Genomic DNA, 72089 nt, shown 5'->3' on the forward strand with positions numbered 1-72089 from the left:
TGCAACCAGAATTCTACCTGCAGTGAGAGCTCCGGCGTCAAACTCTTTCTGAGAGCAGAGAGGGGAAAATTCTAACTGTGCTCATCTCTGTAGCACTGAAAATGAGACATGAAGTGGGATGAAAGTCGAGATAAAAAATATGCTGAAAGATAAAAAAGAAGCATTTTTTCCCCGCAGTTATTATTCTTAATTTAAAAAAATAAAATAATTTAAATATATTTGCTTTAGGTCATGAAAAATGAGGCATGGTTAAGGTTATTTAATGACTGATGTAACTTCTGCTAGCAGTACCTATAAAATTTATATCTCTGCAATTAGTGAGTGAGAAAAGTTTAATATTTCAGAAGTGTCACTTTGGATGTGTAATTTGAGCTGGTTCTCACAGTCCTGAATAAGAACCTTTGAATTACTTTCTAAACAATTCTTGATAAATGATCAGTCACATCTTTTGTTGCATTTTCTGGGTTAAAACCTTAATTTTCTCACATGTGAGATGATAAAATCAGATCAGTGTTAAAATGCAGTTGAAATGTAACTATTTTGTAAGAAATGGTGCTGCACAGGCTGTGCTGGAGAGAGGTTGATGAGGTGATTAAACATCCTGCAAGGAGGAATTTCATTTGGGAGATTGAGAGGTGCGTTGAGAACTCCTCTCTGCCTACACACTTTTGCCACTTCTCACTCTAACTGAGGACTTATAAATACTTTACAAATTAAAGAAATTAACCCCAGCACTCCCAGACTGTGGACCACTTACACCTTTAATACATGATTCTATTAATAGGGGATAAAACATTAACTCCTGCAACCAGGACAGATGTTAAAATGGAACCGAGTTGGAAAGATCAGGAGCTGGTGCTCTTTTCTAGGCAAACATATGGATTTGGAAGGAATAGATGGATAATTTGCAATACAACAATGACTTAGGACAATAATAATTTTCTGGCTAGCTCCAGATGCCTGAAAGGAATGCCAGGGTTTTTAAAAAAGTGATACATGTGGTGACAAAATTCAGTAAATCCCAAAAGCGAGCCCACAGCCTTTGGAAGTGTCCTCAAGCTGTCAGAGAGGGAATATTTTCATTGTTCAGTTTTGTGTAGCAGACCCTGCACAGGAATTAAACTTCATTTTTGCTCCTGCTTCTCCCCGAACCCCCCAAGCCCATCACATGGCTAAACCCTCCCTAGCCCAGCACTGCTTAGAGCGTGCCTGGAAGCCTCAGTTAATCTCACCTGCAATCCAATTAAAAGCCTCTCAAAACTTTGCACCTGCACTAATTGTAGATTCACATCAGTGCTTTGCAGTCATTAAGTCCATGAGTTAAAGTTTTGATGAGTGCAGCTAATCTGGTTTATCAACAAAGTGCTGCAAGGTTCCCGTGCTGAACCAGGATCATCAGCGCTCACGCTTCAGCGTTTCAGCAGGGGTCAGGCAGGAATTATCTTGTCTCACCAAGCATTTCAAAAGGGCTAATTATGTTTGTTCATAAAACTTGGGCCTAAACCAACCGAAATCTCAGGGAAAAGCTTTGGAACTTTTAATGGTGAATAACTCATTTGGCTGAAGTGTTGATTTATATCAGAAAGTTCTGTGAGCGTTTATTCTTCAGCTAAAAGCAAGGTACTGGGGCTGTGTTCTCAAAGTGCAGCAGATAAAATTCTGTCTCCATGCTGCTGACAAAGGCTGGGAGGCAGCTGCTGCTGGACCTATATCTCTCTGGATATCTGTGTGCATGGGTGCATATTCCCTAAAAGACACACGATGTGGTCTCCCACCTCACAAAGTTGTGAAATATCAACCCTGTGCACACAGTTGCCAAATTCCTGTTGTAGATCCCAAAGCTGCAGTATCCAGCCTAAAATTGTATATTTTACTAGAAATTTTGTCTTTAAGTTTCTTTATGCTCATCCAGCAGCAATGGAAAACTCACCTAGAGCTGCAGATGAGGATAAATAAAAACAGAGCACGGAGAAAGAGAGAAATACTTTTAATTCAGCCAGGAACTTTTTTTTCCTAAAGGATTCTTGCTCCCAATCCACCTGGAGTAAATCAGCACACCTGTGGCATGTAGAACAGATGGAGCAGGCATGGCAAACACCACCAGCTGCACAGATCTGTTACACAGGTGTTGGGTTTAGGCTCTGCCTGGCCAAGGGCACTGGGGCTTTGGCAAATGCCCAGAATTCCAGGGGCTGGAAGAGAAAAGACAGGGAGAAAGGAGTCAGCTGGCAGCAGCACCTTCCAGAGCAGCCCCCAAGCCTGAGCCAAACCTGCCCATCTCATTCCTCACCCTGTGCTCTGAATCACTGTCAAATTCCTAAACTTATTTGGCAGTTCAGGGGGAGGAATTTTTGGCTGGAGTTATTGGAACTGAGACCTTGGGATGTTTAGTGCCTCTGTGGATGGTGTCAAACCCTTCCACTGTTGATCATTCTGGGGCAGATGTGCTTGTGTGGGGTCTTTTTAAAATTCCTTGCACCCTTGTTTGTTTGGGGTTTTTTACACTTTATTTTTTACCACTCCCTCACTTTTCCCCCACATTGGTCCTTCCTTCCTTCCGAATTCCTTCCGAATTCCTTCCTTCCTTCCTTCCGAATTCCTTCCGAATTCCTTCCTTCCGAATTCCTTCCGAATTCCTTCCTTCCAAATTCCTTCCTTCCGAATTCCTTCCTTCCTTCCTTCCTTCCTTCCTTCCTTCCTTCCTTCCCTCCCTCCCTCCCTCTTTTGTTTTCTTTCTGCATGTATGTTTTCTTTCCCCCTTGTTTGTTTCTTGCTTTTTAAAATTCTTTTTCTCTTTTTGATTCCCCTCCTTGGTGCTTTTTCCTTCTTTAGGGGGGTATTTTTGTTCATTTTGTTGGTTTTTTGGGGGGCTTTTTTTTTGGTTGATTTGGTGTGGTTCTTGTTCAGTTTTCGAATTTTTTTTTTCCTTTCTTCTTTTTTTTTTTCCCCTCTCTTTATTTATTTTCCTCTCCTTGTTTTTTGGGGGGTGCTTATTTCCTCACTTGTGAAATTTTCCCCCCTTTAGCTGAGGAGGACAGTGACAGTGTTAGGGGGCAGTGACAGCCCAGGCTGCTCCCCACTCTCTGGACACACTGCAGGTGTAACTCAATCATGGTAACATTTGTTATGTCCCTCTAAATAGCTCTGCTGATGGTGCAGAACTGGTGCTGAGCCAGGAGAAATGATAAAACATAATCAACCCCAGAAGACGACGTTATGATGTTGATAGAGACAAATTTCAATCCCTCCTCCCTCCGTGTTACGTTCAGATAAATCTAAGTGGAATCTGTGTGTGATAGAAGCCAAACTACTCGGTGATGATCTGGGACAGGAACATCAGAAGGGCCTATTCTATTTTATAAACTAATTTCCTCTTCAAAACTCTAATTCAAATAATAATTTTTCTGTTTTAAAAGCCACTTAGATTCCTTCTGTTGAAAAAACACCTTTCCAGCTCTGAGCTGGTGGGGATGAGCTGCCTCTTCATGAAGATTTAACTGGGTATGTATATCCATGTGTTTATAGAGCAGAAATATCTGCTGTATAAATAGCCTGAGCTTCCAGTGACCAAAGAAGGCCAAAACCCAGGCTTCCACTTCTGAAATTTGCCTTTCTTAGTGTGATAACATTGGAGTGATGGCCAAGGCTTGGGACAGCAAGGCCTGAGCACCCACTCCAAAAATCCAAGATAAGAGCAGTAAAAAGCTACAAGGGGGGTACAAGTTATGAGGGTAAAATCTGCAGTTGGGAGCAAGCCTGGAAATTCTGGGAGGGTCTAAGTCATAACAGAGACAATTTTGGCTGCCACTGAAAGCCAGAAATCTTCAGCATTGGTTGGGCCATCTTTGCAGACCAGCCCTGGATCAGGTACCATGAACATCCCAACTCCTTCTGAGTTTGATACTGCAGCAGGAGAACAGACTGGACTTCACACAAATAGTGCTTAACTTTACTGAAAGCTTACCTAACAGAAATTTCTTCAGGCAAAACATTTAAAATGCAAAAAAAATGGCGAGTTTAATTGCTGGGAAATATCTGACTTCAGCCCTCCTATGCCAATATCTAAAATAAGTGTGAAATAGCTGTCATTAAACCTGGGAGATTATAAACCTAGTGACAACTGGTTTAATGCCAACATTTTTGTTGGCACTGCAGATCATTTTGTTCTAATCTTTCATGAACTCTGTGACTAAATTCAGAATTCTTGCTTTGGGTGTCAAGAATGGTAAGAAAGAATCAACACATTTTCTCAGGTTTCACAGAGAAACCTGTGTTTCTTGGCTCTCAGGAGTGAAAATAAAGCATCAATTAACAACATTCCATCTTCAGGAAGGTCTGGGTGAGATATCCCTCTAATATATAATCATCATTTTCAGCAATCACAGTCTTTTTTTCACTCTCCATTACTGTAACCATTTACACCCAAGTACTTCAGGCTTTCCTTTTTTTTTTTGCAGACATGAGCCATGAATGACTACATGATTTATTGATTTCATTTGAATGATAAATGGAGATATTATTTCCCAGCAGGTGACTAAATGCAAAGCTAGCAAGTCACACCAAGAAAATCAGTAAAACCACACTTCAAAAGATGGTTTAACCTTTGTTTTATTCAAACAAAAACCACCTTTGCAGCCAAATATTTTATAAACGCCTTCACCACCTCTCCTTTCCAAAGGTTCTTTTACATTCTAATTGGCTCAGATATTTTTCCCCCATTGATTGGGCTGATCAGACAGATGGAAAGGGAAATATTGCTGGGAAGAGGATGGCTAAAGAAACAAATGCTGCTTTGATGGTGCTGTCAAGGCTCACTGTGGCAGAGCAGCACTCAACACACCCATGAAGAACAGCACAGAAACAAAATGGGGAGAGAACTGCTCAGGGATGGGCAGAAAGTTCATCCTTCTGTGTTTATTTTCAGTATCCCATCGTCAGCATGGAGAATATTTGATAAATACTATGCTAATGTATGTAGTGAATTAATTAGCTGTGGTATAAACAAGTAGTGCTACATAAAGAGGGATTTTGTATCCCAGATACTTTCAAGTTTTGATCAGCATGTTCAAAAATGATCAGATTTTTTCTCTGTGTGCAGGTTTGACTGCAGCCTTTAAAAATCCTGTGCTAAAAGGTGATTTTCCATAATGTAGTCAGGGAAATAACTATGTTCTCTTAGAAATAACTGAAGAGATGATAAGCCATCCTCTCTTGCAGAATTTGGCCTTCCTGTGTAAATAAATCCTTTCAGAGCAGGGATCCTATGTGGTCAAACTGATTGCCAGGAAGAGAACACTCTCAGTTCATTATCTGGAGTTCTTCAGCTCAATCCAAGGAGGCATTTTGCAATCACTAGCACAGAAAATAGATGCACTGAAATGCTCTTGCATTTACAGAAAGCTACGGGATAATTTATTTATGAGATGGCTTGTTGCTCTTACATACTACTTACATTCATCAAATTCTTGGCGTTTATTCTTCCCAGTTGGGCCAGTGAAAAGCAACCAATTAAGGTGGTGTTCAGGCAGAAAAATTCCAGCTCCATCCAGAAGCAGGGAAGTAGGAAGAATTATCCATGGGTTTCTTTAGAAGCTTTTAATAGCTTCAGCTCAAGCAGGTGGAAAGGAGTGTGGGAGATGCCAGCTCACAGGGCAGGGGGCTCACCTGGCCATGGCAGAGTCCTTTGGGTCCTTCCCACCAAGGTCACAACGTCCCTCTGCAGGGATCCCCTTCCCAGCCTTGCTCCCAGGAGATTTCTGGCCAGGCCCCATTCTCCTGGCAGTTTCTGGGGGCTGAGAAGCTGCTGACACAGAGATTGAGGCTCTTCTGCAGGTGTAAAAACCTGCCCCTCGTGTTCCAGTAAATGTGGGGGGTCCCTCAACCAGGGGGCAACTCAATGGGCAAAAAAAAATCATAACTGGAGCTTATCTCCATAGGAGGGACATTTCCCAGGGTGCCTGAGCTGGAAAGGTGTGAATTCATTAATTGTGAATCTATAATTCTTTACTCCCTGAAAAATGAGGATTGTGGAAAAGGCATCAGGTTTTCTAGCTTGTTTCACTGTAGCACTTGATTTAGGCATTCAAGGCAAAGCTCAAATCCTCTCCTACCATGGCTTTGTCCTACAGATTTGGCCAGAAAGAAGCAGTGATTCACACTTTTATGGCAGTTCTTAAAACTTTTTGGTCTAACAAGCAAATATTGCCTGGTATGCCCAGCAAAGTTATTGTATCTTTGTGTTTATGTCGATGAAATTATGTCTGAAACAAGGTTTGAGTGCGGTGGCGTTGCAGTTAAAGATTAAATCTGATTGAGCTCTGCATGGCAGTGCTGTAAAACTGCCATTTCTGTTTTAAAAGATTCCATTTTCCTCCAACAGTCTGCATTGTTCCTTTGAAGGGTGAATTTCAGCATCAGTATTTATAACAATATGTACATCATTAATCTCCAGCCTTTAATCTCTGTGGTCCTACCTAACCCAGTGAAGCTTCAAAGGCTGTGGGTGCCTTATGTTTTTTTATTGGGAGAGGAGGTGAAATAGAAATGAAAGATCTGGAATCAAAATTGTATCTGTAACAGTTCCTTTTAATCTGCATAACATATTTAATGCTTGACATGTTGGGAAGCTACCTGGATATTTGCCTGATGAGCAGTTCTAGGGACAAACTGGAAAGAGTAAACATATTAATTAGAGACTGCACAGCTCCTTCTTGCTGGTATAATCATTAAATTGATTTTTCCAGTCTGACATGTAATTGTTCCAGCGATGGAATCCTGCTTTCCACTCTCGTTCTGCTTCATCAATATTTCCTGTAAAACATGAAATGGGTTACATTAATCTAAATTTGAATCTCTTTGTATGCTAATTGAAAAATAATTTTGATTATCAGTGTCATCTGCTCCAAATACGTTATGGGGTGGTTTTTGCTTCTTTTCTTAAACCTGGGATGACTGAAAATTCAGTGATTAGCATTTTGTCTTTCCATCAGAAAGGAAGGAGTGCAAAGATAGCATTCTGGCAGGGTAATAAATTTACTTTGGATTTTTTAAAATATATATGTATATACTTAATATGTATACATTTAATAATTTTGGATAATTCTTCTGTCCATCAAATCCATCATTTTAAAGCCACTTTTTTTTTTATCCTCAAAATATTCCTTTGGTTCAATATACCCTGCAGTGAAACCTACATACCCTGAAAACTAAATAATGCAAAATGGGAGAGATGCTTGCAAAGATAAGGTGAAATCACAGCTTTGTTCAAGGCAACAACAGGATTGCCATTGCTTTAATGGATTTCAATGGATGCCCAGGATTTCACCCTCCCGTGGAATAAATCCCCAAGTTTAAAGCATAAAGGGTGCAGGTTTGGAGCAGGATGCTGCCAAATGTGCACTATGTCAACACGAAGCTGTTTTTTCTTTTCTTTTTCATCCCCACCTTTAAAGCATTTTCCAAGTAATCCTGTGTCCCAAGGAAATATTTATTGCCAAACTTCTTATATGCATGGGAGCAGAGGGTGAGGATGAGAAGAGTCTTAAAAATACAGCATTTCACAGGGCTCCCAGAGGATTTTATGGACAGGGATTCCCTCCTGCAGCCCCAAAAGGTGGTTAAGCCTGTGGGGAAAGGCAGGGGCCTTGCCAGAACATCCCATACACCACCAGAAAGGGGGATAACGCCTGCAGGCTCTATCAGTCACCGAGGCTCACAATTTTGTATCAGCTGTAGACTTTAGGATAAAGTTCAGAAGCCACTGATGGTCTATGATCTTTATTCATTCTGGTCCTAACTCTCATGGTGTCCCACCCTGGCATAGCTCACTTCCAGAAAAAGTTGGTAATTGTGTTCCTGAGGTAACAGTTCTGTGGTTTCTTTATGCTCCTTTGGCTTTATGTTCTCCTGCTGCAGCAGAGCCTCAGCCCTTTCCCTCCATAAATACACCCCTTCCCCCTTTTTTATGATCTGCCAGCACTGCAAGTATAACTGGTGATGTGAAAATGAAATACTTCTGTGTTTTACACATCACTAGAGAAAATATTCGGGAGAGAGAGTTCACTGATTCTGAGATTTAGCTTGGAGAAGCATCCAGTAATTTGGTCGCTTATCTGCAGTTTAGCTCAACATTTCCAAACCTTTTTGGTCTGGAAATCCAGATGGCAATTTAATGAGACTTTGAAATGAGATTTACTTCTTGGTTCCAGTGAGACCAGAAATAAAACCAAGATACTTTTTCTCCGGGAAGTCCTGTACTTTTACATGCAGTCAAAAGGGAAAGTGTGAAGAACAAATATGAGAAAAAATGTCAATAAATTAACCACATCCTTCTCCCTCAGCTCAAAGTTGTAAATAAGCTTGGTTACAACAGACATCAAAGGAAAGTTCAGATATTTTGAAATTTCTTTTTTCTGCAGGCCACAACCACCGTTAACTCGGAGATGATTTGGAAATGCTGGTAACAATAAAACCTCATTTTCACTGCTAAGCTATGCAGAGAGAACTCATAACTAAAGGGACAAAACATGCACAACATTCTGCTTTCCTGACTCTAAGAACTCTCCTTTGCACATATTTAATTTAAAGATGTAGTCAGGGTCTCAGGAAAAGCCAAATTTTCCACATTAAGTCAAACAGATTGGTAATTCAGTGTATGAAGCAGCAGCAGCATTATTTGCAGAAAACTGCCTGAACCGTGTTTCTTTTTATTCTTGATTTTGGGTATCCAGTTTTATTTATTCAGGCAAAAGCTCCACTAATGAATTAAAAAGGAAACCTAAAAACATCCCTTCTTTAATTATTCAGGTGTAGAGGTGTTTGAAGTCTGCCCAAAGATGCTGGAATATCTCTATCATAGACACATCCTGAATTAAAAGTCACTGTTCTGGAGTAGTATGTATGAATTATGGGGCTTTTCAGTGCTTCTTAAAGATTATGGTGAAGAAATGCACCAGCTAGAGAAAGGAGACATCAAAAAGTTCAGAGGAGCCACCACTATGAATCTAAAAGACAAAAGGGGGACGGAAAACACTGAAATAAGAACTTGAATTCCCATTTGTTTGCTTTTTTTCCCCCAGTGATAAGATCCAAATTGAAGTCACAAGTCAATGCATCCCATTATCACCAACATCATCAATCTCTGGGAAGCAACCACCCATGACTTAGATGAGCTGACAGCTGGGAGGCAGAAAAGAAAAAGATGAGAGAGTCCAAGCTGACCGATAATTACAGCTGAGAGCAGGGGGTGCCTGCAGAGCCACGGAGGCAGCCAACAGCGCTCACAGGGAATTTGCTGTATGTCACTGGGGCAATCCCAAACTTTCCCTTAATTCCCATTAGCCCCGTGCAAAGCCCAGTGAGGTGGACAAGGAGAAAAGGGGAGATTCTGTAGGCAGTGAATCAGTGCTCTGAAAGGTTTAACAGACCAAAAAACCAAACCAAAACAAAACAAAAAAGGGGTTTTTTTTAATTCTTCAGCAATGCCAGTGCAATCAGCTGGAATTTCCTACCATTCCATCCATCCCTTTACTTTAATGGTGTTACAGCAAAGTTAAATTTATCACCATCCCATCCTTTGAACTGCTGGATGTGCCAATAAAGTGCTAATCTTAATGTTAACACACAAAAATACATTTAGGATTGGGATAAAGGCCGTATAGCTGTTAATTAATAAGGGATGACAAGTTAGAATTAATTTTTCTGTCCTCAACAGCTGATGATTGGAAGTACCTGCAAGTTTCTGGGTTCATTAGTATGATAAAGGCCACAGGTTCATGCTGTAGATTGTCGTGGTGAGAGTTTCTTCACGAAGGTGCAGAAAGAAGAAACAAATAATATCTACATTCAATATTCTTTAATCACACTCTGTGGATATCAAAACTTTGTTAGGCACAGCAGTATATGCATTTTCACATGTTTTCAAGGACTTCAGATTCCTTTCTTTTATTTTTTTGATTCTTCCAGAAGCCAGCAGAGCTCTCTGGGAGATGAATTGTTCTAAGGGCTGTTCTCTTTCCAATGACATATTGGAAATTTTGTAAAGAAATCAGATTGTTTAGGTACAGAAACGTATTGCTCATAGGTGCAATGAGTGAAGTCTCTGTTGGTAGGTGTAGTGGTACTGGTGAGGTTATTTGTGATTAATTCACATTTCTTCATGCATCCAGCTCTGAGGAAGTTTAATTTAATTCTGATGGTGAATTTTCTATTTAGTTAAATTTTTAGTATTCTTACCATCCTGAGTATTTATCTCTGTAGAATCCAGACACTGGCTGGAGGATCACCGCAAACACAACAACCTTTGTTACTCATTGGGCAAGAGGTTGAACTTTTCTCTGCCTCCACATAAAAACTCTTTTTAGGGTGGTTTTAAAAAGTAATGCATTTGTATTATCTAGTTTGATTTCTTCATAGATGATACATGACGCAGTAATATCAAAAAATATAGGAAAATATGTATTAGGCACACTAAAATAGGAATGGAAGAGTAAATGGAAAGTTTGGCTGCCTGCAGCGTTCTACAATCAAGAGGAAACGGGCACATATAAATAGGAAAGGCTTTAGATGCATTAAAGGCTGTGTTGAGGAGGTAAAGTCTAACATTGATGCTTTCATAATTAACATATGATTGCTCTAAAAGCTACTTAAAAGTCACTTACTGTTTACTGCCCCTCCTGTGTGATTCTTTTAGCAGCAGCCAGCAGAAACCCTTCTGGTTTCAAAGTGAAATCAAAAATGCTGAGTGCTCCCAGCTTGCTTTGGGGTGAGTAGGGTGCAGGGTGTGCTCAGGGCCTTGGAAATTGGGTTAAAATATGGGTAGGAATTGTGTCTGGTTGGAGTTGAGAGTCTGTGTCTACATCCAATTTATGTTTTCAGTGATTATTATCAAGCTGGACACAGAACTGCAGGTTCTGACTCATGTCTTCAGTTATGGATTTATGTATTGAAATTGGAGGAGAAGACACTGAGAAATCTTCCAAAATCATGCCAAAATCATTCCAAAATAGTCTAGAGATAACAAGGCTGTATTTTACATATGGCTGTTACTCTTGTGTTACTGTGAGAGCCTTATTTTCTCCTTATTATTTTCCCACCCCACAACCAGAAGAATTTAAAAAAAAAAAAAATCTGATAGGATTGCTTGAGGAAAATGTGAATTATCTAACAATAAAGATATATATTTCTCATCTATTTAACTGCCTCAGGGAACTTGTCTTACCCAGCCTGTGATGGGAACAGGCTGGTTCAGATCCAGGACACATTTGGAGCTGGACTTTAAAGGCTTTAAAATCCCTCAGTGGGTGGCAAGGCTTGGGCTAGGAGTGGGTCAGGAACTGAGCAAGGGGTTACCAAGCACATCCATGGCAAATCCTGATCACTTGAGGCTGAAAATTCATAATTTCTGCAAAATAAGTTGTTTTGATTATCCTCTTTGTGTTCTACCTGATAGAATTCTACTTTGCCTATCTGAACCCCTCTTGAACTTGTAATAATGAGAACATAAAAATTCCTTATTTGTTCCCTGTCATCTTATATCACCTCATGTTAAGGCAACCTTCTTTTTCTAACAATATTTCAATGAAAGGAGTCATAGAAATGAGAGGCCCCTAGAACACGAAGAGATCTCTGTATTAATGGTGTGCACTGTCCTTTGGGCATAAAAGGAGTGAGGAAGTGATTGCAGTGAAGAGAATTATTGCAATATAAGCTATTATATCATGTTTGTACATAGGATTTTAAAGGGTTTTCTGTCAGAATTGTATAACACTGTATAGGGAACATAATGGAAATGCTTTTATATTTGCAATGTTTCAGGGACTGACAGATGATACATGACAAGGCAGTGCCACTTGTTGACAACATTCTTGCCTCAGTTCTATATTAGGATCCAGACACGACGATTCTTCTCTTTTTGCTAAGAATACGCTCGTGAATTTCTTTTAATTAAATTATGTAAATTTATGTTGTGAATTACTGAGTGTGGCACAGTGATGCATTTATGTCTGCTGGCAGATCCTGAGTGTTGCTTCATCATCCCTCACCCCACAGGACCAGGCAGAGCAGCTCTGCTCTCCTCCAAGACGTGTTGAACTCTGGTGATCTGCTCCCTCCTGCTCCACATGGACTTAGTTAAGCTCAGCCCATTTGTAGGATCCACATTTTTCCCTAGGGTTTCCCAGCCAGGTTAAAGGAATATGTAAAAGAGTTCAGTTCTTCTGGCTCAGCACAAACTTGTCGGAATCTTTGAAACCTCCCTGAAATCCATCAGTAATTGGGAACGCTGTGATTTTAAAATCACAGAGTAGGCTTCATAAATTATTCATTTTACCTACTGATTTCACGTCTCTCGATTTAATTGAAAAACATCTGTTGAATTGAGAGGGGATAAAAGTTGAGCCATAATACAGTCACAGACTCAAATGAGGAAGGAATAAATTATTTCAGAAGGAATCATCTGTGCACCATGACAGTTTACATACTTTTAATGCTTACGTGGTTTTTAAGACGAGCATTCAAACTCAAGTCTTAGAGAAAGATTTTGAATTACTAATTAACATCTTTAAAGTGTATCTCGTTTTTGAAATGAGAATTTCCCCCAGTCAATCTGCAGAATGTGATTCAGAGCTGCAAAACCACTTTATAAAATCAATTCCTTTTGAAATCCAAAGCACAGAGGCTTCATCTGTTCCTGGGCTTTGGGAAAACAGTGCCATCGGTCTTCCAAAAATTTGAGTCTTCTGTGTTCAACTGACCTTAAAGTTCCAAACAATTATACTTTTCTTAGCAGTGAATCTCACAAATCCATTGTATACATGGCACAAATCAGTTTGGTTTTCTATCAGCAAATCCTGCAGCCTCGGGGTTGTCAGCAGTGACACTCCAGAAATAAAACACAGGGCTCTCACGTGAGCTGGAAACCACAATCCCCTCTTGGCAGTGGCAGCGTACTTCATATCCTCGGGGGATTAGTTACATAAAATAGAATCCCATAAATAATAGATAATATAATCCAAATAAAACATCCCATAAGGTCCCACAGTTTGTACAGAACATCTAAAGCCTCCAGAATTCCCAGTGCAAGCGCTCCTTTAGCACTGCTCTCTCCAGCATCTGGGAACCCAGAGCCTGGTGGCACCAAGACTCTTGCAGGGGGTACCAAAGAACAGAGGTTTCAGCACTCAGTGTCTCACATTGTGGCTGCATCTGCATTTTGGGAGAGAGAAAATCCATATTGCAAAGTCCTGGCCCTGGGTGTGTGTCCAGGTTTTGTCCTGGTACAAAACAGGGTGGTGTCCCCACAGCCAGAAGCACAGGGTGCGTTCTGGGGTCCACCCTCACCACCCCACAGACACTTTTCTCCAACACCAATTCAGTTTTGTCCAACTGAACATCTCAGTCACAAACAGGAACACAAAGATCTGAACTCAAGTATCACATTAATGTCCAGCAAATAATCCTTGCACAAAAAATTTATATTAAAGCATCTTATATTAAAGAGAAGAATGGTTACCTGTCACTTCCACGACTTTGGGGAAGAAGTATTTCCAGAACCGGCACTGCTGAGCTCGTAATTTTGTCAGTACCTCGGAAGTGTTGGTGTTCAGTGTCAAATATTTTTGGTCAGTACTAGTGAAGACTGGCCATTTTATTCCATTAGTCAGAGTCCCATTTGGAGCTCTAAATGAGAAAAGAAACAATTCATTTAGAATGAGAAATCACCTCAGCACACAATAAAGCATGATTTGGGGTTATTTAACAGTTGTTCAGCCTAAATGTGTTAGTTTGGAATGACTGATGTATCCTTTTGTAACAGGGGAAAAACGGCAGATAAATTTCATTTACCCTCATTTGAAGAAAAAAGAAATCCCCTTTCAAGGTGTTCTGGTTTCATCAAAGGGAAAAACTTAATAAATAATCATATTCAATCAACTTTCTGAATCTGGAGGTTCTCACAGACGTTGTGAATTATTAGGGATGACTTAAGAACAAACCAGCCTGCCTGTCTGAGAGGTTGAGTGGGTTGTGTTTTAGTTTGAATGCTTCTGATCCCTTTAGATGGACAAATAGATTGGGATAAACAACAGGGATAATCATGCAAGTAAAGGTAGAAACAATGCCTAAACTTGGATAAGATCTGTATTGGGAGAGAGAACAATTATTCCTCATGACGAAGGAAGCGCCATCCTTGAGGCTTGTTGAGTCCTGTTAGTGGAGGGCCAGATGGGAACAGTCTGAAATCTTGTGGAAACTGGGAAGAGGTACAGAGTGCTTGACCCTTTATAAAACCAGCTCTGCATGGGAAATGAGCACAGCTGTTGGTACTACAAGAGTTGGGATAAATATTTATAATACAACAGAATTCATGCGGCTCTAAGGACAGGCATCCAGATTTTCACCTCCAAAAATGTCAGTATCTGTATGAGGGGAAAAAATGGTTTAAATGTGTAGGAGAACAACAAAATGGGCAGCATCACATTAGGGAACAAACAAAACAGACTATGATTTACAGGAATAGAAGTAGATTTGTATTTCAGACAGTCAAAGATCACCATTAACTCAGAAGACGTTAAGGATAGAAATGAAATATTTTATTTCAGTTCAAGCACAGGAGCCATTTTCTTTCCTAGAAGCTGATATCAAGGAATCTGGGATTTAAGGCAGAGCAACAGTAATCGATGATTCTTGGTGGGAGAAATTAACTCTGAGCTGAGTAAATTTGGTTCTCTCTACTTTTCACCAGGACACTTCCCAGAAGGCAGAAGGCAAAGAGGAGTCCAGGGAGTGGAGCCCATTTGGGTTCTGCTTCCCAAAAGTGGGAACAAGGCATGAGGTGTGGGTGGGAGCAGTCAGAGCACAAGATGCTGAAGCAATATCAATATCTCTCAGTTAATTCCAAATTAATCAAGTTTTCAGCCCATGTTTTTTCCATTCTGGGATCTTTGGCATTGGCTGCTGCAAGAACCAGCATTGCAATAAGAGCTTCAGGCTGTCATTTCCTGAACTGCACCCTTCCTCACGGATTTTTCTTGACTAATTCAGCTCTGATTAACCTATGGCACCTTTCTAAAGTGCACATTTATTTGTGGCTCCTGAGAATGATGACTTAAGCAGAGCTGACTTGCACTTGAGCTCAAGATCAGGACGCTAATGGTGCTGTCAGTATTCATTTAACAGCTTTTATGCTATGAAATAAATCATGACATCCCACATTATAATTTACAGGTGTGTGGGGGGATTACACAATGCCTCGATGGCTACAGATGTATTTTACTAAAAAATGATTGAAAGAACTGTCAGGTGAACACAGCACTTTGAAGCCCATGAACCTGCTGATTACGACAATCTCTGCATTTCTAGGAAGTTTACTGCTCAAAGAAATGCCCAGTAATTTCCTTCTTAGCTTCATTATTGAAAATTTCCCAGGTTAAAAAGCAGCTCCCGGTCGGAGCAAAAGGGAGATCACAGGAGTATAATTTGGAACAAGTTATGATTATAACCTTGTTGTTCCCTCACAATTACTGTTCGTTCTTTCTTGCTAATAACTTCATGATGAGAATTGCAGTGCCCAGAATAGGCTGTAAAATTCCCTGTTCTTTACACCAAATTCAAAGTCAAATAATATTAGAATAGAACAGTGGAAGTATGGTGGGAATACCTTCAGCGAGCAGACAGGAATCCAATACCCTGCACAAACTTGTCTCTGCCCATTTAGGTTTGGATGGACAATCTTTGCTGACAGATTACAGAAACTTGTTTTTACCAAAAAAAAACCGAGTTCAGTTTGCATAGAAACCTCCATTCTATCATCTTTTATCAAGTCCTCAAACCTCTGCTCTTTCATCTCCTGGTACTGCTTAATCACCTCTGCTTCAGTAATTACAGTTTTGCCACTTCAGTGCTGTTGCTGGGGTCTGATGGTGTGTCCTGAAAGGCTTTGGGCTGTGCATCTTCAGTCCAGGCCTGAATTTTGTGGTTTTATCTTGTCAAATCACCTTTCTTGGACAAGCTTTATTCAGGGAAGACCTTAATTTTGTTTGAACAAAGTCATCAAATGATATGGCTTGGAAGGGACCTTGGAAGATCCAACTCCCTGCAATGAGCAGGGACATCTTCAAAGAGACCAGGAGTATGAGATTCACTGAGTATCTTAGAAAGAATCTGGCTCCTTTTCTACCCCTTTTACTGTTTGCAGGAGCACCTCTTAAGGCAGTGAAGAAATACAATTCTTTGAATTGCTCCCAGAAAAGAAACGCAAGAGAGAAAAACAAAACAAAACAAAATAAACTCAAACCACCTGTGTTTAAACTTTGGTGTAAACAGAATTTGTCTCATTCCTTCAGCTACATTTTTTCTTTGCATATGCCCTGAAATTACAGGCTGGATTCTCTCTACTCTGGTAGTGGCACAGCAGCTCATTTATAGCAAATTATTTTGTTAAGATATGTCTTTAAGTGGAAGTTTCTTGATTGCACTTGTTGTTACTCAGATCAGGTTCTTTCCCTTATGGGTTTTTCCATCCACAATTGCCAATAACTTTTAGTTTTCAAGATTAATTTATAGCAAGTGTATGAGATTTGATATGGGTGTGAAGAGGGTTTTGGAAGAGATTATTCACCAATCATTTCTCTGTATTTAATATTCATCTTCAGCAACTTTAGAAAAAGTTAATTTCATTCAAATGGAAAATGCAACATGAACAGAGTTCTGTTAATCATAATAAACATACATACATTACCGTTCTCATTAATATGATCAATATAGCCTGAGATACAACACCAGCTCACTGCATTTTTATTAATATTCACACAGCATTACCTTTACAAATGCTTTATCATACACAAAAAAATGTCATTCATCATCTGACTGGTTTTGGTAAACATTCAGGATATAAAGTACCAGGAAAATATTCCCTTTATTTTTGTGAGTGAGCTCTGAACAGCAGAGTGAAGACTCAAAGAGTGAATTCCATCATTTAGCACATTCTTTTGTACTGTTCAGTTGTACTTTGAAGAAGGCCAGAATGGAAAATATTCTCTGCTAACTCTCCTGCAAACATTTTTAGGCTGCTTTAGGATTTACCTTTGTAAAACCACTGTCCCACACTCCAGCTTAGGCTGTCCCAAGCTTTCTCCACATTCCTATTTAGCTGCTCTCTTTGTGACTTTTGTTGTGTGTTTCTCCAGAGGACAAGAAAAACAATCCCACATCCCAGTGCCCACTAAGATGAATGAAAATTAATGATAACTCTGCTTCACCCTGTGCAGGAAGAACTGAAATCCAACGGAGACCTGTCCCTCCCAGTGTGACTGCACTGGCTTCACCCTGGTTGGACCTGCTGATGCTCGTTTCCAATTTGGCCCCTTTTCTCTTAAAAGATGGTTTAAAGGCAGGGGAGAGGGAATGTGAACCCTTTTTATTGGCTTTTGTGATTCCTGGTGGCTGTTGGGCAGCACTGGCAATCAGCTGGTTCCCATGGGATGACGTTTTATGGAATCTTACCATGGGCACAAGACAACCGGGAGGGGGAATGGCCTTGGAGGGAATGCAACAGCAAAAATAACCCCAACTCTTGCAGATTTCCTGCAGCTGCAGTGCAAAACCTCGGAGAATCACGGAACAGTCAGCTCAGCATCAAATAAGAAACACAGTGTAGAAGTTTCACCTCAAGGGTAGCTCTGGGAGTAAAAGGGGTGGTTCTGCACACGTCTGAGGTTGGATGATTTTAAGGTCTAAACCACACAGATGATATTTATTTCCCCCCCCACACACACACATTCTGGAAGAAAACATTTTGTTGTTTTCCCTCTTTCCCACTTGGCCAGGAGGACACTCCTAATTAGCAGGAATGCTGATGAGGAGCACCAGGCCCCCCTGTGCTGCCCCAGCCCCCCACCCTGGAGGGACGGGAAGTGTTTGTGGCATTAGTCAGGCCAACGCAGCCAGATGTCTCACATGATTTCCAAAGGCCAGGACGTGTGATATTTATACCTATGCTCATTTTCCCATTGCAGCACACTGGCTGCCAGGCTAATCTCAGTTTGGGGTGGTGGTGTGGTCCCCGGGGGGTGATTGGGTAGGGACAGCAGAAGGTTGTGTAAGGTGCTTGGATAGCACCACTGGGAGCTTAACAGACACTTCCCAGTCCAGTGCCATTAAAAAGAAAAGCAGATTTTACTGTTAACTCCTGGCTGAGTCTTCTCAAACCCTCAAACAATTTGGCTCAATCCCAGTTTTTCATACCAGGCCATTCGTTTCAGATGACTCGCTGCTAAGTAGGCACCAGAGAGGTCCATGAGTTTGAAAACCCTAAGTCCTTAACCTGAGGAGCAGCTCCAGCTCTTGGAACAAAGAAAATGAACCTGCTCTGGAAAGTTGCCTTAGAAAAGTTAGAAAGGGAAAGGATGAAGAAATATCTGTAACTGGTAAAAAAAAAAGGTAACTATAAAATATCCCCTGAAGCTGTAACTAATGCACAAAATTTTCATTCAGAGACTGAAGCCCCTACCAATCAGAAATTCTCTGCATGAATGTGTAGATTGAATCTGATGCAATATCACCACCAATTGGGTCGCTGTTTCTGTGATTCAGTACAATGAACTTATCCTTAGATTTTTTTTTTTAATTCGGGCAGTTACCCAGGATGTTTTCCCAAATCAGCTACTCTTCTACCACCTACAGAAGTGGCTGGATGGGTAAAATCCTTACATTATGCCAAAATATTTTACACTAAATTGTAGACTCTGAGGCTGTTTGCTATGAGAAATTGCAAAAGCACAAATGGGAGGGGCACTTTTCTGTCCATTATTCAAAGTTTATGAGTTGGCCTATCTGGAATAACAAGTAAGGGGAAGTTACATTCTTTATCCTCCTAGACTAATGGGACAGACAGCAGCTATCCAATCTATAGCTGAAATAAAAGAAATTATTATTATTATTATTATTATTATTATTATTATTATTATTATTAGCAGCCAAGCTTTAAAAACTATCACACTGAAAGATAACAGCTCAGGCAGGGGGATTGTCAGCATGTGGAATACTGGGTGATTGGAAAGCATCCATGATTTTCAGTTTCATGAACTTCCTTGGAGTTTTGCTCTTCCCAAACTATCACTACCTGTAGTACTATGAAGAACTGGGGAACCTGGGAAAAAAAATCGTATTTAAAATCATTTTATTTATTAGAATTTAATTATTGTGAGAAAATAGCAACTGGTTTCTGAAATTGTAAGTAATTAAACATTTATCATAGAATTGATTTAAATTCTCATGGAATTGAAATAAAAAATTTCTCATGTAATTCTCCTTAGTGAGGCACAAAAACCCTGATTTTGTGGCATTTGAGCCTTACTGAGATTCCCACAGCAAGGAATAAAAGGGCTTCTCTGATGAGCACTACGAGTCTGAGGGATGTGCAGACTTGAATCCTTCAAACTCCCTTTTTAATCAGCTGGGTGGGGAAGTTCATTATGCCCTGCTGTGCTCAGTTCTCACTCTCAGATCACACACATGAGTCCATAATCCAGTGACTACAGAGTGTCCCTGAGCCAGAGCGAAGGGAAACTGCTTTGCAAGTTCTAGCCTGGGTAAATATTATTCCTTCTGCTGATCCCTGAAGAAAGCAGCAGGATCCAGCTGGCAAAGTCTTTAACCGACAGAAACTGGAGAAGAACCTTTGCAGCTAGGCTTTCTTACACCTTCACAGGCTAAATAAAGCTCAGGATGTTCCTTCCAGATTCCAGCCTGCTGACAGCAGCTGTCTGTTTAAATGCCTTAAACTATAAATTATCGTGGTATGTGCTATTATGACCAATATCAGTTTCAGGAAATGAAGCAACAAGTTGTTACTCCTTTTTTTTGGGGTGTTATTCGTGTTATTTTGTGCTATTTGTTATGGTTTTTTGTCTTGTGTTGTGCTCCAAAGAGCCTCATGGAGCACCCATTGAGCTGAAACAATTCTTGCTCATGCAGGTCATGAATTCCTGCTATATATAAGGTAGGCCTCAAGACATGGGTCATAAATGATGGAGTATTTGAGACATTTAGATGCAGGAGGTTCTGCCTGAGCTGTTTGCTGTGCATTTAGGAGCTGGGTGCTTCCAACCCCTGGCTCCTGGATGGGAGCCTGCTCTGGTGTCAGGAGAAATAAAGAGCTTGAGCCAGAGCTAACGAGCCCTTCAACCCCTGCCTGCATTTCTGACCCCCTGGGCCATGCTGCACATGGGTCTCCTTCACTCAGAAATGTTCCAGCCAAGTTTGGGGCTGTTTCAGGAACCCCAAACTCCATGCAGAGCATGGATGAGACGGGATTTTATCATACCAGGTCTGGAACTGTCCCGCTGTTCTGTGTAAGGGCCACAGAGACGATTTCACACCTTCTCCAGGACTCAGGTCCTGGTGGTGAAATTCACATGTCATATTTACACCACTTTTAGATAGACATGAGAGAGGCAGCGCTGCACCTTAGTCCTTCTTCGTGCTGGAGGAACAGTTTTGCCTTTTTTTTTTTCCAGTATTCCTGTAAAGCCTTTTGTAAGACCCTTTGGCCCTTTTGTGTGGTATCAATTTCCACTTTCAAGGGCCGCTTTTCAAAGCTGCTATTTCTTAACACTCCTGGCTGCAGCAAGAAATCAAATGGAACTCTAGTTTTATTCTTATCTTGTAGAGGTTGAAGAGGGATATTTGGAAATGGAAGAAGGTCCTGAACCCCACTGAGACCTTGGAGGAAGTACCTTCCATAGCAGGTAAGTAAAAGAAAAAGTAGGTAGGAAGGCACCTGGCACTTGCCCTTTTAGTCATTCTCTGAGGCTGTTTTATCTCCTCTGCAACCTCTCTTCCTCTTCATGACCTGGAAAAACACAAACCTACGCAATATCTGAACCAGAATTGCTCCCTGGAACAAACCAGGGCTTCATCAGAAACAACAAAGAGGGCGTGAAGAGAGAGAAAAATGTTTTTATAGCCACAAAGCCATTAATACCGGGTTTTAAATTCCCAGTGCCTTTGGTAAAATTTGTCAGCCCAGCTGGTTCTGAGAAAGACTAAATACTGTGCTCATGGATATTATTGCTTGTTCCCTTCCTTCCTTTCCTTCCCATTAATAAAGTTCATCCCAGGCCCTCAGAAATTGTTGGATAAATGTGTTCAATGCTTTTCTTATCACTAGAGACTAAATTTGCAATTGAGAGTGTGTAGTTGATACTAAACCAGGATATGATAGTTCAAATTTGTTTTCAATAGAAATTGCCCTAATCATGATTTATTTTCAGGACGGATGCTCCACAGAGCCCTGCACCAACCAAAATCCTCTGGATTCGTTGTGTCCTGATGGATTTCATCACAGTGGCATTTTTCTTTATATTTTCTACTACTGCTGTATTTCTGTGAGTGGGAGGAAGTGCATGAGTCACAAACTTTCACGACCATGTAATCTAGGCCAAATTGAGCAGTCCTAAAAATGAAACTATTGGGTAGCTGTCAGCAGGGCGAATTTGTGTTACTGCTTCATCAGAAACAGAACCACTGCAGCTTCATGCTGGGAAACGTAGACAAGAAGACAGAGTGCTCTCTACACCCCAAAAACTGTTTTAAAATATTAATAATATCAATATTAATATTAATTAATAATAATAATGATAATCTAATATTTTCTTATGGCATAAATTCATTGTAGGCCTGACATTTATGGGTGGAAGTTAGATGTGACACTTCCTTTGGTAAACAAATTCAAATTATGTCCCGTTCTTGTAACATCTTCTAAGTCTGTTTTGAACTGCAGCAAGAGGGAGACCTCCAAATACCAACACATGGACCAGGAGCCATGGAAGGGGTGCTCTTAACTAGAAACAATATGAAAAGAGAGAAGGAACCTGTTTAAAGTTCTTCACTTTCAAAATTGAGGGGGGTTTTGTGGAAATTATGGTACGCAGATTACTTTGTAACTAGGAAAAAAACAGCTGTTAAACCTCTGACCATTTCCAGTTGTACAGAAAATTCACTTGGAGGTTTCACCATGAATAAGATGCATGAGAGGCAGATATTTAAGACTTCATTAAAACAAAAAACTTTGCTAGAATCAAAAAATCACAGTATTTGAACAGCTGTTCCAGCAGGAAAAGGATCTGTCAGGTGTAAATTACAGGTAACGCTCTTCAGGGTTTGTATGTTACGAAGAAGTTCTCTTATGTTCCTGCAAGGAAAGGTAGAGGACACAGATGGTGGCCAGAGGTGTCTGGGAAAGCAGAGAATGGCAGCTTTTAATTTTATGTTCTTATAGAATTGTGCAACATCCCCAACTGTGAGCACAAAATGCCCAATTTCTACCAACACAGCTTCAGATTTCTGGGGACAGACTCTCCCAAATCCCAGCACTGGATTTCTGACTACATTTCCCCACCACTGCCTTCCCCTGCAGCTGATTGAAAACAGAATTAAACACCATATTGAGCTCCCTTAAAAAACGTGGTGTTAGGTAACCTCTGCTGCTCCTCATTTCCTCTCCTCTCCCCTTTGCCACTTCCCTGGAACAGCCAATCTCTGGCGTTGGGGAGTAAATTAAAATGTGCACTGAAAGGTTTCCATTCCTCCCGTGAAACTTCTCAGCATCACCTCAGATTAGTGTTCCAGAACCACCAGGAAAAATGGGGTTTGCAGACCTTTCAAACTTCCATTTCTGCCTTCTGATGGTGGAACAAGGGCTAAGCTGCAGGAAAGCAGCACGGAAGAAGAGTGGCCCTCCAAAAGGGGATTAACTGTGGGTGAACGTTAATTAGAATTTCACAGTGCCTTTTGAAGCCATGTGTTTACGTGCCTGTAAAATACTCTCTGGTATTTTAGTGTCTGGCTTTATACGTGAATCTGCCTTAGACTTACCCCATAAGTTCATGTGGGCCCTTCCTTCGTCTCTCTGTTCACAGACTTGTTCTCCCCCCAAAATGGTTTGAAAGTCTTTCAGCCATTTTCTGCTTTCATATTTCAATCTCTTTTTTGTTCTGTCTTCTTTGTGCATTTCTTGGTCGCCCAATGTCTTGCAGCAGTTGCATTTCCCTCTCTCGCTTTTCCATTTTCCTTCCCTTCAAACACTAAATTATTTCCACCCAGGTTTGTTACTCTCACTCCCAAATTTGAGGTGTCAATGACACCATGGTTTTATTTCACTCTTGAAACACTTGTTTCTCTTCATCCTTCTCCTTTGCCCGGAATGTGTCTGTGCAGACTCCGCCAGGCCCTTGGGACAGCAGGGAACGCTGTCCAGTGCAGGCTGTTCAACCTTTCTCAGTTATGAGGCCTTATCCAAGATTTGGATCCATAGAATCACTGAATCAGTTAGGTTGGAAAGGACCTCCAGGATGTCTAAGTCCAATTGTGACCCAGCACTGCCAAGGCCACCACTGTGCCATGTCTCCAAGTGCCACATCCACACAGATTTTTAATCCCTCAAGGGACAGGGATTCCACCATGGTCCTGGGCAGGTTTCACCAGGACAGAACAGTCCTTTCCATGAGGAATTTTTCCTAATATCCAACTTAAACCTCCCTTGGTGCAACTTGAGGCCGTTCCCTCTCCTCCTGTCCCCGTTCCCTGCGAGCAGAGCCCGACCCCCCCGGCTGCCCCCTCCTGTCAGGGACTTGTGCAGAGCCACAAGGTCCCCCCTGAGCCTCCTTTGCTCCAGCCTGAGCCCCTTTCCCAGCTCCCTCAGCCGCTCCTGGGGCTCCAGCCCCTTCCCAGCTTCATTTCTTTCTCCAGACACCCTCCAGCCAGTCAGATCTCCCTCACTTCCAGGGCTCAGGAGCTCACCTTGCTCAGCCCCAGGCCTGTGAATCACCACTGATGGTTTTGATCCTGCAGCCTTTGACAATTGAATTTGGGCTTACCCTGCTCCATAAAGCATTGTCGCTGTTCTTTTCCAGGCAAACCTCTGCATTTTAGCTCTAGGTTTAATTTTATTCTCACTCAATGACTCCTACAATATTTGGACAATATTTCCTTAATAGATGTTCTCATCTCCTGTTTGAAAATAATGGTTTGACTCATCTGTTGGAGGGAGGAAAATCCGCGTGGACAGAATTGCGTTTGCTGCGCATATGGAAAGGAACGAGACAGCTTCTTGTAATTTGCAATATTTGTAATAAAATTAAACCAGTCTCAACAATTTGTATCCCAGACTTATTTTCAAAAGACATCTGAATCAAATACTCCTGTTTTCAGTTTTGAAATTCAATGACAGCTTGTCAGCTTGCAAGCCAGAGAGAGAGAGAGATGCCTGCCAAGGTGAGTCTCTGGTTACTGATATTTTCCATGATCCACTGTTTCCTAACAGTTTGCTAAAAAGGTGTTTCCATTACCGTTTCTGAATATAACAATGGATGTAAACTCTGGTAAAGATGATGAGTCACTTTTAAGAACCCAAAACTGAAGGTGGAACAATAGGAGGAAATTTTCTTAAAAATTAAACTTTTTTTTTTCCCCCTTTTTGTTCAAGGCTATAATATCTGCAATTTTTTTTTCATGGCTCAGAAATTACTCACAAGAAAGACAGCAAATGTGAGAATAAATGTGTCCTTTTGAGTCAAAATGAAAGCTTTGATTTTCCCTAACATGGGGAAGAAAGACTTTCCATACACATTTTTGTAATTTTGGGAACCTCTCTCTTGCTTTGTTCATATTCCATTTTTTTTTTTTTTTTAAATCCAGAAATCTTTTCTTCTGGTTTCTTGACCTGGTCAGGAAAAATCACTTGTTAAGATGAAAAATTCATTTTTCTGGATGAGTGTGAGATCTCAGGAGTGGCAGCCTCAGGGAAAGGCTCCTCTTGGTCCCCCCGAGCTGTGGCTTTGCAATGTTTGAAGACCCTGTGAGGATCAGAATGCCTGCAACCCAAAAACTTTCCTCTATCCCTGTGAACACGAGCGAATCTCTGGCAGAAATACAGCCCACAGTAAATTTCTTCCCTTGAAATGGCTCAGTGCGACATAAAACTTCCAACTTCCTGAAGCATAGGGAAATTAAAAGTGCTTGGAGTTTTTTATTTTTATTTTTTCCCAGTATATTCAGTCCTTCCCACAGCCAGAGTATATAGGTCCCCAGTTCAAGTGCTGCCTGGACTCTATATGAGGCTGTTGGTTTTGTTCTCACTGCTCTGAAACTGCTCTCTATAAACAGGGTGGGAGAAGTTGGTAACAAAAGCACTGAAATTTATTATGTGCCTACCAGTGGAACATCAGGGAAAGGCAATAATAACCAGACAAAGTGCTTCAAAGCTTTAGTGGGACAATCAAAGCCTCACAAATTCCCCTAAAACATAGGAGGAAATATTTCAAAGGCTTCACTTTATAGAAAAAGCTGCAAAGATTTGTTTCAGCAGTTGTAAAACTGGCAGGGAGACAAGTTTTGCCCGTTTCCTTTTATCCGAAACATTTTTCACAAAGCCTTAAAAAATATTATCTTTGTGAGCTCCGTTATAGTCTTGCTTGAGTTTTCAGCTCATCTGATTTGTCTGGCTCTTGTCACTTTGCATCTCTCATGACTAAAGAGTTACCAAATCGAATGGATAAAGGAACAGAAAAGGCATCCATAGGTTTGGGATGTCCTCCAGTTTTTCAGGATAAATAAAATTTCCTCTTCCCAGAGCTGGCAGAGCATCCTGCTGCTTGGGATTGGTAGGACCTGGTAGTGTCCTCTGCCTGCTTTCAAAAGCTTTCTGAAGAATAACAAAAGCACGGCAGAAAAATGAACTTTAAAAATGTTTAAAAAGAGAAATTTAAATTCTTTCACTGTGGGTGTAGCATAAAATCAAGTGTGCTGGAAAGAATTCAGGAGAAGGCCACTGAAAATTAACAGTGTTGTTAAAATAAAGGTTATTTCCACAGAAACAGAATCATACTGGGCCTGATCCATCACTTTTCATATGACACCACACTATGGTTTCCTGCTGGATCCAATCTGCCCAATCCAATTTGTCTAACTGTGATCATATCTGGTGTTCTAGCAAATGATTTTGAGGCTATGAATTGATATTCAACTGCCAATACTCTTAAATGCAGGAACAGGCTGAGGAGACCCCAGGTCAAGGTGAAGGGAGGAATTTAACCTCAAAGTGTAAACGAAGAACTTCGATTTTGGAATCTGTTCTTTCTTGTAACCCAAATATTTCCTTAGCCTTGATTTATTCAGACAGCAGGAGTAATAAGTCTCTTTCTTCTCTTGCTGATAAAGAGGCATTTTTCAGGGTATGATGAAAATGTTGCTCTTTCAAGGCTCAAATTTATGAAAAATAGGTTTTATGAAATACCTTAATAGCACTAGGAATGGCTGGGATACTTGGTCAGACTTATTTGATACCCAAACTCAGCCATGAAAAAGACTTTTTAAGCAGGATCTTCACAGATCCACATGTGTAAATACATGGCAGATTCCTGAAAATGACACTATTCCTTGGGATCCAGAAGAGAGAGATTGGAGTCCAGCACCAGCTCCAAGGCTCACAGGAGAAATATCTGTTCCTGTCTCCTGCTGAATCCTCTACATCTCCATTCCCTGCTTAAATTCAAAGATAGAAATTCGTTGTGCCTGTAATTTTTCAGGAAAAATGGTCAGTAATCACTGATGGTTATTCTTAGCCAGGATGTGAAATAGGAAGTACCCAGAGATCTGGAAAATTGCATCCAGTACTGCTGGGGATGGTGGTGGACTGGGAAACCCCTGGGCTGGCTAACAGTGTCCTTTTAGTTACAGAGAAATGCAGAAATCGAGGATTTCACCCTCTTGGATGCTTTGAAGGAGTCACTTTCTGTCCCTAGCATTTTTTCTTTTGTCCTTACACGACATTTGGGATTTCTCACAAGTTTTCTTGCTTTGACCCTTCTGATTCTCTCTCCCACCCCACAGAGGGGGGAGAGGGCAGCAGTTTTGTGGGGTTTAGCTTCTGGCTGGGGTTAAACCATGACAGAAACAGAAAATGCTCCTAAATGCACATTTTAAACTTTCCCTATCAGCATTTTTATTCCTCACATGAGAATAAAACCCAGAGATCACTAAGGTCAAAGTCTGGGCTTGAAGACCCCTCATGAGAAGCAGCTCTGGCACCTTTCAGTCCCTCCCAGCCAGAAAACACCAGGAAAAACATGATTTCTTCCAGTTTTGTTGACTCTCCTTCATCTCCTTTCCTCTGCAGGCTGCTCTCCCCTCCCTTGTGCTTTTGTACTCCAGCACATTAGAATATTAGGTCAAACACCCTCACTAAAAAATGTGCTGTTCAATACTCCTCATTTTTGCTTGATTTTCTCTTCCTCTGCTGGAGACACCAGTGGTAATTTTCCCCTCAGAGGTTTGCCCTTTGATCATGCCAGAATTTCCTATAAACATTATGTCAAAACAGGGCTTCCCCAGTTCCTTATAAATGTCTGCTGTGCTCAAATGTGCCAGGAAAAAAAGGATGGCCTATTAATCTTGGAATTATCAGGAATTACTATGACTTCCCCACTCCTTGCACACTCTGAATAGAGGGATACAGAGCTTTAGGGGTCCGTGTTCTGGATAATGAGTAAAGGGTCACACCGAGGGTTAATCCTGACCAGATCTTTTACTAATACACAAATTGCAGGACTGTACTGTTTTTCCCAATAGTGATGGTTTGGATCCTCGTGGTGGAAGGAGAGGGAGGGATTATTTGCTGTTTGCTGTGGAAACCACTTGCAATTCAATCTGTGGGGTAATCTAATTATAGTGTGAATGATGATCAGAGTAGGTGACAGGACTATCTTCCACAAACTTAAAGCTGAATGTACCTTATGTTGTCTAATTTTAGGAGCTGCAGTGACAGGAACAGTGTTTTGCAGAGCAGGTTATTGAGATTTATCTAAATATATACATAAAAGTTATATACATGAAAATTAAATCTATACACAATCCAGTGGAAACCAGTAGTTCAAGGAAATGTAAATATCACCCTCCAAAATCAGATGTAGACGTGAATTTCTCTTTTTCCACTAAGAAATAATTCTATTTAATGGCAGGATGTGCTGTGTCTGGTGGAAGATCCTGGCTGCAAGCTCCTGCAGGGCAGGATGGGAAGCTGCAGGATGGGATAAGGAACTTCCACTCAGTTTGCTCTCCACCAAGGCCCTAATGACACCAGTGCCAAAGGAATGGTGTCACTGCACATCTTCACAATGCAGGAAGTGTTCCCAAGCCTTTCCCAGCCTCAGACTTCATCTTGGGAATCTATCAGATGCTTTTTTGGCATTGACAGATCAACCTCACAGCTCAGTTCCAGAGTGTGCACCATGGAAAGCTTTGCTCTGCATCACAGCCTTTCCTGCCAAACTCACATGGAGGTGTGTGCTCAGGCTCTGAGCAGAGAGGGAGGCAGGAAGAGCTCGTGGATTACATTTTAGATTAAATTTTACCATAATTATACCTGGATTAAAGCATTAGTCAGTGATGAGTAAAGCTATTGGTACAGCTACTTTCTGAGTTTTAATATGCTCATCTCTTCCGGTAAGAGAAATATTACAAGCTCCAGAACATACAGGGGACAGGAGTTAAGGTAATTAATCCTCCTGCAAATCAATCAATTAATCAATCAATCAAACCTACTGATAAGTAAATCTGTTAAAAAAGGGATGCACATAAAAATAAACTGTGAGTTCACTGTGGAGGGTGAGGTGAAGGGACAACACAGGGCTGGGGGTTGGCAGCCACCAAGTTTGGGGTGTCCTGGAGCTGGAGAGAACCCACACAGCAGAGGAACATGGATTTGGGGTGGATGGTGGAGCCCCTGGCACCTGGCAGCTCCCTGGATAACACCACAAAGCACAAACAGCACTTTCCTTGGATGGACAAACAGAGAATATCAGCTTGAACAGGAAGGGAGAGATGACACCTGGAATTACAACTCCGTGGGGATGACAGTGTTTAATTCTGGCAGGGAAAGTTCCAACAAGGTGTGGATGAATCACAGGTTTAAAGGTGGAGAGTTGTTATTTGAGAAACAACATGTTAGTGAGAGTCTCAAGGGTATGACCTGGCTTGTTTAATGAACAATTAAAAAAAAAAAAAAGAAAAAGGAACCAAAAGTCATAAAATAAATCTTACACATTGTCAAACAAAATATAATGCCTGGAAAATGTAGTACAATAGGCAAATTCAGTCTAGAAACAACGCTTTTATAATTGTAACCATTTTAAGTGGAATTAAGATTTAAACAACCTAACCATGTTTGTTCTGGAATTTTAATCAATGGAAACATTTTCAATCAGTGGAAACATTTCAGTCCTACCTGTGTTTTGTGTTATGTACGAGGTTAGGTGGACTAAATGAGCACAGTGGTCTCCTCTGGTTTCTAATCTATTAAAAAAATTAATTAGATCCTGTTCCAATGTTGAGTTCAGCCTTTACAAATCTATATATCCTTGACAACTCAAAGAAAGGGTCCACCTTAGAAAGAGAATTAATACAGGATTTTAACATTTCAGGTAAAGAAATGTTTTTAGAGTGTGAATTAACCATTTGGTTGTGTGTTCTCAGAGGCACAGACTTTTGTATATATAATTTTCTCAGGAGAGACCACAAACCAAACTTCTGGATAAAGATACCTCCCCTTCCCACCAGGCTAACCCTACAGGACTGGGGTGGGGGCTGGTTTTGTTACTGCTCTGAAACGTTTTCATTTCAAACTGAGCATCACATGGAGAGCCCCCAGCCCTGCTGAGAGGAGCAAGGGCTGCCTCACTTCTCCTGGACTCCAGCTGGAGAGGGGATTTAACCCATTCCAAACACCCACACGAAATATTCTTATTTGCTCCTTGTGCAGGCTGGGCCATATTTCACTTCAAGATGAGTGACCTGGAACTGGAGAGTGATTTGTCACGGGCTTGCACTCACGGCACACAGGGGAGGAGAGGCTTTCTGAAATCCCAATCTCTTCATCATGTGAACATAACACACCTCCCTGTTAAACACCTGAATGTTCTGAGCAAATTACATCCTCAAGGGAATTGGGCTTTTTGCCACTACTTGTACTGCTGGAAGCATTTTCTAGCATTTGAAATATTTTGTTTCTAACACTTGAAGCCATTACCTGCCTTTGCAACAACCGCTGCCACGGCAAAGAAATGTTTTGCATTTGCTTTTATGGGTGGATAAACATTGTTTCCTTAAGCTTGTCCAATACAGGCAGCAACACATCCACAGTTTATTTTATTGTAACAGTGCTTTTGTCAGAACTAAAATAGGAATTCTGGATAACTGAACAATTAATCTGCTCCCATCGTTCCAGTCAGGCTCCAAAGCGGCACTGAAACCATTAAGCTTTTTCCCCTGGTGAAACAACAAACATCGGACCAACCAACCAAACTTCCAGAGTAAACTTACCCAGTTTTGGCAAAAGTTGCCCAGTATCTCATCATGGAGCGGCTCAGGAGCTCCTCAGCTTTGGTGTAATTCACTCTCCTCTCCAGGGGCAGCCCGAACACAAACTCAATCTCGTAGCCATGCATGACCCCCATCCACTCTGGCCAGGGCAGCTTGGAGGAGCGATGCTCAAAGAAATAAAAGAACACATGGTGCCCCAGCTGGGCGAAGCTGGTGGTGAATTCCATCACGGGACAGATGATGTTGTAGTCCCCGATCACGTCATCGATGGCATCCCGGTAGTGCTCCGGCTTTTCCACGTTTTCCCAGTCCGTGTAGTGAAAGATGATCGATTCTATCGCAAGTTTGCTCACTCCTGGGAAGGTCAGATTTAAAGCTGCTTCAAACTGGGTTTTGTTGATCAAGCCATCGCTATCCTTGTCGAGGCCAGGGACTCCGTATGCCAGAAATGATGACCCTTCATCTTTATTAACACCCACCAAGATCTGGGTCTGTTTGAAAAGACCATTCTTGATCAACACTTCTGGCATGTCCACCAGAAAATCCCCATCCACGCTTGGGCAGAAATATACTTGTAAAAGAGAGCCATATGGAACCACAAAAATTTCATTTTCCAGTATTTCCTTCGGGTCCTTGTCTTGGAGGCAGAGGATGAGCTCGGACTCGTTGCTAGTGGGACACTGGAGCTGTTTGGCCAAAGCCACTGTTCTGTTCCTGGCCTCAGAAGCTGTGACTGCAGCCCAGGGGGCGTTTGCAGACCCACTCTGCAGGATAGCCCTGGTGAATAAAGGGTGGCTTTTAGGAGAGAGGAGGTGATAGGTGACAGAGGCCGAGCCAGCGCTCTCTCCAAACAGAGTCACGCTTTTGGGATTGCCTCCAAAGGCTGCTATGTTCTCCTGGACCCACTGAAGTGCCAACCTTTGATCAAATAAACCTGCATTTCCAGGAGCTTTCTGGTTCCCTGGCAAGGACAGAAATCCCAAAGCACCAGTCCTGTAGTTCATGGAAACCACGACCACTCTTTCCACCCTGGCCAGAAACTTCCCATCGTAGACAGGCAGGGAAGTGGACCCAGACTCAAAGCCACCACCATAAATCCACACCATGACAGTGGCGTTCTTGGGCTTGGGAGAAGGAATCCATACATTCAGGTATAAGCAGTCCTCACTCAGGTTGGTTTTTGGGTTCCACATCTCTGACCCAGCAAACCCTGGGTAAGTTGTGTCTATGGGTTGGTAACAGGAGTTTGCGTGCTTGGTGGCATCCCAAACATCTGCCCACTTCTCCCGAGGTTCTGGCTTTTGGAATCGCAGCCTCCCGATGGGGGGCTGTCCATAAGGGATCCCAAGGAAAGCTGTCACAGTTCCCCCCAGCACCTGCAGGCTGGTACCTCTGACTTTGCCGTTCTTGGTTGCAATGATGTTCTCCTCAGGTGCCACCTTCCTGACGAACACAGACAGGAGAAGAAACCCCATCAGAAATCTGGTAGAGAGGCTTAAACCATTTGTCCAAATCATGATGCCTGAAAAACAGGACAAAAAATAAATTCAGAATTAGTGTTGCAATATATCAGTATCACAATGGTGTGTTAAATAAGGGCATGGCTCATCCCAGGGGCGGTGAAAATGAGAAGGTGCTGCTGCACACGGCACAGAAGGCTTTAACTGTAAGTTCTTGTTGGTTATTTGTGTTGCAAAGACTCTGTCCATTTGTTTAGTATTTGGCCAGTACTTCAGAAAAATTTTCTTGCTAAAAACTACAGAACTGAGGAAGACAAACCAGGAGAGATGAAGTCATACAAGCAGGCTCTGACCATTGCAGATGATCTACCCACCAACCAAAACCTACAGGAATAATTTCTTCTAAGACCTTGTTTTTCTAGAGCACCTTAACCAAGCTTACAACCATCAGAGTCACATGAAGCACGAATGTCATATTTGGAATGAATACTAAAATGCTAAAACATCAAGGATTTTTGAATATATGACAATGGTGCCTAATAATTTGGGTATGATTTGCTCTTTCCTTCCTGAGAACTTTTCCAAGTGCTAATCAGTATTACCTTAAAGCTAAGGCTATAAACGTTGATTATACATCAAATTTAAGCACACTAATAATCTTGTTTACCCCACCTTTCCAAATAACACCTCAGCACCGTCCCCTTGAATCTAAAAATTCAGGAAAATCCTATTTGCATAAATCCATTTCTGTGGTTTACATATGTGAAAATGCTCAACAAAGCTCCTTTCTATTTTTTTTTTGCTCGTTGCCCTGTCACATATCGCGCGCTCTGTCCTGTCCCTTTAAACAGGCCACTCTTTGTTAATGAGGAGCACTCATGTCCTTAAAAGGAACGAGGATAATTTCTCTGGAAAATACAGCTGTGGCCTAATTTGAGCTGCTCGTGCTTGTTTGCCTGTTCTTGGAAAGAAAATGCAGTGGAGGGGGGAACTGGAAGGTTTTGTGCAAAGGGGTTCCTAGCTTTGAGACAGCATCAAAGGAGCAGGGAGGAATCCTCAGGAACAACATTCTTAGCATTCATCTAGACAGAAAATAGATAAATTTTAGAAAACATAAACGCTTATGCTCTGGTTGTTTTGTTAAAGTAAAATAGATGAGGCAGTGAATGAGGGCAATAGACTTGAGAGTTGGTCTCACACTCCACCCCGTCTTCAGCTTGACTGACAGAAACCTGCAATTGCCCCCCTTTTTTGTTAAATATTAGAGATGTGAGTTGTCAGCTCTTGGGGTCCAGCAGCTCCCAAGGAGTTTGGGTCAGCACAGGCAGGAGGCTCACTCACAGCATTCAGTGGCTTTTGTCTCCCCCTCCCTATGTGCCAGGCATAGAAAAATGGAATATCCTGAGTTGGAAGGGATCCACAGGGATCATCCAGTCCAAGCCCTGGGCCTGCACAGACACCCCAACAATCCCACCCTGTGCATCCCTGGGAGCGGTGCCCAAATGCTCCTGCAGCTCTGGCAGCCTCGGGGCCGGGACCATTCCCTGGGGAGCCTGGGCAGTGCCCAGCACCCTCTGGGGGAAGAACCTTTTCTGGTACTCAACCCAAATCTCCCCGGAGACCAAAACAAGAGCCTGTACTTGCAGTTACCTCAGTTTGCTAAAACACTGAAGCCTAAATCCCACTGTCTTTGAGAGAATTGGCCATAACTCACCCAGTTTGCTGAATATTTCCAGCCTGCTAAACCAACACAGACTTGGGATTATTTTTTTAACTCAGAACGTTTCATTGTAAAACTTTCTCGAGAAGATTTAAGAGCAGCCATGGAAGCAGAGGTGAGAAGAGTAATTTGCTTTGCTCTGTAAATCTGCACTTAAAAATTCATTAGTGTTGAACATCCCAGGGCTTCTCTCAGCCCCTCTGCAAAACCAAACCCAAAATCCTGAACAGCCACCTGAGCTGGGAGGATGATAATGGAGGTGGGATGGAGGAGGGATCCAGCTGGGTTTTGGAGCAGCCAGTACCATGAGATGGGAGAAGTAATTTCTCTAAGTCTGTTGTTGTGACACTGTTACTTCACTGAATTTGTGAAGAAAGAACATGACCAAACCACAACAAGCTGGAAATAATAAGATATTTCAAATATTGTCATTATGAAGAGAAAATGGAGCTAAGAAAAGCAAGAGACTTTAAAGTTCTTCAAGATTAATTCATCTAAATGGTAATTAAAATTAATTCTCCCCCTGGTCTTTCCTGTTAATTAAAAAGGGATGGGAGGAAAACAATGTAACATTGCAAAACATAGAGGCAGAAGTTTTAGAAAATAAATTAGTGAGAAAAGAATAAAAAAAAATTCAGTTCTGTACCGTTTAAATTAGCTCTGGCATTTCAAAGAAAAAGTTGGATCAAGCTTGAAAAACACAGAAGTTTTGTGCTGCTGAATGAGAGGACTCATCTACTCTCAGGTCACTCTGCTAATATTAAAAAAAGTAGCAAGTGACAGGGGATTATTATTACACCTTGAATGCCTGGCAAATATTACATTTAATAAGGATTTTAATGCTGCTTTAAACCAAACTCAGCAATGTGAAGCACAGCGAGCAAAACAAACATTACCTGATTATTACAATGAGAGCAAAAGGGTCAGAAGATTGCTTTAGCTCATCAGCACCAACCCAGCAGAGTTCTACCGTGCAATGAATCTGCATATTTTAGAAAGCTGCTGCTGTAGTAGTTTCCCCCAGCAAAAGTTAAACAGACTCCACTGTTGCATTCTTATTCAGCGAGGGAACACTATTTATTTCAATGCCTATTTCCTCCCCCTTGCAAATCTTTACCCAGCCAAAAAATCTATACACCCGACTACATAATCGCTATTTAAATAGGAAAGATGGTTGAATTAATAAGTGATTTCTAGCTCAGCTTAATTTACTTAGCCCAGGATCCCTTGAATAATGCCAAGGTCTGCTACACACGCTGCTCACTCGTTCCATGTGCAGAGCAGAGGCAGCTTCCCCCGGAGAGCAACAAATGGGCAGAGCAGAGCGTTTTCAAAGATCCCAATCCCCGTGCAAATCAAGCTGAACCGTAAATTATCCTGGCAGGCAGAGACGTGCAAACGGAGAATCACTTACCCCACTCCTATTACAAGAAGCACAAAGTTTTTAAGAGTCGGGATCTTGGGATCCCTCGGGGGAGATGCAGCGGTGCAGCTGCTGCTCTAAGCCCGTAAATTGGCCAGTGCTGACATTATAATCAACTCTTTCTGACATGGAGCTCGCGAGAGTTGGCAGCAGCCGCTCGGTCTGCAGGCAGCCTCTGCCTCCCATCCCACATCTGCTCCAGGGACAAACCCAGGCTGGGCAAAACCAGGCACAGGGCTGGGGGAGCACAGGGATTTGTTCCTTGCGTGGGGCATCTGGTTTAGAAGAATAAATAGAAATGCAAATGTAATAAATCTAGCCTCTCATCTTCCTTAGAGCGCTCTCTCACCTGTATTATTTTTCTGGTTTTTTTTGCTGTACTCAAACCTCAGATTTTCACTGTAAATAAGTATTTGTTTTGGGTTTTAGCAACTGTGGCAGATAAAGCAGGAATGTGCCCTGCCTGGACATGTCAGCAACTGGCAAGCACCAGCTGCATCACTTGGCTCCTGCCCACCCAGGCCCCGGCACAGATCTGCGTTGTCCCCTTCTGATGGTAGGGTTAAAAATGGGACCCATGTGCTGTCACATGCTGGCTGCTCTCTTTTCTTAGGCTGCAAGCAGGAAATCACCCATGGTGCTGAGCACACCTGATATCCTCCTTTTCCTGAGCCTCCTGAGCATTGCTCCCACCAGAATTCCTCCACACTGCAGCTGCAAAGCCAGCCTGAACCCCTGCTCAGGGCTGCAGCACGGCTGGGGACATGTCCTGCAACACAACATTGAAATGCAAATATTCTGCAAGGTACAGATGAAAACAGAGGGGTGGAGAAAAGAAAAAAATTCCATACAGCACCCTTACAAACTTTCTTGTCAAACCCCCTTCCTGAGCCACCCCACAGGACCAGAAGGCCACCCCATGGTGCTGGGACTGCTGTCCTCCAGCGGCATCTGCTCTCTAGCTCTGCCCTGAAAAAACAGCAATTTTTCCACAATTTAAGTTTTTTTCCTGCTGTCCACATTTGCTTCCCCCTTTAGAGCTGAACACAATTACTTTGCCTGTTTAATAATCAAATTACAGCTCTGTTTCAATTACACAAAAGCAATATTTGGCAACGCGTAGAACAGGAATAAAGCCGAAATAAAAAGTTAAGGATGAAGTTTATAGACCTTAATATGGAGATTACAAGTGGAGTTTTTAAAGCCAGCATGGGAATTATGGTTTTAACAGAGGAAAGTTCAAGAAAGTAGGGTCATTTTATTCCTCCTGGTAATTTTACAGCATCCTTTAGGCTCAGACACTCCAGAGGTATTTTGTGTGGATACATTCACTGGAGAGAATATGTCCCACTCTAAACCTAAACCACCATGGCAGCAGGGTCAACTGGCTGATTTTTAAGCTCCCTTCAACCCAGGCCTTTCAAGGATTCCATGATTCTATGATAAATCCCTAAACTTTCAGCACAGAACTGTCCAATCCAGCAGGATTTCGGAATCCTTAGCCAAGATTGTTAACTCAGCAGCGTAATGGAAATACTTAATAATAAAACAGGGTTCATTCAGAATTATTTCTGGTGACAACTCTTGCTGATCAAAACCTTTCGAGTGCAGGAAGCACTAAATGGTGCTATTCAAACTGAGGCAGTTCTCAATGTTTCAGCATTTGCTGCCTTTCTCTGCTGCCTCCTCACCCCGTTTGGGGACGTGGCCAGGTGACACACACTTCCTTCATTTCTGTGACATCAGAGGGATGAATCATAAACCCCAAATCTTGTTAGAGGCCACTTTAAAGCAAATTTCAGATGCTTATGATGACGCTTGTGTTCTCAAACCTCTTTGCCTTGAGCAGTAGAGAAGCAGGAGACTCAAACACTAAAAATGCTGCTTCTGGCTTCATCTATTTTCAAACATTGTCCGTTTTTTCCTTCATTTGCTGTCAGGGCTGTGCCTTCCCCTCCTGCTCCCCTTCACAGAGCCCAAGGCACCCGGAGCAGCCTCCTGCTCCGAGGCACTGCTTTCCTAAGTGCAAAATGTGGAGCCTTTCTGACAAGGTGACCGTGGGATGAGTGAATCCCCTGTCTCAGGCTGTTTCCAAGGCACCAGGAAACTGCGAGTTCAGCCTTGGGGTTACCTGGATGTCTTCAGGGAAGAGTGGTTACAGCTTCAGACCTCTCCATTATTATCCTGCAGCCTAATGTTAGACCATTTTGCTGTACTTTAAAAGAAAACTAAGCCCATTTCTATAATTTTTCCCCTTTAATTAAAAAAATTAACATATAAATTAAAGTCCCACAACTGTGTGCTGTGAGAGGAAACACTTCTTTTAGTTATCACTTAGCTTGCTAAAAATACCTGTGCGAAAATTGGAGATTAAATACTTTTAATGCTCTCAGTGATTGTGTGGGGAGTGGTCATTTTCTCAGTGATCCTTTGGGACAGTGGCAGAAAAGGAGGTGCAAACCAGTGGGTGAAATATTTATATATATATATATATATATATATATATATATATATGCAGGTAGATACATATGAGTGCTGTACACCTACATACATTTATATATTTCTACTGTTATTTTAACTTTTTCTTTTTTTTTTAATAACTCTATCTATCTGTCTAAGGAGGTTTTATGAGGTTATGTCAATTTTTTAAATTTAGGGCAATGTTTTTAAAAATCACCTCAAAATATGAAAGTGCCTTTTTGTTACTTCACGTGTGCATGTGAAATTATTGTCACATTGACATAGGAACTTTGATCAAAGAAATGTCCTAGAGCCTTAAGAAATGAAAGCCAAGTTCAGCTCAAGGGATGGCTGATATTTAGTAGTCTAAGAAGCTTAGAGAACAATAGGTATCATATATAAATATATAAATATTTATGGAAATACATTAAAAAATGTGTTACAAACATATAATATTTTGTTAGGATTTAGTTCATTAACTGCCCTTCAGGATGGTACCTAAGTATTATTAACATCCTAAGAAACACACATTCCATGTTATCATAGAATCATGGAATCCCAGGATGGTTTGGGATGGAAGGGACCTCAAAGCCCATCCAGTGCCACCCCTGCCATGGGCAGGGACACCTCCCACTATCCCAGGTTGCTCCAAGCCCCGTCCAACCTGGCCTTGAACACTTCCAGGGATCCAGGGGCAGCCACAGCTTCTCTGGGAATTCTATTCCAGGGCCTCGCCACCCTCACAGGGAGGAATTCCTTCCCAATATCCCATCTAAACCTCCTCTCTCTCAATTTGATGCCATCTCCCCTTGTCCTGTCACTCCATGCTCTTGTAAATTCTCTCTTTCCATTCATCTTCAGGACTTAGTAGAGCTGAGAAATCTTTGAGAGAGAAAATGTTTGGAAAAATACATATCTCAGATGTTTCTAGTGGAAAGCATGAGCCTCTCTCCCAAGGTGTTCCCTGAGCCTGCACATGAAGAGTTCCATCCACCAGATTTGGTCCTGCCCTTCCAAGCCAGCCACAGCTCAAAAAGAGTACCTGGGCCCCTGCCAGGAGAACTGGGCTGCAAATCTTGGCAAGCGTCACCTCAAAGTAAAGGATGTCGCTCACCAAATGTGGGCATGCCTGAGGAAATATTTACATGCTCACAGTATGTAAAAGTAGGAAACATCCTTAGTTTTTTAATGGCTGGGAGGGAAATCAAAAGGCAGATTGTAGCTAAACTATATTTGCTGTCATTTCTCTGAAGATGTGGGGAGGCTGTTTTAAACTTCAGCCTTGGTAAACTCCCCTGGGAGGGCTCAGCTCTGGCTCTGATCCCTGGCTGGATTTTCACACCGAGCATCTGCGTGACCTTGGCTGGAAGCTCTGAGCAAACCACCAGGTTGTGAGAAAAAGCTGTGAGGGAAACAAGTAAACTCGGGCTGTATGAGCTCCGAAAGGGCAGACTGCAGACAGGGGGAAGATTGCTGAGAAGGGGACAGTTAGCAGCTCGAGGACTGGCAGGCAAACACATCAAAGCTGCAAGCTGTGAAATTTTCAGGTAAAAAAACCCATCGAAGGTGGGAGCTCAGCAGCAGCAGCAAGGAATTACTGATGCTCAGCTCTGGGGCTTGCAGCCACGTTATTCTACTGTGAATATTAGGAAATAAATCATTGCCTTGTCCTTCGAGCATATCCTGCTTGCAGAGCATATTTGGATGCCCAAACACAGTGACCCCAAATGTTTACACCTCACAAGCATTTCCGTATTTCTTTTTCCAAATCTCACCCTTGTTATGAGACTCCCCACCTGTTTATCCATGGATTTAAATCAGGGACACCCCAAATAAACCTGGACAGAGCTGAAGGTGATTGTAGCTAACAGTCAAACCATCCAAAATTCTGCTCTTTTTCTACTTATTCCAAGAGGTCTTGCCCCAGAGAGGCTTCCAGGACCAGCAGAAGTTCCCAACAACAGATCTGAAGAGTAATTTGATAATATCAGGAAAGGTGTCTCAGATGCACACCATGAAAATGGGTGCCAATTTATTAAGTATACAGAAGATGCTAACACTCATGTAAGCCATTAAACACGATTATATTTTCCCCTTATTGGCTCAATTATGATCTGCTGTACCTTTCTCCTTATTACTCTAATTATAGATCAGCATAATTTCCTCTTTATTAGCACAGTTATGGTCTGTACTTGTATAAATGTCTCAGAGAAATCAGAGCCACTGAGAAAATAAAGCCAGTGAAAACAGAAAGGTATTATTATTATTATTATTATTATTATTAATGTCTTTTGAATCTTCACATATTCTAAATTCCTAGTGGTATTACATAATTCTGAATTTTGTCTCGTATAGGGATCAGGTTCAATGAAGAAAATAAAAAATGATTAATGTGTACTCAATATGACTTGCACGCCATTATTACAGCCTGGTGTTTAGCTTGTAAGAAAAAAACTAATTAAATTATAAGTTAGGTTTCACAGATTTCTGCAGACAATTAATTCATTGTCTGTGTAATGTTTTCCATTTCTGCTTCCTGTTTCTTTCCTGTGGGTAGTAAAACTCTAATTGTTTAAAATAAAGATATTTGAATTCCCATGATCACCTAACAACAGCAGCTTGAAATTCATTATTTTATGTCCTCCCATACCCAAACTCTGCAAATAACTAAGAAGTTTGGTGGATCAATGAACTCATTTGAACCTCTTAAGCAGATTTTGTATCTGAAAAGTGGGAATTCTTCCCAGTCCCCCTAATTCTCACTATTTTAGGCTTTTTCTACTATGATCCTCTGCCTTTGAGTTTCTGCACCCCCAAAAGAGACGTTGTCTCTGATGGAAATGCCATAAGGATGTTCAAAGGTTCAGCCTGAGCCACTGCAGTTTTCAGACTCCAATATAATCCAGCATGGTGAAAATAGGAGTTAAAAAATTGAGCCTGACCTCAGGACCAGCTGGGACCTGTGGGTGGGAAGTTACAGAGGGAACAAGTTCAGTGTGTCCCAGTCTGAGATCCCATTAAAGGGTCACAGCTCCTGAATATGTCACAACCATGGATTTGAGTGGGAATAATTGGGTGTTTGTCATGAGATAAAACCTCAGGTCCACTGGTGCCCTGTTGTAGGTCTGAGGTTTGTGGAGAGGAGGTTTGAGAGTCAAGTGCAGCCCCCGTGCAGCGGGGTTGCACCTTCCCAAATGCTGTGCTCCAGCAGGAGGAAAATAGTGGGGATGGAGGGATTTAAAAAACATGTGGATGTGGCATTTAGGGATGGTTTAGTGGTGGGCTTTGCGGTGCAATGAGTAGTTGGACTCAATGATCTTAAAGGGCTTTTCCAACCTAAATGATTCTGTGATGTGTTGGTCAACATCAGGACACTTTTTCCTTATTATTCCTTATTATTACTGCATCATGGCAAAACTAAAAAATATTCCAGAGCCGTTTTTCCTTTATGTTCTCTAATTCCTAGCAGATTTGATCTCTTTGGCTTTTTTGTTTCACGAAAAAAAATATAACTTTGTGTATAACAGATGACCTGGACTAGGTTGTGCTTATTCTGTTACCCCTGGGGCACCACACGCCGACCTCTTCCGAAGGGTCATGCCCAGATCCCGTTGGGAAACAGGCTCGGGAAAGCTCCTTCCCAGTGGAGAAACAAACTTCTCAGGCTGGTTGACTTCTCAACAGAAGGTCCCTTTGTCCTGTGGGTGTGCAAGTGTTGTATGAGAACCAAAATCTCATTATGAACATCTGTGCAAATTCTTCGGGAAGACACCGCAATGGGTGAGGAGCGGATAATCCATCACGGGGCCATCTGCTTGGACAACAGCCCTGCCAGAACAGGTGGCCTCCTGCTGAAATACAGGACACTCCCTCAGGTCTTGCTATGTGTTTATATATTAAGTACGTAACACTAAGTGAAAGAAGATGACGCGCAAAATGTGATGCTCAGTACGGATTTTGAGGGTACAAGTGAAAATGATGAGGCCGTATTGATTCCAAACCTTATCCATGCAGAACTATTAGGAAATATTTTATTATAGAGGAGTTAGAATTCTCTTTCATTAGTTTAATAACAGTACTTCCTGCTCATGATCATCCTGCCCTATGCAGATCCCTGATGGTTCATGCACCCCATAAACTTCTCTTTCTTTCCTCCCGCTTTTGTTTGCATGACAAAAACCATACAAGCCTAAAAACCAACTTTTCCAATCTCTTGCCCTCCATCATGTCGGAGCATTTTAACTCCAAAAGTGATCCTTAAGTGTATTTTCCCTTAGCAGGAGTTGCAAGAGGTTAAAACAGGAAAGGAAATCTTCAGTGCAGTGCTGGAGAGCCTGGCAGAGCTCGCGGACCTCGGCTAGGGACAGGAGTTTTAGTGGCTGCAGGAATGTTCTGATTCTCTGCTCATTTTCTCCCTTCTGCCTGGAGGCAGGTTCAGGACAAAATGCATGAAGAGAGTCCAGGGCCTGAAAGACTTTCTGTTTAAGTTGTCAGACCATGGAGCCCAGGCAATTGAAAGATGCGCCCAAGATCATAAGAAAGACTGGATTGCATTCAGACACTCAGCATTTCAGGACACCACCATCCTTTTTGGTTTGTTTTCAATAGCCCACTTTTATAGCTGCAGTTTTATATGTTTTCTCGCAATATATCACTAAAAAATAAGGACTTGTTGATGGTAATTTTGAATAAAAACAGCATTTCCATCCATTTTCCACAGTAAGCAGAAGTCAGCCCTTGGGATTCAGAGGTTACATTTTCTAGGAGTCACCACAGGCAGCAACCATAAGATGTTATGCAGGATATTCCTGGGCTCCTGAGCTGGCAGCCAGCCCCTGGGGAAGGAAAACTACTTGGGATCAGCCCACCCAGGAACTGTCAGTGCTTCTAGTTGGAGCCACCAGCACAGCTGTGAATCTTGTGTGCACAATAATCAATCCCAATGAAGGCTGTAGTGATGACTCGGCCTGGAAATGGATTCAGGAGGCACAGATGGAACCTCGTGGCACAAACTGCATTTTTGCTTTCATTTTTGCCAAAGCAACAACCTGCTCACGCTGGAGAAAGCCCACAGGTGGGTGGGTGGGTGCTGCTGAGTTGCACAGGGATTGCCTTCCCTTGCCTCTCCCGCGGGAGCACAGCTTCCATAAAACAGAATCACAGCATCAATAAGGTTGGCAAAGACTGTCAGTCTATTTCCCAGTGCCCCTGGAGGATCAAAGCTCGACGGTGAGGTCTTGCTCGGTGAAAGCCTTCAAGTGATTTTAATTCTCGTGTTCACGCAAAAGAAAAGAGAAAAAAGAGTAAATCCCATCACCAGCTGCTGAAAACATCGGAAGTTTTGAATGTCACATGAAGAAATGGAAGTGCCTGTGGGGTTGCCTTTCTGATTGAGCCCATTTGTACCCATATCACAGCTGCCCTCCCCACTGAAAGGGCACTTACCAGTGGTTAGGATTTAACCACTGAAAAGGGAAAAGCAATTTGCTCACCCTCCTATGCTGCTTTTCCTCTCCTCCTCCTCCTCCTTTTATTCCACACCCTCCCATCCCAAATTTTAGTTGCTATTCTTGTTGCCAAAAAATCTGCTGTGATATCCTTACATAGAATAATTCCTCCAGCAAATGTTAACAGCAGCTGTAAAACAGCAAAAAAAAAAAAAAAAAATTAACACAAGAAAGAATCAATAAAAACCTGTAGAAAAATTAAGTATTGGTGCATGAAATAGGAAAAGGGCCTGAATCTGAGGGTTTTATAGAGAAACCTGGAAGCTATTCCAGAGAAGATGGGCAAGGAGTAAAATTTATCAAATGTTGCTGGGATAATTATACCAGAACAGACAGGAACCAAGATGTTTGACCCAAGGGAATGTAAGTGAATGGATCCAGCTCTTTCCATGCTTCCCAAATCATTGTCCTTCTGGGCTTAGGCGATCCCAGTGTGTCACCACATAAGTGATTTTCAGCTACTGCTGATCCAGGTGTTGCCGTGATGGGTGCCTGGGGACGGGGAATTTGGTTTGTGCTGGTGCATGGGCAATGGGAATTCAGTCTTTGGGATCAGCACAGAGGTTCTCCAGAGTGGGAGAAAAAATACAGATAAAAACAATATAAATAAATAAAGAGGAAGCAGAAGGCCTGCAGTGCTTCCACCAGCAGAACCTTTTGCTTGGAAAGCTGTACTGGGTCACTCCATGGCCGGATTCATGCAAAGAAGATCAGCTATGAGCAGCCTCAGTGGAAAAAACCTTTCCATTTATGGTACGTGGCATCTGGTGGGAGCAGAAAGATGGAACCCACCCAGAGAAACCCACAAAGCATCGTTTGTCAGCACATCCAGGGTACCCCCACAGGAATGTCAGGCAATAGGAGCTGAGACTGCTGTGTGGAAATGTTTATGGGAAGCACTGAGGGACAGAGAGGTGTTTGCCCGGGACAGAGCCAGCCAGAAATGGGGTCTGGAGTTTTTGGCAGGAGCTGGAATCTCACCAGCAATGAAAACAAGAGGTAGGATGAGCGCAGGCCCTGAGGATGAGTCTTTCCGAAGGCACGGGAAGGGCTCTGGCACCATCAGGGTGCCATAAACCCACCCTAACTCAGTTATTAGCATTGTGTCCCTTTGACACGATGCCTGGAGAGTTTCTGCACGGGGCAGCTGCTGGATTGCATCATGTCAGAGCACAGGATGCAGCTATTAATGGCTTTTAATGTGATCCCCTGGATCCTGACAATACCTGCCCTCAGGCAGGCCTTAGTCACAGGATCACAGATATTGATATGCTTAAACCATTAAGCAAAGACTGAAAATGCTCTTAATTCACAGGAAAATTATGAAACTTCAAACCAGAGCATCCACAGATCCAGTGCATGCTGAAAGAAATCTGAATTTTCATTCTCCACTTATTCTTGGGTCAATGACTGAGAGTTACAACCAGCTTTTCAAAAATATAACCAAAAATATTGCCGCTCATTTCCCTGGCAGACTGCTTGCATCACTTTAATTTAGGAAGCAAACTGTGTTACAACAACCACAGACATGTAAATGAGGCAAAAAAATGGTGCTTGTTTTGTTGCTTTCCAAATTTAGGCTGACCTAAATAATTTAATACAAAATTTACAGCAACGAGAACACAATTTGGTGGACAAATATGGGAACACAGTGAATTTTTACTACAGAATTTGTCCTCCTCTGGGTAGAAGATGATTCACCATCTGTGTGTACTGCAAGTGCTGGTGCAGCTTTCACTTTGGGGACAAACACAGTGCAGACCCTCTCCATGATCCCTCAATTTACCATGGAAAAAAGGCAAATTTTCTTTTATCCTAGGATGAAAACTGGGATTTTTGTCTGAGTGGCTGTTTGACACCCATTTGTCAAGATTTTGTTCTCTACAAGTCCCTGAAAGGGGCTCACACCGCGGTGGGTCTCTTCTCCCAGGTGAGAAGCGACAGGAGCAGAGGAAAGGTCTCAAGTGACCCCAGGGCAGGTTTGATGAGATAACAGGGAAGATTTCTCCACTGAAAGGGTGAAAGGCAATGGAAGCATCCCTGGAAATGTGTGGATGAGGCCCCTGGGACACGGTTTAGTGGCGGCCTTGGCAGTGCTGGGGGAATGGTTGGACTCGAGGATCTTGGAGGGCTTTTCCAACCTAATAATTCCACGATAGGAAGGTGTCCCCAGTAGTGCATTAAATTATTGCTGACAAATCCTTCCTGCTAGCATGAAAATATGGAATAACTTTGGGAAGCCAGGGGAAGCAGAGTAGAGAATTAACCCTGTCAGTGCTGCCACAGACCACCCAGCACCCATGGCAGGAGGGGGCAGGTGGCAATGTCAGCTCAACCCAGCTGATCTGAGCTTCTCCATCCAGGCAGCAACACTGCCTGCTGCTCCTGAGCAAAGCACAGATCAGTGTCTGAACTGATGGGTGATAATTACAGAGTGATCAAAGCACATCAGGCAGGGAGACCTGACATCCCTGTGCTCACCAAAGGTTTGTAGAGAGCTGAAAAATACTCCTGTTCCTCCAGCCTGAAGCAGGATGTGTGGGAAGCTGGCACAGCGTTCATTCAGGGCTTTGGTTTCTGTCCGTGGTTATGGCTAGCTGTGGCACAGCTCAACACCCTTCCCATGCCTGCTCCAGAGGGATTCAGGAACTGCATCGCCTCCCTGTGCTTCAGTGGGATCCAGGGAAAGGTTGTGAATGGCAGCATTTGGTCTTTGAACATTTTCTCCTCCAATTCAGCACTCAAGGAAAGGAAGACAATTCTTTTTTTTTTTTTTTCTTTTTCTCCCTATCTACACTTTTACAAAGCTCTTTGTACAATTTTTCAGAAATATCCTCACTGATCCTCAGAGTATTTTGTCCTATTTATGTAACAATGTGTTTTCTCTCTAATAAACCAAAGCAGAATAATGAGTATTTTCACAAATTTCGGCAGAATTCATACACATTGGATCACAATAACACAACTGAAACTTAAGAGAACGCTTAATCAGTTTAAATGCATGGGTCACACCTCCACACGGACTCCAGTGCTTTCTTGGGAATGACTGTGAGTCATTCCTCAGCCATGGACTGGGCTAAAGGACAAAGAGGAAGCTATGAGACACCTCAGCATTTCCATGTGGAGACAATCCTATAGGAACAGTCACTGCATAAAAATAATGAGCCTTTTGCCCCAAAGCACTGGAGTCCTTCAGTGCCTTGAGAGGAACCTTTGAAAATCCCTTTGTTCATGGCTCCAAAGCCACACAGGTGAAATCAAAGGTTCTTTGTATCAAGTCAAGCAGGACTGAGCAGTCTCTGGTTTAGGTGAATCACCCACACAGGTTGCAGACTCCCAGTCCCTGGAAGTGTCCAAGGCCAGGCTGGATGGGGTTTGGAGCAACCTGGGATGGTGGAAGGTGTCCCTGCCCATGGCAGGCACGAAATTAAAGGTGCCTTCAAACCCAAACCATTTTATACTTTGAATATTCCATGAAAAAGCCTTGCTCAGTGTCAGGAGCAGCGCCAGCACTGCACTGGAAACACTCTCTAGTCACAGTCAGTGGCTGTTGTCCCATCCTATGTGACCAGAAAATGAACTGAATATGGAGTTTGGAAGCTATTTTGTTCAGCACCCACATCTGCCTTGCTGGCAATCGCACAGCCCCTGCTTCACAAGCGAGCAAAAGAGCAAATGTAATTAATTAGATTTGAAAATTCGGTCTGAGCACGTTTGCCGCCTGTTTCATTTCACTGCCACCTCAGAAGTTAAACTCTGACCAACGTCACTTACCCTGAAGACACACAAGAAAGAGAATAAATATTATTATTGGTGTCTGAATATTCAGTCTATGTAAATGCATTATAGACTTTTCTTGGCTTTGGCATAATAGAAGAAGCAAGGCAAAATTCCATTTTTTTTTCTGCTCACACTTTCCTTTTGTCCTTTTTCTCTTTTTTCTCAGGATTTTGCATCGCACATATTGCAAGATTTTTTTTTTCTCAGTTATATCCCTCTAGTTATTATCTCGAAAGCAAAATTCAGACATATCCAGCACCTTGAGGTTTCAGAATCAGGGATGTTGGGAAGGACCTGTTACTTTATCTTTTTTGCTTATGCCCTTGCAGTCTGCTCTTTTCCATTCATTCTGAAAACCTCGGGTAAAATGGAATCTTACAAATGAATTCATGAACACAGGCTTCAGTTCTGTGCAGGCAACGAGCCGGGTTCTGGGGAAGGGAAATTCCTGAGCAGATCCTGATGCATTGGAATAACCATAAACCACCAGGTTGTGCTGTTGCCCTTAAGCAATGCACATCACCACAGAGCTGTGCTCAGCTCCTGGCTGCAGTTTGTCTGGGAAGACCCTGAAATCCTTGAAAACCAGTTGCCTCTGACTCATTTCTAGCTTGTGATTCTACAGATCAATATTTTTCCCTGGATTCTGGCTCACTTTGAAAGCCACCAGCTGTGTTTGCTGGCCGTGAAATTCAGGTAGGAAAAAGAATAAAAATAAACGGTAAAATCAAATGTATTTAAAAAATAAAACTAAAATAATAAAGATAAAATAATTAAAAATAAATCAGCCATCAGCACAGCCTGAGGATGCAAACACTGCACAGCTCACCCAAAAATTAGTGGTTTTTTTAATAGTTTGTACCCACCCTATTTATTTTTCTTGCAAACTTCTAAACAAATTCAATCTTTTCAGGTTTCCCATTGCACATTTTCTAAGGAAATCACAGCTAAACTGAGCTGATTTGTTTCTACAGGACCGAGCACCTCAGACAGTGGAGTGACCCAAAATTACTTTCCCACGACGTCTGACTAAAGAGATGTGTTAATTGCAGAGGCTTAATAACAGTTTTCATTAAATAAAGAATGTTCAAGAATGGCCATGCAAAGCCTGAGCAAAGGTAAATCAACAAATAATAGAATCATGGAATGTCAGGATGGTTTGGGATGGAAGGGAACTTAAAGCCCATCCAGTGCCACCCCTGCCATGGACAGGGACACCTCCCACTGTCCCAGGCTGCTCCAAGCCCCAATGTCCAACCTGGCCTTGGACACTGCCAGGGATCCAGGGGCAGCCACAGCTGCTCTGGGCACCCTGTGCCAGGGCCTGCCCACCCCACCAGGGGACAATTCCTTCCCAATACCCCATCTAAACCTCCCCTCTCTTGGTTTAAAGCCATTCCCCCTTGGCCTGTCACTCCACGTCCTTACAAAAATTCCCTTTCCACCCTTATTTTAGGCCCTTCTTCAGATACTGAAAGGCCACACAAAGCCTCCCCAGAGCCTTCTCTTCTCCAGGCTGAACAATCCCAACTCTCCCAACAGAGCTGCTCCACCCCTCTGATCATCCTGGTGCCTCCTCTGGGCTCGCTCCAAATGTTGGGGATGTTTGCAGAAGTAAAGCAGAAGAGCAGGCCAAGCACAGAATTATACAAGTAAAACTTTCCAGCCAACAAAAACCTGCATCCCAGTAAGAGATGATGTTTTTTGTCTCCTATTGCCACCCAGAGGTTTTTCTTCCTTGAATTCACCCGAGCACTTTTTGCAGCCTTGTAAACATTCGGTGTTCCGAACATCTGGCGCCAGATCCATTGCATTAGTGAAAAATTCCATGAGCCGTGAAGAACTGTTCCTTTCGGTTTGCTTTTGAACCCACCACCTGCCAGCCTCCCATGTGATAAAGGAAAAAGCAAATCTGGCAAAGATTCAAGGCTGGATCCTGATCCTTCCCCTCAGAAAAGCAGGTAATTGGATAAAACCTATTTTATGGGTTTGTGGCATGAGAGATGAGGCCATCCCACCACACAAACTCAAACCAGGGCCCCAAATCTTTAGATTTAGATCAAATCACCCAGAGTCACACCTGGGGAGGATTGAGTTGAATTTACATCACTAAGCATCTGACTGTTTATTCTCCTCTCAATATTCCCGAGGATTTTAGGGTTCTTCCCCAAGTACCCTGGAACTTTTTCCCTGGTGCTGAGTGGCCTCCTCACGTTGTGTGCTCTCCTCACTGATGCCACACACGCTGTCTCCTACCTTCCCTCAAAGCACTCCAAGGAAAAAAGCTTTTAGCTCAGCTTGAAAAGAAGAAGGGGGAAGAATCCTTTTCTTTCATGCACCTCAGTGGGAATGCACCAGATCAGGAGTTGTTAGAACATGAGGAACACGACTCAGGTTATTCAGCTCCCTGCTGGGAGCTGGGGCTGTCCTGGCTTGTGGAGCACACTTTGGTGGCAGATTATCTGCTGCACAGTGGTTTTCTCTCCCAAAATAGTCTCCTGAAGGATACAACCAGATTTTTAGCTACTGGAAATCACAGCAGCACTTCAGAGCCTGCTCCTGTCCATCTATTTCACTGAGATGTGAATCTGTCCTTTCAGAAAGAGGGTAATTATGTGTTGGACGTTCTCAGATTTCCTCCTGTCTAAATTATCGACAAGCAGCTCCTGCTGTGTCGAGTTTAGAGTCTGAGATGAGCTGATGAATGTGAATATTAAACTCCAGAACACTGACAAAGTGGGGAAAGAGGGGGAAATCCTCACCCTCGCTTTGGAATGGTTCAAAATCTTGCCCCACAGATCTGTTGAGTGCTGCCAGGAAGATCCACAGAAGAGAAGCAAACCTAAAGAGATCATCCAGTGGTGGGTTTTAGAAGGTTTTTTGACCCAATCCATCCTCAAAGCCTGTTAGGGAAATTTGAAAACTGCAGGGTAAAAAGGTAAATTTCTGCCATGGATTAAAACGTACTCGTGAGATAGGGAAAACAAAGGAGAAGAAAAAAGATCTAATTCTTGCCATACAGAGAGGTTAATGTGGAGTGCCCCAAGATTTGCTGCTGAGACAGGTTTTTTGTCCCTTTAAATCCCTGGCATAATGCAAGAAGTCCTGGCTTACTCAGCAAATATCCTGCACTTCCCTACTGCAATAAATCCTTGTGCTTGCTTTAGCTCAGGCTCCCGAGCTGCTGTGCCTCAGCTTGTAACAGCACCCAGCAGACAATCAGGGCACACGAGGAGGGAGCTCAGTCTCGATGTGGTTCCACTTCATTAGAGATATCCCAAGGGGGGAATCTGTATCCCTTGTGATTTCTCATAAATCAGAACAAAGACTTTTTTTTCTTTTAAACATCCTGTGAGTCTGAAGCTCTGCAAGGTAGATAAAACATATTTTTCCCTTGTATAGGTATTAAAAAAAAAAAAAATTGGGAACTATGTTGCTGCTGTGGAAAATGTTGCTGTTATGTCTGAATGAATGGCATCAGCATCAAAAAGATCCTTTAAATCCAAAATAAACTTTGTCTTGAAGGTTTGAGTGATACCACCCATGTGTGCAGATGTTCAGCATGGAAATAAGCCAGCAAATGGAGCCAACTGGAAAACAGTGGAGGAACTTTCATCCAGATGAAGATTTGTGAGTCTACCAATAGAGATATTAATGGATTCAGAGGTGGATGTTTGATTGTTCAAAAAAAATTAAACAATGCAGTAAAAGTGTCTGCTTATTCTTCAAAACCACCCCAAAATGGTTAATGTGTTTCATGGCAAAAAGTAATAAACCCCAAATAAAAGTTTGGTGTTATTGAACATTCTCTTGATTTCAAATGCAGTCACAAGACAGAAAATATGGAAAACATTCCGAAGGAGAAGACAGGAACGTCTTCAGGGCAGCGAGAGCTCTGAAAAGTGTAAAAGCGGTTTTATACGAGGTTCTGCTCCTTTTTGACCAGGAAAAGGCTTTCAGCTGTGCAGTGTCCCGAAAGCTGCCAGGCTGCCACGGGCACAGTGGTCAGAGAAACGTGACCCAAATATCCTGGGCACATAAAGCAAGATAAAAATCTTGAATACGATGAATGCTCAGCCAAAAAGTTCCCTCGTAGGTGTTATTTCACAGGTACCACGGCAGCAGCAACTGGCAGAAAACAAAGCGTTTAATTTCCATTGTCAGTTGATGCAGTTGTGATCCCAGAAAATCAGCTGCCTTGAGGCAGCCTGCATTGATATGTGAGACTCTGGAATATTTTCCTTTGCATTATAAATAATACTGCCTGGTGGAGGACACCTAAAACACTCCATGTTCCTAAAAACGCGTTTGGGAGCTTTCCCAGCTTGCACAGTACTTTTGCCCTTTTGGGAATAATGGAGAACTGAAGTCAATATTTGTATTTTACTTCAGGTTTTGCATAGCACATGCAAAGAATTCACCTTCTGTTCAAGACTAGCAGTTGGGAAGTTTTGATGATCCCTTATGGAAGAGCATTTGACAGTCACTCATGATTAGAAACTTTATTCCCCTTTCCAGATAAATCTATACAAAATTCTTTTTATTCTAAATTTTACAATTTCTTCCCTTTCTTTATGTTAAACTTCTATGAAGCAAACACATTTCTAAGCCATTCCAACCTATTTTCATCTTTTTGGGGGATAAAAAACATTTACTTTCCTCCCATCATCCAAGTAAACTTTTCCCGCCCTGTCTCCATTTGAAAGCATCACTCTTGATGTGGATGGATCAAAAATATTACATCATTATTTTCATTTTATCTCTTTAAGATCAGGCTGGTGGAGCAGAGGTCATCAAAAATGATAGGGCCACCAAGACATAGAAAAAGAAATAATTTGTGTAAAATACAGACACACTCAGTGGAAACATCTCCAGATATAATTTCTCTTCAAAAAGCTACTTTATGTAATTCCGTATTGACTGAAAGGATTTGCAGGGGAAAATACATCCAAATTAAAATCAGCCACTTTAAAAACATGGAAAGAAAATTGCTGTGTAACAGACATACTTCTGCCAGAAGAAACCGAGTGTAGGAAAGGGAAGAGAAGCCTTTCTGAGGCTTTTACAGCTGGGAAAGCCTGGGAACTTTATTTTTCAGAATTCTTAGAAATGCGACGATTTGCTGCTATTTCTCAGTAAAACAAGAGTGCTGCTTATGGAAAAGTGTTTTTGCAAAGAGCGAGAAGATGAGGAGCTCTGGAGCAGCCTGGCTTCTCCAGGATCCGAAGACCTAAGCACAAATCCGCAAAGTGGGATTAATCCCAGGAGGAAGAATGCAAAGATTTGAGGAACCAGCACTGCAGGATCACAAGTGTTAATCAGCTGAGTTACCTGGAGCATCGACCCCACAGCTGCAGCAGGTAATGATTAACTTAATTGTGCCAGCCCTGCCGGCTGCAGGTGCCCTTGGGGTCACTGGCAGAGAAAAGGGAAATGAGAAAAGCTGAGCGCAGTTTTTGTGCCCTGAGGAAGCCGGAGAAGAAGGAAGAGACGTTCCTTGGAGCTATCAGGCAGGTTACATTACTAACTGGAATTTTTAACTGTGAAAGAAAGCTCTGGGTTATCAGCAGGGCCTTGCTGAGCTGTGACCAAGGATTATCTGCAAAGAGCCTCCGAGGAGCTTCCCCAGCCCTGCAATCTCAGAGCCTCCCCAGCAGAAGCAGCGAGCAGGTTGGAACAGCACCATGGAGTGATGGCAAATCTCAGTACCCGGGCTTTGGTGATCTCACGGCACGACTGTGGCACAAAGGAAAACACTTTTGAAGAATCAACTCTCTGGCCACCACTCTGTGCCCTGGAGGAGCAGCAGGTGAGCTCAGAAGGGCGAGCTCCGTTTCTGGTGTTTGTAACACACCTTGCAGAGACACCTGAGAGGGGGACCAGCAGAGAGAAGGAGCTGCAGACTGCAGCACAGGTGTGAGTGCATTGATTATGGCTGGATTTGTGGTGATTGGGAAACTCCCAGTGGGACCAAGCAACTGACATTCAAAATATTTCAATTCCACCTCGATGTCCTGCTAACACTTTAAAGAGAGAAGAATATGTGCAGTTCCATCATCTTGTTACTTTACACCACCTAATGCTAATTGTCCCTCCAATATTCCTCTGCAGTTTTAAGGCTGACATTGGGGTTTTTGACCACAATAGATTTAGATGATGTCTTTTCCTCCCCTGCAGCCCTGCTTGTTCCTACTCCAGTCCCCTTTGCACAGCGGTGACCCCACATAAACCAGGTGCAAACCATCCCCTTGCCTTTCCCTGTGCCTGTACATTTTGTAGAGTCTTCCATTGTCCCCTAATATTTATATGTCCTTTCTGTGTCTAAGGTGAGATTTCTCAGCAGTAAAACAGAACTGTAGAGTATTGCAATACATTTAAGTGCTTATCCATTCTCCAGAGCATTCCCTGAGCAACCTGACCCAGGTGGTGTCACCCCTGCCCACAGCAGAGATGATCTTCAAGGTCCTTTCCAACCCAAACCTTTCTAGGACTCCTTTCTTTATTTTGCATATGGAAAGGACCAACACCACGACATTTCTCCCCATCAGCAATCAGTTAATTGTCCTTTGGGGTTCCCACAGAGGAGGAACTCCCAGCTTCCTGCTTGACACCTTTAATCCCTGCCCCGTGTGCAGCCCAAACCCAGGGCCAGACTTGTGCAGCACCTGCTCCAGGCTCTGGGTGCAATTCCATGGTTTTCCCAGATTCCTGTGGCTGGCTGCAGCTCTGAACACCCTCCAGCTGCTCTGGTCAGGTGCCAGCCACAATGCCTGTGGGACCAATGAGGGGACAGTCCAGAGTTCAGGACTAAAGGACACCACGGAGGCACCGGAGCCCCTCCAGCTGCGCTGCTCTCGTCCTGTGCCCACTGAAATGTCAGAGCCGTGGCATCCAATTAACCCAGAAATCTGGGGGGGGGGGGGGGGACAGTGGGGCTTTGTTTATTTACTGTAACCTGCCTGTCTGATCACATCAGCACTTCCACCTCTCCCACTTTCAGCACTCTCAGATTTGAAAAGGAAGCAGAAAAAGACCAACCTTGACAGCTGATTTTCCCGTCTGGCTGCTTCTTTCTTTGGATAAAAGAGTTTTCCTGGGCCAAGAGCTGACTACCAAAGTGGCCAAATTATTTGTGCCCAGAATTGCTGGTTACCCTGTCAGATAAGTGGGAGGCTAAGGAGCCAGCAGCACCACATGACTGCAAGGATATGTTATTTTTTATCTGTAAATAATGTACTGAAGTAATGACACTTTGGCAAACAAGTGAATGAACCACACACACATTTCTGCTCAGCTGTGTTTACACATCTGTGCTTTTCCCACTTTGCTGAGACCTTTCCCTGTTATTGCAGATTTTTTGTAGTTACTGATAGAGTTCTTTATTAGTTTTGAAATCCTTTCCAAGGTCCCAACAAAGTACATACATGTTGATTTAATTGTTTTATAAAACTGTTTGGAGTCTTAGTTCACGGGGTTGACGTGTCAGTCGAATGGAATTTAGATTCTACGTTGCTTTTATTAGAGACAAAGAAGCCTTAACATCTAGGATAACTCAGTTATTCAGTTTTCATGTCTGGTGTTGCTTGGCTGTCCAAGTGTGGGACATCAGCTCAGTTAGAAAGGCCTGGCTCTGCTCAGGAAGCTGCTGGAGCATTGAACTACTTTATTTTCTACTTTCCATTTTCTCACTAAAAAGAAAAAAAAGAAAGTAGTTGTTTGGGGTTTTTTAGTAATACTGTTTTCTGTGAGCAAAATAATTGAATAAAAAACCTCCAGAAAGAAAATGTCTGAAAAAGAATTCCAGCTGAAGAAACTCCACTGCTCAGTTCTCAGCAGACCTGCAGTGTTGTCACTCTCATGTTGTCACTCGACTGTATTCTCAGTCCTGTGTGTATTTACAAAATCTGGAGTCTGAGCCATTTATTTAGTCCTGGATTTTGGCCATCTAGAACAACCCAAGGAAGCTCAGCAGGACGTAACCCTTGGCTGGTTCCAGCTGCTTACGTGACCATTCCCAGCCTAAGGAGTGTGCTGTTATTATGCCCTTAATTCCATGAAATGAAACTTTAAGTGTCTTAAAAGGTTCAAAGGTGACCGTGGCCAAAGCTGAAGAGAGGGGTTACACTCAGGAAATGTCCAAGTCCGGGTTGGACAGGGCTTGGAGCAGCCTGGGACAGTGGAAGGTGTCCCTGCCCATGGTGGGGGTGGAATGGGAGAGAATTCAAGATCCTTTCCCACCCAAACCATTCTGGGATTTTGTGATTTGTTCAGTGGTAAACCACAAACTGGTGTTGGCAGCAGCAGCAGCAAAGGGCAGAGCCACTCCAACACCATAATTAGCTCGTTAGGGGATTGCTAATGATTAACTGGTAACAGCAGGAGCTGTGCTGATAATGGTGTGGAAGACTATGAGGGGGTGCTGGGACCTCGGTGGGTTTCCCAGTTGCTACCAGCTGCTTTTCCAGTTTGAAATCTGTGCTGCCCGACCCTCATTGCCACCTGTTGTTCTGGGAGCTCCCATCCCACCCAGTTACAGCGGAAAAGTCTTTCCCCTGCTGCATCTGAGCCAGGTTTCTCTGCTCAGTCTCTGCTGTGTCCCACATTCCATGCCCTGCTCACAGCCCCTGCTCAGGTGTAAAACACCCAGGCAGGGTTTTTTTAGTGAAAGGTGTCTGTTTAAAATGTAAAGTTACAGCTGCACATTCAGTTTTTAGTGGGGTGATGCTGCAAAGAGATAAAGGGACCCCAAAGAAATCTCCCCTGTGGGAATCCTGGGGGAAGGTGATGAGAGCAGTGTCTGAGCAGGCCCTGGGAGGAAAGCTGAACCAGGGAAATGGGGTTTAGGTTGAGAAACTCATCAGGAAACCAGACTGGAGTCTTGCAGATGGAGTTTCTGTTTGTTTCTACAGTACATAAGAAAATGTGCCTTGGATTATGTAATTTTTCAGTGAATATTATTGCACCTAATAAATACTTGACTAATGGCAACAGTGCATTATTTTATGTAAGTAACTACTGGCATTTTAATTTTGATTATTAGTGTGTGAAAAATGTTCCCTGAGACCACAATATTTCACCTCTGGATATCAGACCTCTTCTGTGCACATTAAGACAGCTCTGGCTTTCAGTATTGTAATTTGGAAATACAATCTACACACACTTCACAAGAATTTACTGTCTCTCTTGATCCTTGACCTGTTTATATAGTAATAATTAACCAGCTTAATTCTGAGAACTCTGCTCGTGTTATGTTTTTACACAAGAAATCTTGGCATGATAAAATGATGCCTAATACAAGTCAAGGTTGTTTTTGCTCAACCAGAACAGCAACATTAATTCTGAATTCTGTGTACACTAGAAGCAGAATAAATGTTTTCCAAGCAGAGGAACAAATCTGGCAAGGAATAAAACACATTCATGCTTTTAAGTTCATAATACATGTGTACAGAAATACAGAATCTCGATTTTCAAGAATGTCAGGGCATTTTACAGTCTATGGTTTATGTATTGTTTTCCCTTTAATTTTGAGTTAATTCTTTATTTAACCAGCCTTAATCCTTAATCAGTTTCTTTCCAGGTATTTATAATTTGTGCATATATCCAAGACTGAATTTAACTTGAGTCTGAATTGGGACTGATCCTGAGTGTCTTTTCAGGCAAGTGCAAATCAGAGCAGGGATTGAATTTACTGAGGATAAGCCCCCACTATGAACTCTGACTCCCAGAACTGTGGGGCTCCATCGATGCCAGTGCTGCTCTCAGAGTTTGTGTAAGGATCAGAAGAGTTACTGCTTTTAATAACTTATTATTACATGGTATCTCACATCAGTGCTTCCCTGGCTTCAAGAGAGTCATCCCAAACCGCACTCATATAAACCAAATTCATTCAGCTTCATAACTTTCTCTCCATAAAATATCTTTTCCAGGCATCCCACCTTCCTTTTTCAGAATATTTTCTATTTTCAGTATCAGCCTGGAAATGAGGCTGCAGAATTAAACAGACTGTTCCAGTGAAGGTCTCAGCAATGCTCTGTGGACAGATGCCACCTCTTCCCTGCTTTTGCTCCTTCCTGTCCTGCTTTTGCCTTCAGGTGTTGTGTCCTTGCCTTCCCTGCAGCATTGTACTGGCACTGAATATTCAGCTTCCCATCTCTCATTTCTGCAGTGCAGGACATGTTGATTTTCCAGGCATAAATTTATGGCATTGCAGATGTACAAAACGTGTTTTGCTGTGGTAAAATACATTGATTTACACTTAGACATGGAAAACCTTCCCTAGTCTCTCCTTAATCCACAATTCATTGTGCATTAGTATCAACTCAAGACAAAAATGGCCAAAAAGTATTTTTCAATGTGTTCTACCATAGACTGCAGCAGTGTCTAAAGCCTAACAACTGATTTAATGTTGCCTAAGCTTAGTACTGATCATTAAAACTGGTACTAAAGTGAGTGAAGTCCTGTAATTTAACACACACTGCAAAATCCCGGGGTATGGACCCTCCACCAGTGTAAACAGCCATGCTGGAATCAAAATGAACCAATTTGGGATCATTTACACCAAGTAAGAGCTGGCATTTCCCATGTTTACAAATATTTAGCTCTATTTAAAATTGCCTTTTGCACACTGAAAGGGAAGAAAAAACCTTCCTTATTGCTCATCTGAAATTTGTCTTTGCTTCCTACGTTTGGTGGAGAGCTGGGAACCAAAAGGCAGGGGGTGGAAAAAGGCAGGAATTGCTGGATAGAAATAGCTCTCTCCCCTATCATGGACTGCGTGATGGAATAAAAGTCAGATTTTTATATTTTTCTCTTTGATTCATATTTTTAGTCAAACTCTTTGCTATGTGAATGAGTGGGCACACGCGAATAGGCAAATTTACTAATGGTCTTTAGTGTTGTCAGTAATTTTAGGATCTAAAGATCTAAGAAAAAAATGAAGGCCAGAGAAGAAAAACTCCAGAAAAGAAGCCTTACACCACCTCTAGACAGTATTTCTAGCAGAAGAAAAGAGTAGTCCGGGACAAATTAAGATAAAAAATGTCCTCTCCTAATAAATCTTTGGGTTACTGCTACAAATATCCCCATTTCCCACCCCAGTAAAGGGGTTTTTTTTGCCTGAGTAGACCAAAGCAGTTTGAAGATATTGATTTGGGTACCACCTTTGAGAAAAGGCTGTGATCTCAGTCAGACACTGGTGGGAGCAGAGGGGAGATCACACAGTCAGAAGGTCTGAGGAGTGTTTATTCCCTATTAAGAACAATTTATCCTCTGATATTTCTGCATCTCCTGGTGTGGGCTTTAAAACATATGGAGTTTGCACAGGAAGAGGCCAGGAGAAGATCCTAATCTTTTTGAGGCAGATGTATTTCCTGGTGTCCTGGGGAATTGAAAAGATTCCTCTCTGCATTTCAACAGCTGGCATTCAGTCGGAGTTTCAGAAATCCCAGACCACAGGACTTCCATCTCCTCTATCCTTCAACAGTTTAACATGCAGCATTTCCTGGTATTCACATCAAATGTCTTTCTTCCCTCATAATGTATTCCCTTCACCTGTTAAAATCGTTCTGCCATGTAACAGAGTGAATAATCATTATCCTTTACACAGGCTTATGTCCTCAGACATTTGAAGGCTGTTGTTGTGTTCCTGCTTATTCTGTATTTGGCCAAATTATAACCGCTTAATTCTCTTCATTTTTCTTCCCACTTCAATTCTCACAAAACCCCTTCATTTTTCATTGTCTCCTCTCTAATTTGCTGCCAATTTCACATCTTGCTGGGAGAGCATCTCTTAGAGTTGCATGCAGTGGCCAGAACAAGGTTGCAGATAATCCCTGCTTTGGGACTGCCAGCCATGCCCAAAATCCTTTGAAGTCCATGGCTGAACTTCCATTGGATGCAGAGGACACTGGATCCTGAACTTTCATTTTACTTTTTGTAATTCCTGTAGCATCCTCCAGCCCTTTTATCCATTGCCACTGTTCCATTCCCTAAAAGATAAACCATTGTTCATCTTTTGAGTTGCTCTGGTTTATGCTGGTTTTGTGTTTGCAGTAAAATAATTTTATTCCCTTGACAAATCTATTTTAGCCATGTTTTATCCATCTGTCCTATCAATCCTTTTTTATCTCCCTCTCCTTATTGACATTCCAAACTTTCTAGGATGAGCATGATCTGTGTATTTAATTAAGATCTTGATTATGTCTTTTTTCTAAGCCATTAATGAAGATATAAACTCAGATTAACAATCAGTGTGTGTTACCCCACTGGACATTTCCACCCATCTTGTTACCAGGTGTTTATCAGCATTTTTTTAATTTGTGCTTTAGCCTATATCCAACCCACACACCATTGTCTGCAGCCAAGATGACTTGCATTAATTTTTCAATTAATATTTCATGAGGCACTGTCAAATAATTTACTAAAATCCAAATATCTGTCAGCTCCCATACTGAGATTTTTTTTCTGATTTTATCTTCTTTTCCTTTTTATTCCCTCGCTCCCTCTGTTTAAAGCTAATTCCACACAAAGACATCAACAACTCTTCCATGTCTGGATCACTTTGAAATTGTGCTTGTCAAAAGTAGACTCGAAGTGCCTGTTTGCCCAAAGCCCACCCAGCTCAGGGCTTGCAGACCATGAAGAGACATCTCTCTCCCTCACTCTGCGGTAACTGGGGTGAGCTCAACCAGGAGTTTCTGATAAATCCACTCTCAGACACCCAATTCTCTCCATTATTTTAATTTACATAGCTTGAGAACACCTTCTGTCCATTCCTTATCATACAAAAAGCAGCAGATGAAGCTGCAATTCCACTCACTGATTTTTATTCCAGTGAGAGAAATCTCTCTCCACCTCCAGCCATCACCTGGTGACCAGGTGTGCCCAAACCACCAAACCCAGGCTTCTGAAATCCAGGGGGCTCTTCCTCAAAGGGTCTGAGGACCTGAATTTTGACCATCTCATTGCTGGACATTAATCCTCCATTTCTGTAGCTTTCAGAGGGACTAATCATGCAGTGAAGTGCTGTTTATAGTGAATTTAAATAATCCAGCCTGGCTGTTTTAGAGCTACTCTGTGTTGTATTTAGATATTATTTAACATTTAGTTAATTCCTTTCATTCACTGAAAACATGAAAATATGAAAATAATTATTCTTGTCTATATTAACTCACTGTATCCTCACTCTTTTTATTTTACGTGGTTAAACAAACAGCAACTTTCTATGAACTTTCTTTCATATCCAAATTAATTTCCAGCCACCAGGATGAATTTCAAATTAACCCATAGTAACCAATTATAAGGTGTTCCTTCATTTCTTCTAGAAGGGTATTACCAGAAAAGCATTTTCTAATATATTCAAATGCCTGCCAATAGAAAGGAACCAATAAGCAAGTTTTGAAGAATTAAAATGCTTTCTCCCTCCATGAGAAAAATACAGAAGGACCATCAATGCCCAATTTTTCAGTATCCAGACACTTAGATTAATTACTGAAGGATTATGTATTTCTTCTTAAAATACTAGATTTGATTCCATGAAAGATTTAAAGAGGCTTTTGAATAATGAAGAAACCCATTGAAATTAAGGAAAGCCAAAGGCTTCTATTTTATTGCAAACATATTTTAAGGCTTGACAACTGTTGCAGTGTTCCCCTAATTTTTGCTGTAAAAGGGAAGTAAAACAACAGTTTATTGTGGCCATACTTCATAGTGCCCTACTTCTGTAAATTGTCTTTAAGCTCTAGGGTAAGGACAGAACATTCATGTTTTTAAATTGGATACAAAAACTGTTCCTATGCAATGACTGCTGGAGCGTAAATTGCTATACAGAGACTCCCAGATTTATCTAAGCACACTGATGTTGGGAGGTTTTTCTGCCTTGCTTTACCTGCAACTCTTGTAGTGCGTGCTCCTTTTAGATCTTGAAAACGTTGTAGGAAATTCTCCTTGAAACAGCCCCAAAACTCTCAGAGCCGTCCTGTTGGGGAGGATGAAAGTTTGGTAAGAAAGTTTCACAGGTATGTAGGCTTGGCAGAAAGATCTCTGAATGTAGAAACTGAGGATGAGGTAGAAATGAAAGCAAGTTTTGATATAGAATAAAAGATGTTTTGCTGAAACACGGACCTCTGAATAACTGAGAAGGCAAAGGTTGGAGATGAGTTGGAAGGAGACTTTTAGGAGTAGGACAAAGGTGTGTGACTACAAACAAAGACATGTTTTTCACCAAGTAAATAAGTCTCAAAAAGAGCATAAGTAAATAGAAAACATGTCTTTACCAAAAAGAGAGGCAAATAAGAAATGTTGATGTAGCAAGAAGAAGAAAGGTCTGAGAATTTTCCACTGTAAGCTTAAATTGTAACTTACTTACTCTTGAGATTGGATAATAATGACTATAACATGGTGATGGTAGTAGCTATGATAGGCTACAGGCAAATGTAAAGGTATTGTGTATGGTGCTTATTGGTTGTTATGTGTTAAGATACTCTGCAAAGAAAAGTATAGAATGCTTTGTAACTTGAACAGAAAGTGGCTTCAGGTATGCCCACAGCTGGAGCTGGCAGCTGTAGGGCTGGCTCTGGATACCCATTCCCTGAAATGCTGTAACTTCGCCTATGCAATAAACAGAGCCGCCTGAAGTCCAGACATCCTTCGTGAAACTTTCTCCTATACCATCCCAAAGTTTTGCAGTGTTTTAGCGGGGCTAATTTATAAAATAAATTGGCTGACCAGCCTGAACCTGGGTGTCGCGCTGCAATTCTTTTCGAGCACAAGAGCGCTTATTGATCCTTCATGGGAGAGCAGCAGCGGGTCAGGGGCGGTGGCACAGAGGTGCCACCCAGGAGGGACCCAGGGTGGCTTTTCCTCATGGACAGGTGACAACGGGTGACAAGAGGTGACAAGAGGTGACCTATTTGCCTTGTGGGTTTGGGGCTGTGGGGCTGGGAAGGTGCCGGGGCTGCTGGGGAAGCAGCTGAACGCTCTGCAGGTGGCGGGAGGCTGCTCCTGCCTGCTCCATGCTCCAGCTGGCACCTGGAATAGGTACAGGGGGGGAAGGGAGCTGGGCCAGTGAGGGGCCCCGTCTGAAGTGAGGTGGCAGGGGGGGACAGAACGGGATGCTGAGCAATTAGCCACTGAATTAGCAATTAGCCACTGAATTAGCAATTAGCCACTGAATCGAGGAGATCGCTGCTGCAGATACCGACCGGCTCTGGAAACTCCTGCCTTGCTCGCGCTTCCATTACACTTCCTTTGTTATTCATTACAGGAGAGACTTTTAACGTTCCGTCGGAAGGGAAACACATTTTAAGGCTATTAAGCGCTAATGATCAGATTGTAAGGACCTATTGCTTTATTTACTTATTTATTTTAAGGTCCCATCGCTTCATTTATTTATTTATTTATTTATGAGCAGAAGGAGCAGCACAATTCCCACCTTTGAGAAGTTTAGGGCTGCTTGCAAGAAGAATTTTGCATTCCCCGAAAGGAGGGAGGCCGCTTGTCAACTGCAAGATTAGCAATGCAGCCACCCGGTATTTTAAATAATCGGAGAGATTCTGGAACATGAAAGCAAATTAAGCCTTGCCATGGATGAGCAAACGTTACCTGAAAATGTGTTGTGTGTTTAGAGCTTAGCAACAGATGCTGAGCCCGGAAAAAAAGGGTATTTACAGAGATGTACAGAGCTGCCTCTGCACCCTGCCCCCCAAACTGCTCCAAAACTCACAATAATTGCAAATTAACTTCTAACAGAAGGAATGTGTACAAGCACCAATAAGCAGTGGGAAATAACTTTTCCTTGTTTCTGAAATTAACACACATAGTGAGGTTTAAGTGGCATTGAATTGTAATGAGAACAGTTTTGAAAATAGCAGAGCACTTTCTTATTGGTTTTAGTGCTTGGGTACGAGATTTTTTTATTTATTTATATCAAACTGATGTCTTGAAACCTTGAATTTGTTACAATAGGAAAAGTAGCAGTTTTCTTTATTGCTGCTTTCTGCTTGAAGAAATAAAACTGAAAGACATTTCTATCAACCTGTTTACACCAGAAGAGACAGCAAAATCTCCTTTTTTTTTTTTTTGACAGTTTTAAAATCCTATTTTTTTTTAATCCAATTTTTCTTCATAGGAAACTTGGTTGTCCCTGGTGTTAACACCATTCAAAAATTATTTCCAACAAAACTGGAAGCCTTCAGATATTAGTACACAGCCATATACTGTTGATAATTGGATTATCTCTTGGACTCTCTTTTAGCAACGAGAGAGGTAAAACCCTTTTTATGAACTAGGCCTACAATGTATTAAACCTCAAGGCTGGGCTTAAAGAGGATGGAGCTGTGGCAGGTGCAGCTTTTATCATCCTCACAAAAGATAAGGGCACACAGGAGAGAGAGGCTGAGGAGGTGAGATACCCACAAGTCAGGCTCTAAATACACCACCTTTAAAAAAATTGCATTTCTTACAGCAAGGAAGGAAACAGATCTCATCAAGCAATTTTTGTCTATATTTAAAAATCTCATTATGTTTTTTACAAAATAACTTTCCTAAGGCTGACAATGCCATATTTTGCTACGGCCTAAAACTCTTTGCAGAGCCCATTTATTTCTAATGCCATCCAAAAAAAGTGAATTGTGGGCAGCATGCTCAGTTTATTAATCTTTCCCACAGGAGTCAGAGTAGAACTGCAAACATTGGTACCTGAGGCTTTCTCTGTGGTCAGTTTGGTCCAAAATATTTCTAAATGCAGCAGATTTTGGTGCTGGTTTTTTGGAGTTGTGGAATGATTTCCCCTCGATATTGGGTGTATGGCAGAAAGAAGGGTTCACACAGAGCAAACTGCATTTTCCACTCATTTTTCACCATAAGATGATAACAGCAGGTTGGAATTGCAGCAATCCTTTATCTTTGGTGGGGCTTTCCCCAGATAAATGCCCTCATATCTCTGTGATGATCAGGTATCAAATCTGTGCTGCTGTCTCATCTTGGCTGCTTTGGGTGGATAAAATGGACAGAAAGCAAAGAAGGTTCCATTTGCAGTGAAAAACCTGGCCAGGCAATGTTCTATTAACCTACACTCAGCACAAGGCAGGCATTTTTTGCAAAGCTCCTTGTGCACAGGTATTTATTTATACGTTTTATTCAGCTAAAAATTCCATGAGAGATTAGGTGAATATTACAAACATAGGAATTTCTATTCATAAAATCATGGTTCTTATCTATTTGTCCCTATCACAGTAAGAATTCCCAGAGATTCAGACAATCTATGAAAGCTCACATTCAAGCTATCAAGTGCTGGTTTCCAAGTTCTTCCTTGTGAGGTGTCCCAGGAAACCACAGCAAAGTCAGAGTTGTCCCTCTTTCCAGACTTCAGCTGCTCCCTCTGCAGAGTGGGAAGCGAATCCTGAAGCAGATTTGTCCTCTGTTGTCCAAGGAAGAGGAATTCTGCATTTCCCTGACAGCAGCAGGCACACAGGTGATGCTCAGACATGGTTGTTCACCAAATGTGAGTGCAGAGATCCCATCTCTGTGAAATCTGTCTCCTCCATTCCTGCATTGTAAGCAGCTCCAAAACAGCTCTGCTATTTTATTATGTGCTTTCTAAATAATATCTAAGAAGCAGATAGGCCATAAAGAGGTAATTTTATGTTTTGCTTTAAGTGTGCATCATTTTCCCTTTCTGTTGTGACACTGATTTATGTATTATGCCAGAAATAGAAGATGTGCATGGAAAGAGCAGCAGCATCCCACACAAAACCACTCAACTCAGGCATTCCTTAGCCTGGAAAGTCACTCACAGGATTTTAAATTGCATCACAGGGGTTTTTGCTCTTAGTCACCACCTTTCATTACAATAGAAGGTTCTGTTTTTCCCACTGTATCCTGCCACCTTCGATTGATCCAGTTCTCACTGCTCTGTAACACACTCATTAAATACTGTCTCTAACCCTTGATTTTTAGTGTATTAATTGCCATTGATTGCAGATTTTTTAAAACCAGGTGGTTATTCCTAAGAAGATGAGGAAAAGAAAACCTTTTATGACTTGAGCTAATTCTGGGTGCTGCCCTTGAGGTGTCCTGGCTGTGGCACATCTGTTTAATGATCCACAGCACAAGTTTGGGATTGTCCCTCCAGCAAAAAAGAAACAATTTTGAGAGGTTTTTTTGTCAACAAAAAATCCATATTCTTCTTCCCACACACAGAGAACAATTTCCTAACCTGGGGCTCCTTAGCAGAGCTGCCCAAACACAGCCAGCTTGGGGTGGCTGGACACACAAGGAACAACAAATTGGATGTTTCTGTCTCTCAGCAAAATCTGCTGATGAGCAGCCACGAGGCTGCACTGGAAAAGGCTCTGAGCACAACATGGGCATGGAATGAGGGACTCCAATCTCTACAAGTTAAAGGAGCGCCAGGATATGGGAAAAAAAATTTAATCCCTCCCTTTATCTTGTTTATAACGAGATCCCTCCTCCCCATTTAATGCTGCAGCTCCTAGCCTTGAAGAAGGAACAGGGAAGAACAAAGTGTGCCTTGACAGGAGGCTGGGAAGAGGGAAGGATGTGGTTTTGCTGACAATTTAGCATCAGGAAGCCTAAGTGGGAAGCTGCTAGCTCATTTGGGAAGCTGCCGTGAGGGGTGATGTGGATTGGCAGCCAGATCACAGCTATTTGCTAAACAAACACTAAAACTCGGGAAGGAGTTGCCTGGTTCTTGTAGGTGCTGCAGGGGGTAAAATCTGTTACTTCTCCAGTTGCCTCTAATTGGCCTTTTCTGTAGTTTTGGGAAGGTTTGTTTTACAGATAGCTGTCTCTACAGATATTTTTCCTGGTTTTTTTGAAGGTATCTTTGTTTGCAGTTGTAGCCCTGCAGAGCACAGTGTGGCTCCCTCCCTTCTGCCTCTCTCCTTTCTCTCTGCACTTGCTTTCACCAGCCCCAAATTTCCACTTCTGCTCTTCTCAGCTTTTGTCACTCTTTGCTCCTGATCACTGTTGTGGTTCTTGATGCCTCCCAGGTTCACCAGTCCTGCATCTCCCTTTTGTTACCATCAGAAATTTCCACGCTTTTCAGAGGAGCAGGAGGGCCAGGACGAGCCCCTTGTTTTCTTTTTGCCTCTTATTGCAGTAGGTCTGGTTGGCAAAATCTATTTAGGGACCTGGGACAAGGGCATGGAGTGACAGGAAAAGGGGGGGTGGGTTAACACTGCCAGGGGGCAGGGTTAGATGGGATTTGGGGAAGGAATTGTTCCCTGGGAGGGTGGGCAGGCCCTGGAATAGAATTCCCAGAGCAGCTGGGGCTGCCCCTGGATCCCTGGAAGTGTCCAAGGCCAGGCTAGACATTGGGGCTGGGAGCAGCCTGGCACAGTGGGAGGTGTCCCTGCCCATGGCAGGGGTGGCACTGGATGATCCTTAACGTCCCCTCCATCCCAAACCATTCTGTGACTCTGACCATGAGTAATTAGTCAATAAGATATGAGAGAGGGAGCAGCACAGAGAGGGGACAGCACAGAAGTGGCAATAAACTCTCAGGTGTGTTGTCCCCTTGTCTGGATTTCTAACGAGCATCTCTGTGCATGCTGGGGGTTGAAAAGTTACAGAGCCAAATTTGTATTTGGGAGCTGTTTTGTGAGGGTTTCCCTGCATTAAAAAGAGCTGTGTTACATTAAAGGATCCCATGTTATGCTCAGAAATGCTGAACTTGAAAGGTCCTGGATGTAGCAATTAGCACCATTCCTGACTAATGTCGTGGTAATGCAACATGAATAATTCCATTCCCCGGCCGTGGTGCCGCTCAGCTCCTGGTCAGGGACAGTTCAGCACAGCAGTTCAGGAGTAGTTCAGCAGAAATTGGTTTTAGGAAATATTGACTCGTGCAGTGCAGGTATTTTTTATCTCTGTATTTATATCTGTATCTTTATCTCTGTTTACAACTCGTTCCAACACATAGGCGTAGTGTTTCTCCATAAAACAGCACTGAAAGCAGTTTCCCTTCGCCTCACAAATGTCTGAGGTATTTTAGAAAGCAGATGTTTCTAAAGCGCTCCCGAGTTTCAGCCTCATGGGGAATATACCCCGTAATAATTTGGGTTGCAACAATAAAACCAGATGAAAGTGAGCCCTTCCCATAAAAAATTCCAGACAACCACAAGTGCAACCCATAAGAGGAAATGCTGAAGTGCTTTTGAACCCTGTGCTACCACCTGGTGTTTTTTACTACATGTCATCCCGGATATTTCCCCTCTACTTAGTGCTGCAATTAATAAAAATCCTCCTCTAAAGGTAACAAGGTATCAGCCTCACTTCCAGTTGAGACTGTCTGTTGATTAAAAACTACTTCACAATGACATTAAGCTGCAAAGAACCACTCAAAAAAAAAAACATAAGCCCTAGCCACGCACTGCCAGTCCCCACAGATTTAAATTTAATTAAATGAGAAAACTGCAGGACTCTTTTTGTTCACACTGAAGATTCCCAGAACTATCCCAGGAGCAGTGCTCAGTTACTGCAAGGCACGGGCTCAGCTTGGAATATTGTTTCATCATTAAGGCTGCCAGTAATTCCCCATTAGGTCTGGCACCCAAAATGCCAGGGTGCTACGACGAAAATAAAAGGCCTTGGCCCTGCACTGGAAGTGTCCTGAGGATGCAGGGGTGGGATCACATCAGTTCATCCATTTCCCAACAGCCAGCCAGTTGTTTGGGATGTGAAATCCAGCACTGAGGTGCTGCTATTTTGGGAGGTGTTGACCACCTGCTCCTGGATGCAACAGAGCCTTTCCTTTCGTAGCCCCAAACCCGTGGGGTTATGAAATGATGGATATGGAAATGGTGCTGTGTTATCTTCCATGAAAACCAGGCTTCCACGCCATGTCCTGGATCCATGGGAAGTTGTACCCATCCTCCCCCTGTCCTTGTTCCCCAAACATGGGAAAATGCTTCCTGTACTCCCAGTAAATCTGTATATAAGAAAGAACCTGACATTGCTTCCTAACCCCTGCGAATAATTTGCTGTCCTTTGAAGTATGGAATTATTCATCTGACATTTCATCTTGTCCATCTATCAGCACCCTCAAGAAAAATATAACATCTTTAAGCCCAGTTTTCTATTTTTTTTTTAATTCTAGCTTTAATATTTGTAGGTTTTTCCATTCTCAAAGACAAATTAGGAAATAAATGAGCCTGCAGGCAAAGCTGAGAATATTCAGTGTGATAGCAGTAATGCACAAAGATGAACGTGGAAATGCCATCAGCATCATTGCCACACATATTCTTGACAGTTTTTTGTTAATTCAGAAAACCTGGTTTATAGTTCTGGGGAGAGAAAGGACAAGAGGCAGAGGAGATGAGGAGACAAAAGGAAGGGAAGAGCTGGACAAACAGACCTCCTCCCCTGGGTCTCCTCCTTGCTCCAAGAAAGGTCATTCTTGTCTTTGTAGCTGCTGAATTTTTTAAACTGGCCTGGTCTGTCTGTGAGGAACTGTCCTTTTGAGCAAACATGGTGACTTTTAGAGAGTAAAGCCCAGACCACGTGTTCATGAATTTTAATGTAAGCAAAATCAGCTCTTTTTTTTTATTATTATTTTCCCCAGTTTTTAAGATCTTCCTTGGCTTTGTTGTGTGGGGCGAAGGGCAGAGGAGCAGAATGGCCAAAGGGTAGAGCTGCAGCTTGCTGGAACATGTGTTTTCATCTCCTGCTGAATCTTATCCTCCATGCTCTAAAGAGATCACATTTACAACAAAGAGACCTGAGAGACTCAGACCAAAGCAGCACCTGGAGCAGAGCTTTCCCCAACCTCCACGAATAGAAAAGGAATAGGAAATAAGATTAGCCCTGCTGCTCCTCACAGGTTTCCCTGAATCTGCTGAAGTTTGTGCTTCTGCTGCAGCGGTGATCATTAATAACACTCATTTTCAGACCATTTTTAACTCAGTTCCAGGGAAGCAGTTAAACATGTCTGACTGTTTGCTCCCTGGGGAAGAGGCAGAGGGAGGCAGAGCTGCCTCCGTGCTCTCAGAGATGCACTGGCAGAGCTCTGGTGAGGGTGTGGTGAGGCGAGCTCCATCCCAATTCAACCTCAGCCAACATCCAGGCCAGGGTGACCTGTCACAGGAGCTCAGAGAGGGCTCGTGCACAGCAGCAGCTGCAGAGGAACCGGAGTTTCCCCACTTTTCTGTCCTGTGGGTTCCTCGGACACGGAACGTGTTCCCAGCGTGGGGTTTTTTGAAGCAGAGCTGATTTTGCAACGTGATTCCCCTCCCCAGATTTTCACTTTCAAAGCTCTTCTGCTCACTAACAATGCTGACACACCAGGAGTGCCATCTGTCACTTCAGGAGCTGCCACCTGCCCCGCACATCACTGTGAGCTGCTCGTGTGGTAATGCCAGAGACATTCAGGTTTAATCCCCTCCATCCACCTCTCCCAATCCTCCTCACACACCTCTCCTACTTAGATATTCCTGTTCGTGCATCTCCAGAGCTACAGCAGCATCAGAGAGATGCTCTGGGAATTAAAAATGCAGCTTCTATGAATATTTTTGGAAAAGAGCACAACTGCTATTACTTCACCACTTCACTTTGAAATCTGCCAGACAAGAAGTACCTTCAATTTATTTTATTGCTGCATTTTAAGGGTACATATATATATATATTTTTTTTTTCTTATTGAAAACCAGGAGTCTGGATGAATAATTAAATTTTAAAGTGTATTTGCTCTGAAATAAAAGGAATTGTGCAACTGGTTTTGACACCTGCAGTATAAAGGTACTGAAACTCCGAAATTGTAAAAACCACTATAATTTCTTGTAATATATTGAAATAATTTTTGCAGTATGCAGAATTGTTGTCAAGTCACCAAAATGCAGCTGAATTAATTTTTGACTCATTTGAGCTGAAAATGCTCATTCCAGCCTGAATTTCTTCAGCAAGTCATAGGATCATGGAATGGTTTGGGATGGAAGGAACATTAAAGCCCATCCAGTGCCACCCCTGCCAAGAGCAGGGACACCTCCTACTGTCCCAGGCTGCTCCAAGCCCCAATGTCCAGCCTGGCCTTGGGCACTGCCAGGGATCCAGGGGCAGCCCCAGCTTCTCTGGGAATTCTATTCCAGGGCCTGCCCACCCTCCCAGGGAACAATTCCTTCCCAATCTCCCATCCATCCCTGCCCTCTGGCAGTGAGAAGCCATTCCCTGTGTCCTGGCACTCCAGCCCTTGTCCCAGGTCCCTCTCCAGCTCCCTTGGAACCACTTTGGGTGCTGGAAGCCAGCTGCAAGTTGCAAATGACAGTCCTGTGACAACAGCTTTAAGTCCTTGTCCCAGTCTTCCACCTCCATCTCTTCAGATATTCTTATTTTGGTCCAAATTTCCCTTAACACCAACAGAAATCTGCCCAGCCCCAGCAGACCTCAGCCCTGGCTGAGCATCCCCCTGAAGAGGAGCTTTTGTCTACAGCCATGAGTTGCCTCATTCACCTCTTGAAATTTCTGTGCTGTGTCTTAATAGCTGAAAGTTAAATTAATTCACACTCTCTCCTGACTTCTGTTCATCATCATCACTTCAACACAGCATTACCTTACGTGGTTTTGTTACCAAATCTAGTACAGGCAAAATCAATCTTGTTTCTCCATTCTGCACTGGCTTTTGTACAAGTTCAGCCAGGTTTGCTCAAAGGGAAATGCCAGGAACACACAAAGGAGTTGGTAAATTCCCAAATGTTCAGGCCTTACGGGGACACCGGGGGTGAGGATGCACAGGAGCCCTGGTGCAGCTGCCATGCAGCAGCTGCATCCTGCAGCTCCCACTGAGGAATGCAATTATTGATCTGATTGGTACAAAATCAATTCAGTGACACAAATCATTGAGGGGTCATCCATTCAAAACTGATTCAATGACACAAATCATCGGGAAGTAATCAATTCAAAACTGATTCAATGACACAAATCATTCAGGGATGGTCGATTCAAAACTGATTCAGTGATACAAATAATTGAGAAGTATTCAATTCAGGATTGATTCAGTGACACAAATCATTGAGGGATGATCCATTCAAAATTGATTCAATGATACAAGACACTGAGGAATTATTCAGATCTTGTGGCTGCTCAGGTGTGAAAGCTCAGCATGGGAGGAGCACAATTTTGGGGCATTATTTTAGAGCTTGTTAAGTATTTTTAGTTTCAGACCTGAGATATTAAAGTGATTTTAATTTGGGGGTTTTTTTCCTAAAAAGGCTAAAAAGAGGGAATATCAATCCCCACCCCATCCCCTTCCGTGGAGGGAACTGTTTTGGTTCTGTGAAGCTGATAAGGTTAAAGCTCTGTGTGTGTTATCTCTTGTATTGCACTCTTACATTCTGTTCATCAGAAAGGTTAGCCAGAATATAAATAATTTTAATGAGAAAAAGACATTGTGAAACAAAGCAGTGCAGAGCACCTGTTTTTAAATTACTTTTGCTCCTTGTTTCTGACACAAATAATGGCCAAGACATGATACTCTTGCACAAATCATTTCCATTTGAATGAATCAGCGCTTACCAGCAGGACAATATTTACATCTTTGCTTGTTCTATCAGCTCCTAGATTGCAAATATCACCTCGAAACAGCAGCTAAGCAAAAATCTTTTGGGAAGCTACAAAATGAAACAGATTTTCTTGGCTGAGAGAGAGAAAACTGGAGGAGGGTTGAACTCTAACATCTCTCATTTAGTGTGGAAGGATGGCAGCAGGATTGTGCTGAATGGACAAAAATTGCCTCCATTCAGTTCAGCCACCCAAACTATTTTGGTTCCAATTAAGCAGAGGAGAAAATGCTGAAAATTGGACAAAAAAACATGGACAAAAAGTACTGATTAGCTCAACTCAAAAAGCCAGGATGGAACAGCCCAGCTCCTCAAGGGCAGAAGAGAAAGCTGAACCTTAATTTGGAAATGGCAAGAACTACAGACTGAAAGAAGAGGGTGGTTATATTTACTTGGGTTTTCACAGTTCTACCTTAAAATATTTTGAGGGCAAGGCACAGGAAGGATTGCCAGCAAGAGGTTCCATTTTACTGGTCAATGGTTTAGTTCCTTTACAGGAAAAAAAAAACCAGCAAAAAACTTAAAAATAAAATAATTGTGGCCTTTGATCTTTCATTTTCCCTGTTGAGAAACCATATATTCATTTTATAAAACAGAGCAACTGTTCTTCTAGCCTTTCATTAGATCAGTTTATTCGCTGTGCCAAGAGGGTGGTGGAACCACAAGTTGAAAAGTGGTGGGAATCAGGAAATTGGTCTGTGTTACAAATTCCTCTGAGTCCGTTGCTGAAGCAGTCTGGCATCAGCCACCAGGATATTCTGTCGTACAAAGATGAGGGAATCCCCAGCTGGATCTATC

At 42.4% G+C, this 72089-nt stretch overlaps 1 protein-coding gene across 4 annotated transcripts; it reads right to left on the reverse strand.

The window, feature by feature from the left end:
* Positions 1–5389: 5389 nt before the first annotated feature.
* Positions 5390–53884, reverse strand: BCHE (butyrylcholinesterase). 4 transcript variants are annotated; one of them, XM_019284735.3, is made up of 4 exons: positions 53761–53884; positions 30373–31894; positions 13511–13677; positions 5390–6810 (listed from the first exon to the last, which is right to left on the reverse strand). In XM_019284735.3, the coding sequence occupies exons 2-4, from the start codon at positions 31887–31889 to the stop codon at positions 6689–6691; spliced, it is 1806 nt and encodes a 601-aa protein (XP_019140280.1). In that variant the 5' UTR covers positions 31890–31894; positions 53761–53884; the 3' UTR covers positions 5390–6688. The 4 variants fall into 4 exon arrangements, with proteins under 4 accessions (XP_019140280.1, XP_010395723.1, XP_010395722.1 ...); XM_010397421.3 differs by lacking the exon at positions 53761–53884 and adding an exon at positions 34967–35134; XM_010397420.3 differs by lacking the exon at positions 53761–53884 and adding an exon at positions 34765–34855.
* Positions 53885–72089: the final 18205 nt, after the last annotated feature.

The sequence above is a fragment of the Corvus cornix genome, chromosome 9 (assembly GCF_000738735.6).
Source record: "Corvus cornix cornix isolate S_Up_H32 chromosome 9, ASM73873v5, whole genome shotgun sequence".
Taxonomy (NCBI): domain Eukaryota; kingdom Metazoa; phylum Chordata; class Aves; order Passeriformes; family Corvidae; genus Corvus; species Corvus cornix.

What these genes read in the sequence shown, in the direction of transcription:
- BCHE (XM_010397420.3), bottom strand. Translation starts at nt 34,825, where the DNA reads ATGGAACGAGTGAGCAGCGTGTGTAGCAGACCTTGGCATTATTCAAGG. An exon ending in GCAACTTTTGCCAAAACTGG is followed by an intron (nt 13,678 to 30,372) that starts GTAAGTTTACTC and finishes TTTCTCATTTAG; the next exon opens with AGCTCCAAATGGGACTCTGA. An exon ending in CAAAGTCGTGGAAGTGACAG is followed by an intron (nt 6,811 to 13,510) that starts GTAACCATTCTT and finishes CATGTTTTACAG; the next exon opens with GAAATATTGATGAAGCAGAA.